Below are 51,427 nucleotides of genomic sequence, written 5' to 3'. Positions count from 1 at the left end.
CGAAACGTATTCACCGCGGCAATGCACATAGAGTGCTCCCTGCCAGTAGACAGCTTAGCGCCACTGGGCCTCCTTGACGTACGGCAGAGAACCCATTGCCACGTCAGCAGACACCCCGCCGCTTCGCCTTCCCGGACGAACACCCTCGCCCGCCACCGCCCGGTCCTCGACGAGAACACCTGCCACGTCCACCGGCACGGCGGCCACTCCATTGATCCCATGATCCCAGCAGCAGCAGGTGGTTGCTGCTGTCCTGGAAGCCACCAGTCCCATGGGTCGACGGGAGCCACCAGCACCTCGTAGTGCCACGACGCGGCGAGGTCGAACACGAGGAACGCGCGGCGGCGAGTCCACGGCGCGCAGCCGGCGGCGGCGGCAAGCGGAGGCAGCCGAACCCACCGCCGCGTCGTGGGGTTGCACGCGTAGAGCTCGTGTAAGGAACATGGCCCCATTTAGACTGTTGTTTGTGATTTTGGTGATTGAGTGACAACATAATCAATGAGATTAACAAGTTTGTGAGATCACACTTGTAGGAGTTTTTAGGTCCCATGGATGTGAGTCAACATGTCTAATTCATCGTCATGATACAATGTCTAATCTATCGTCGAGACGCTAAGTCCAATCCACCATCAAGATGACAAGTCCAATCCGCCGTAGAGATGTCAAAGCATAGTAGATCCAATTGATCGCTGCGATGCATTGGACGAGTTTGGCAGAAAACATGAGCACAGGTTTAACCGATGCCTAAGCATCGGTGCATCCGATGGTTGTCGGAAGATCCGACGCCCTGGCATCCGTGTAAGTCTGAGCACCTCTGGAGATCAAGTGAAGAAAGAGTGAAGCACCGGTTGAACCGACGAGGCCAAGTTAAGCATCAGTGCATTCAACGTGCTATGTTCTAGAGACGATGTCAAGCATGCAGCAGCCAAGCCTTCAGCACCAGAAGATCCGACGGCTACCGGAGTAATGCGTCGGTGCAATGACGCCAGCAAGGTGTAATGGCTATATGAAGGACAAGTGTCACCGGAAGTTCCGACGCCCTAGCATCGGTTCATCCGATGGTCCCTGAAGTTGCTGCAGCGTGTCAGAGAGGCCAACGGTTACTTCAGAGTGCAGAGTGACCGGAAGAACCGATGGTCTATGCACCGGAAGTTCCGATGCCTACGCAGAAAACTGGCCAACGGCCAGTAACGGCTCTCTTGACATGGTGGCATATATATATATATATATATATATATATATATATATATATATGTGTGTGTGTTCCCGCGACCATTTGAAGCTTGCTGGAGTCTCAAGACATCACACACATGTCACAGGACAGTCCAAATAATACCGATCAAGTGCACTAATTAACCAATTAACTTAATGCTCCGAAACTGCACTTCACCAGTATACCCAGACTGCCTGCTATAACCAGGATCGATTACACGGAAACTCTCGCCAAAAGACGAGCACAGGTGATTACAAGCAACAAAAGTTTTCAAACTTAACTTACAACCAGAGTTAAAAAAAAAGTCTTCAAATTAATTTACAATAAAGTTTTACAAGCCAAGGTTTCATTTCGAATACAGAGTGCAAACGCAGCAGAAAATACAAACAGTTTGAAACAAGCTTCAAAATACCGTACGGTAGATAACGTCGATGACAAAAGAAAAGCTTCACATCTTGCCCACTGATGTGAGGCTTCCCTGCCAGCACTTCACGGAGAAGGCGGAACCCACTCGACCGTCCATCCTGGAGGAAGAGGCTGACCACTCCAGGACACACCGATTTCCTCGAAGTCTTCCGGAATATAGCCTGCTCAGAAGGGTTACAACCAAACCCTGAGTACTCTAATACTCAGCAAGGCTTACCCGTCTATGGGTATACTTAGCCCATTATCTAGACATGCACAACTCTTTGGCTCTGGAGTTATTTTGCTGAAAAGCTACTAATACTGGATCCTTACTTTCAATATTTTAGCTCCAATTGTGTTGATAGCTAGAAACTAGGTTTGCCTAATTCTCTAGAGCACACATGGTTAATCATGTTATCTTTTCAAGAACATCAACATAGATCCATCTTTTCTCTTTCTGTCCTTTCAATTTCTTACTACGATGCGACGCATTGACCAAGGCTCTCATATCCGCGAGTCATGTCATATCCGCGAGTCACGGCGAATCGATCCGATTTAACCTTACAAGGTGGACCTAACTCACACGACACGTGAAAACCCCGTCGGGCCACACACGTCAACTGTTCCCATAATTACCCCGAAATCTGAATCAAGCCCGCAAACACCCGGATGATGAGCCCCGCACGTGCGAACACCCGGTGAACCCGTGGGCCACTTCACCATCCGTCAACCCTACCCAGCACCGCAGGTCGAGACTCAGATTCCGACGCAATTAAGGTGATTAGCTTACCGGTTTCGACTACCTCCTACTCCCGGCATGCGGTTAGTACTGTTCAATCATCAGTCAAAGGGCCAACAACGGAACGATCCTCAATCGACACAGGCGGAGACTCAACTTTCTTTTAATCCATAAACATGTCCAACTTTCCCTCCGCTCGGTCTCCATTTCCATTCTCATAGCATTATTTCTCAAAACACTGCCTGAAGTAACAAACCTATATCTCGCGGGTGACAGGAGATCACCCGTCTTCTACCGCGTTTACTTAAGCATAGCGGTGCTAGCGATAACTGCACTAGTAAGACATTGGGTATTCAAGATTATGCATCTATGGTTTCAATCAATTCCTTGAACATAAATGCACAATACTTTAAATATAACATAGAGTAATTAAAATAAGGGATATGCTCCGGGGCTTGCCTTGCAAGTCAGAGGGGTTAGTGACTTCTTCGGGAGCGTGCTCGACTGCGTTCTCCTGCTGCTCTCCTGCTTGCGGCTCCTGGACCGGCTCAGCAACCAGCTCGTAAACCGCTTCGTTCGTGACGTCTACACGTATGAAAAGATGCCATGCAGGAGTTACAACGGTGCAAGGCACTCAGGAGGCAATGTAATGCGAGTAAAAGAAGATATGACTGGCAATCATTTAACGAACAACCATGAAAAACTAGCGATAAAGGAAACGACTTGGTGCTGCTTGGCAGGTTTAATTTCCGACTGAGCTTAGCCTGAAGTGTTTCCTTTTAACAACACTCCTAAACTTGCATTAAGAAAGCTAGGTGCACCACAAACAAAAAGAAGCAATAAGGCATTGCTTAGCCACGGTGAAAATAAAGAAAAACTAAAGCTAGGAACTAGCTAAACACTAAAACTTAACAAACCGCAACGATCTAGTAGCACAACTTTTCTATCATGAAAAACTATTGATAAGGAGTGCATAAATAAATTACCAACATTTATTGATATACAAAAGTATTTACTTTAACTCTAGAAATGGAAATCAACAACAATAGATCCACAAACATACACATAGGCCATGCACCTGGAAATTTTTTAGTGGGCTACACACGCAAAGTGTAGGCTACCATAAAATTTTCAGGATTTTTAGACAAACAGAGTAACCGGTACAAAATAATCTAGCTTAAACACAAACCCTAAATTTAGTAGGGGCAAAAGTGACATTTCACCTGCATGACTATTTTTCTTCTGAAGATCTCGATTTTATAAACCTAACAAAATTTAGTTTGCATTTTTAGGATTTTCCTTGATTTTATACAAAATTTCAATGATTTCAGCTGAAACATAACAAAAAGAATAAAAGAAAAACTATCCTTAACCCCCCTCTCTCTGACCCGTGGGCCCCACTTGGCGGTGGCACAGAGAGAAAAGAGAGGGGGGCTCCCCTGCTCTGCCTGCCTCGGCCGCGCGCCGGCGGCGCGCCTGCGCGAGCGCAGCGGCCCTGGGCCGGCCGGCCGGCGAGGCAAGCAGGGCAGGGCGCCGGCCCGAGCGGTGGCGGCGGTGGCTTGCGAGTGGCGCCGCACAGGATGGGGCAGGGCGCACGCGGGGCGGCACCCAATGGCATGGCGGCGGCCATGGCGAAGCAGGGGCGCGCGGCGTTCTCGCCGGCGCGGGACACGGTGGCGGCGCAGCGGGTTGGGTCGACGACCAGGGCCCCCAGGTGGCTCCGGGGCGCGCGGTAACGGCCCGTGGCCCCGCACAGGGGCGGCCCGCGGCGTGCGCCCGCGGTGGCGGCATGGCCACCACGGCGGCGCGGCTGTGCCCCGGCGAGGGCGGTGCCGGAAGGGAGGTGAAAAAGGAACGGGGAGGAAGAGGAGGTCGCGGCCGAGCTCACCACGGCTTGAATCGGGCGGAGGTGGACCGGAGGATGGAGATCGACGGAGGGGCGGAGCTCTGGCGCGGCGGGGCAATGGCGGCCGGTGACGCAGGCGCTCTGGAGGTCGATTCGGCCCGGGGTTGGCTCGAACGAGCTCGGGAACGGGTGGAAGAGGCAAAGGGCGAAGCCAGGGAAGCTCTGGCGCGAAGGATCGAGGCGGGGTGGCGAGGATGGCCGACGGCGACGCCGGCGATGGCCTGAGCTCGAGCTCGGCTCGGCGTGAACGCGAGGAAAGAGGGGAAATGGTTCGGATAGGGACGGCACTGGGAGTGGATAAGACGCCTCACGGGGAACGAGGTTCGCCGCGACGGCCGACGCGTGGCGTCGCCGGCGCGTCGCCGATCGCGGCATGGCCGCGCACAGTGGTGAAACAGGGAAGCACAGGGACCAATTTGAGGGATTTTTAGCCAACTTTGACCGTCCCAAGCTCCAAATTTTACATTGGAACATGAAATTTGGCCAAAATAGAAGTTGTAGAGGACGATAAGATCTACAACTTTGTTTTTGGGCACAAGTTGATTTGAAGATCGGATTAGAGACAAAAACACGATCGAACCCGGCTAAAACGATGTTTACCGTGTGAACTTGATTAACGCTAATGACAAGATTAAACTCCTAATTAGCAAATCTAAGCTCATGATTAGCGCTCAGTAACACTGGGGTGTTACAACACACATCCAAGAATACCTCCAAGCCATCCAAGAGGATAGAGTTCAAATCTTTAGTCCTTAGCACAAACTTTGTGAGTGTTAGTGCAAGGTTAGCTCTTGAGTGAGTGATCAAGCAAGGTTTAGATCCTTGTGCTATGGTTCTAGAGTGAACCATCCATGTATCTTGGTGCGCCGGCCATCCTTGGAGCCTTGGTGGCTCGCCGGCAAGTCAACGACCCTCCGGCTTGGTGTGGAGCGGCGTCGACGTCATTGTGCGGGGGACGGAGACCCCTCCTTCGTGGGCAATCTCCCTTAGTGAAGATCGGGATCAAGGTGACCGTGATTGTGTTCACGGAAGAGACTTGATTGTCGGGAAGCGATACTCTTCGTGAGTGCTTCAACAACGTGGACGTAGGGGCGCCTTTGTGGCAAACCGAACCACGGGATATATCCTCGTGTCGAGAGTTCGCTTCCTCTCATCCTTCTTTTTTAGCTTCCGCATTTCTTATTGCAACTTGTGTGCCTTTACTTTCTTAGTATAGTATCTTGCGGGGATTGGCTATAGGTTGCAAAACTCTTTTGGGATGAGGGTTTCACACTAAGGTGAACCGTAGTTGCATATCTAGATAGCTTGTTTTAGTTTAAGTTTTGTGCAAACTAGTTGGAGCCAAATGTTAAGATTTTAAGAGTGCCTAATTCACCCCTCCCCTCTTAGCCTAGAGCACCCGATCGCTTTCAGCTCGGCGTGCAGACAGTTGTCCTGGAGGAGGACGAGGCCGTTGTAGTGGTCGGCGACGTTGTAGCAGCAGCCGCCGAAGCGGCGGCGATGCGGCGGCTCGGCGTCGACGAAGCTGAACGCGCCGTCGATCCGGGGCCTGGCGCCGCCGCCGGGCGGGCGAAGAAGTGCGACGGCGCGTTTTCGACGTAGTTGGCGAAAAAGCCGCACACCGAGTGCGGGAGGAGGTGCGGCGAGGCGGCGCCACGCCTGGCAGACGCACCGTGACGCCGCGAGGCTGCGCGCCGGGAGGCGGCCGAGGACGGCCGCGAGCACGTCGCCGGGCAGACCCGCCGCCGCCGCGGTCTCCATGGAGATCCGGCGCAAGCGCAAGTGCAGCTCGATGGTTTTTTTTATCAATGGTTCACAAATCCGAGCCGGCCGGAATTAAAGCCGATCGAGGTCGATTCTTGCTTGGTTTTCAGAGTTCTTTTCTTTTTTCAGTCAGGTTTCTGTCCGACAAGGATTCGTTGTTCGCTGCCATGTCAGGAAACACAGAAAAAGAGATAAACACAGTCCTCCCCTGTCTCCCACGTCTGCCATATCAGAGGAATCATGCCAAAGAAGAAACTGGGCAATCACGCAGAGCACTTGACATAAAAATTGCACCATTTTTCTTTTCAGAAACAGTGGCAATATGCACTTATTTAGTATTATCTCCTTGAAAAACGTTAGACAATTTTGTACATATATGGATTTGAGAAACAGTATATATGTTGCATCTTACCTGCTTGTTTCTTTCTAAAAACATGGACGCTTAACATTTCAATCCAACACCGGGCTAAGATGGAGTGGACAAAAATAGTTAAGATGCATGGCCAATCATGCTGAAAAGTAACTTAGCAAGAACATCAGAATGTCAATTTGTCATCTTAATTACCACATACTTCTGAGCAAAATAGTCCGAAATCAGTTGGACGTCGATTATTAGCATTGGGAAAGAGCAGAGCATCTCCAAGAGTTCTTAAAAAATACTTTCCAAATCTTGTTGTTTGCCAACTCCCAAAATAGATATGGGGAGGCAAAAAAAAATCCATCTCGAATAATTTTCTATTTTTACTCCTAATAAAAAAAGATAAGTTTGTGGCTCCATAAGGAAAATTCCGCGAGAAACGTCATTGGGGAGGGCGATCGGGAGCCGCGAGGAGTGCGTATTTTTACGCATAAGAGAGCCCAATTTACCAATTGTTAGGAGATGAGGAACTAGAATGGGAAACTATCGGAGAGTGTTTTTTTATCTTTTTCTAAAAAAAATAAGGATGAAGAAGAGAAATAGAAAACTCTTGGAGATGCTCAATTGAGGAAAACAGCTAGCTAGTGGCGTTAGACAAGACCTTCCTTTGAGACGTCATGTATTGTTCCACATTATTGTTATGGTTTATCTTTTGTACTTACGTGCAGTTGGAGCCTTGTGCTTGTGTGAGCACCTGCTGCTTTTGTTATGTCAGATCATTTAAACATTCATACAATTTCCTATAGGTTGCAAACCATTTGCCAAAACGCCCGCGAGTATGTAATTAACTTGGGATGCCCATATTCTTTTTGTTGATCAAATACCAGAATTAAGGTAGTTCTGTGGCGGTTAAGGGACTTTACGGACTGTGTCGATCTGTGATGAGTTAGGAGAAACGTCGTGCATGTTAATACATAGATTTGAAATTGTCCCAGAAAAAACACTTTGCGATGGTTTTTCAATGAACTTTGATGCAGTGATTGTGTATAATTTTTGCCCCTATGTATTCTTTTGTGGAATGAAATACAAACCTTCACTGACTGTGTCGATCTGACTGGGTAAACTAAAATGATCCGTCCAGCCAATCAAACTTGATTAGTGCAATTGGATGTTTTACACACCTATATATAGATGCCACAAAATTTTATTACAACTGTTGCAATCGAGATATTGTTGAATTTTTTTGTGTATTTTTGTCTCCCATATTGATGGCTGGAAATCAAGAGGACCTTCTCCCCGGCCACATCCACCAACGCATGTCGCCTTACTTATGAGTGCCAATGGAAAATTCAACTGAAGAAATGGCTGCCAATTATTTTTCTTGACCTCCTTGCACTACAAGAAAACTAATCATTCGTCCATGAGCGTCAGTACCGGTCACATTTAGGACCGGTACTAAATGGTCTCGAGAGTGCGTTTAGTACCGGTTCTAAATTTTAACACCCCTGATGTCATTTAGTACCGGACCATAACACCACCTGGTACTAAAAGTCATCTTTAGTACCGGTTGGTGTTTTGGCCCGGTACTAAAATGGCACAGCCATTTAGTACCGGTCAATGACACCGAGTGGTACTAAAGGGTAACATTTAGTACCGGTTGGCTTCTTGGCCCAGTACTAAATAGGCCTCCATGGCTTATTTGAAAGGAAAGCATCTCGCACGCAGTCCGATGTGATGCATAGGTGGTATGGCAAAGGAAGTTACATGTGAGGCCTGAGGTCATGAGTCAAATCCTCACAACTGCATTTATTTTTTATTCTTTGGGTGGTGGATTTAGTACCGGTTACTGCGACCGGTACTAAAGTATCCTGCATTTAGTACCGGCCAGCTGGTACCGGTTGCTTCAACCGGTACAAATAAAGCCTAGTGATCAGTACAAATAGCCAATTTTCTGGCTGTGTTGGTCTTCAAAAGATCAAACTGGCTAGATTCATTGTACAAAACGAGCATGATCTGATTATAACCCTTGGACATGCATAGTCCTTATTACAATTTACAAATAATGGCCATACATCAAATGCTACATGATGGTGAAGTTGCCGGCCAGGCCTTAACGTATCTGTTGGTCAAGCCCCCTCCCGTCAAAATAAAAAAATATATAATTTCTAAAGAGCACACCTATCCGTGCAGGCAGGTGGACGGATTGATAATTAAGAATTAGTTAAAGAGACTAAGCGAGACCATGATACATGTCTCAATAAATTAATCCTTCAAGTCTCTCCACTACTCCATGCTAAGTGATTTTGCAGGTAAATACGAATAAAAACTGTATCTACACATGGATTATAAAACCATGCGGTAGCTATCACACCCGGTTTAAGAAAGAAACCGAATACAAATTTATTTATTAGCTTAAGATTAAGACATTCGGTCATGTAATCAAGTCATTAATACTCTCTCTCGTTATGGCATTGCGATGGTATACATTTATTTAAGTCTATGTATGTGTGTAAACTCGATCCTGAAGCACATATGAGATGCATTCGGTTTCTTTCTTAAACCGGGTGTGACAGTAGCGAGAAAAAACCTTGAATGAATAAGCGATAAAAGTTGAGCAGCTATGAAACAACTATTAGAAACAATTAATGAGAAGGAAAACCGACCGATCCTCGAAGTTACTCTAGAATTATTAGGTACTACGGACCATGTGAAAGGAATCGGGTGCTCTAGCCTAAGAGAGGGAGGGGGTGAATTAGGTACTAATAAAAAATTAGACCTATGGCTCCAACTAGTTTGCACAAAACTTAAACTAAAACATGCTATCTAGATGTGCAACTAGGTTGTTCTAGTGTGAAACCCCTATCCCAAAAGAGTTTAGCAACCTATAGCCTTTCCTATCAAGAACTATTCTATGAAAGTAAAGGCACACAAATTGCTAGTATATAATGCGGAAGCTTAAAGAGCGGGAAAGGAGATAGCAAACTCTTGACGCGGGTGTTTATCCCGTGGTTCGGTTAGCCACAAAGGCACACCTACATCCACGTTGTTGTAGCACTCACTAAGAGTATTGCTACTCGGTCATCAAGTCTCTTCCGTGAACACAATCACGGTCACCTTGGCCCCGGGTTCCACTAAGGAGCTTCTCCACAAAGGATGGGGGTCTCCACGTCCCCCGCACAAAGATGTCGTCGCCGCTCCACACTAAGTCGGAGGGTCGATGACGTTGCCGGCGAGCTTCACGCTCCAAGGTGCTGGCGCACCAAGCTCTTGTTTTGGTTCGCTAATGAACCACAGCACAAAGGCTTGAAGCCTTGCAATCTCACTCACTAAGAGCTAATCCTTTACACAACACTCTCAAAGTGTGCTAAGGGCTAAGGATATGATCTTGATGCTTTTGTATGGCTTGGAGATGTTCTTGGGTGTGTGTGGGATGTCCAGCAACTCCAGCAAACTTCAAATGGCCGGGGTGAGGCGTATATATAGGCCACCAAGTCTTGTAGCCGTTGCTCCAACGGTAAGCAGAAAATCTGTGTATCACCGGAAGAACCGATGCCTCTGGCTGAGGTAGCGTCGGTTCTTCCGGTCACTCATAAGACACGAAATAGCCGTTGAGCTTCTGACTGCTGACAGTGACCACTGGTTGAACCGATGGTATGCACCGATGCTTCATCGGTTCAACCGGTGCTGAAGGATCTTCTCCTGACAGCTGACGTCATTGCACCGATGGTATACTCCGATGCACCGTCGGTTGAACTGGTGCTGAAGAAACTTTTCCTGGGCACTTGACATCGTCTCTGGTACACAGTACGTCCAATGCACCGATGTCCTTTCTTGGACCATCGGTTCAACCGGTGCCTATAGGCTGACTTGGCTTTGATTTCCTCCTGCACCAAACATCATGGCGTCGGTTCTTCCGACTACCATCGGATGCACCCCCGTAGGGGCAGCCCTTCGGGCCTTGCTATGCATATCTTCTCTTTCTCTTTGTCATCACTTGAATCTAAAAGCCTGAGAATGGTCATCTTAACAATCATGTTAGTCCAAGTGTTGTGTTGTTATTCGATCACCAAAATCACTCGAAATGGCATAAATGGTGCCATGTTCGTTACACCATGGATGAAGCTTAAATTGAGCACCACTTATATGAACCTTTCCGTCCCCACACAAACCAACGTATGTTACATATATATGTTGCAGCTTTGATGATGCATACATGTAGACACAGAAGTTGAATAATAAACTAGACAGGGCAAAGTTGTTTTCATGACCTGGATTAATGCTTGGTTTAGTTTTTCATGGTCAAGGTAGCTATACATAGTGAAAATGATGTTTATGAGCCACTTATGAAAGAAACAGAAACTAACTAATTATGCCTATGCTTTGGAAGAGAGTCGCAACAGAAAAGGGCAAGTTGCATTGACGACATGTCAGCTAGCTGGCTGGCCCTGGATAGCCAGAGAAAAAAAAATCTGATGCACCGGCCGGCAAAAGTTGCGTAGTTTATTTGCCTTGTAACTTAGTATAAAGTAGTAATCCTAGCCTGCTGCAGCTAGCTTTTCCGAAACATAAATAAAGAAAAAAAAAGGTCGCATGGCAACTGCCAACTATATAAATAGAACCTGAACCACACGAAGTACTTCATAGTACACCACAAGCCACAGAGAGCACATTATTAGTCAGCCAATAGCTAGCTAGCATCGATCACTAATAAGTCATCAAATGGAGATCCCTGTGATCGATCTCAAGGGTCTCGCCGGCGACGAGTCCTCTAGGTCACGGACCATGGCGCAGATCCACGAGGCCTGCAAGGATTGGGGCTTCTTCTGGGTATAACAATTATTAATAAGCAAGAGCAAAAATCCTCCCACTGCATTTACAAACTTAACGAGCTTAATTAATTATCTAGAGATTAGGCAAAGAATTATCCATCCCTGATGATGCGATCTATCCGAACTAATGATATGTATGCAGTTGGAGAACCACGGCGTGGACGCAGCCGTCATGGAGGACGTGAAGCGCTTCGTGCTCGGCCACTACGAGGAGCACCTCGAGGCCAAGTTCCACGCCTCCCACCTCGCCGGGAACCTGGACGCCGCGCAGGTCGACTGGGAGGCCGCCTACAGCATCCACCACCGCCCCGAGACCAACATCGCCGACTTCACGGAGATCTCGCCGGCGACTCGGTACGCCGCCGTCGTTTATATTACTCGATCGTCACGTCAATGGCCATGCACACACTGCTACCTAGCTCGCCGTCGATCAGCAGCTGATGACACGTCTGACGCCGCCCCTCTGATGCGCGCAGCGAGCTGCTGGACGCGTACATCGCCCAGACGGTGGCGCTGGCGGAGCTGCTCGCCGAGTGCATGAGCCTCAACCTGGGCCTCGCCGCCGGCCACATCCGGGCCGCGCTGGCGCCGCCCGCCGTGGGGACCAAGTTCGCCATGTACCCGGCGTGCCCGCGCCCGGAGCTGGTGTGGGGCCTCCGCGCGCACACCGACGCCGGCGGCATCGTCATCATGCTGCAGCTCAGAAACACGGATACGGCAGGGAAGGTGAGTATCCCGTGTCGGATACGTATGCGATACGGCCGGGATACGGTCGGGATATGTATCCATAGCGTGTCTGCGTATCTCTTCTTATTTGGGCTGGAAACTCACGAACGGAAACGTTTCGGCCCAGTCGACTCGATACGGCCCAGCCCAACTGGCTGACTCCCCCACGCGGCGTCCAGATCCGCCGCCCGACGGCGACCAGCCTCCGCCCTCGCTGGTGACGAGGAGCCCCGCGACGGCAACGAAGAGCTGCACCCGGCCTCTAGCAACGAGCCCCCCGACGGCGACGAAGAGCTGCGCCTGGAGATGGGGAGGACAAGCCACGGCCGCCGGAGATGGGGAGGATGAGCTGCGGTTGCCGAGATTTGCCGCCGGGGAAGGGGGAGCGAGAGAGAGGCATGGGCCAGCGCCGCCAGAGCGCGCCGCTGGACGGGCAGTCGCGGCCTCCGGCCGGGCCGCCACGGCCGCCAGAGATGGGGAGGACGTGCCGCAGCCGCCGGAGATGGGGAGGATGAGCTGCGGCCGCCGGGATCTGCCGCGAGAGAGAGGCACGGGAATAGGAACTGGAAGGTCGTGGAAGCCTGGAAGGAGACGAACGGTGGAAAGGATAATGTTTGGTTCTTTTTCGTTTTGCCCCTCTCATTTTTTAATAATTATAGAATATATTAATATATGAATTTGTGATGCATTTTAGTCCCTAAAACTTCTATTTTCTCATATTATAGTCCCTGCAACTTCTATTTCCTCACATTCTTGTGACCGCCGAGCTTCCATTCTTTCATCCTTGTGTCTCCTCCCCTTTTTTTCTCTTTCCCACGGAGCGGCTGCCCGAGCGGAGCTGGCCAGAGGAGGTAGCGTCGGTGCCGGCGCGGGCCCTCTCACCGGCGCGCGCGTCCACCGGAGTGTGGGCGCGTCACCGTTGAGGGGCTCCTCGTCGGTGCTTTACCGCGCGTGGGCGAAACCCGCGGCGGTGCTCTTCCGTGCGAGCTCACGGCTCGGCCGGGGTCGTCTGCGGCGGCGGACTAGAGCTCCAAGGCTTGCCGCGGAGGCCGAATCAGAGAAAGCAAGGTAGGCTCCTACCCATCCGCCGTTTCTCTTCACTGTTCTAGGGTTAGGGTTTAGCTTTTCTGATCCGAGATCGGTATTTCTTTGATTGTTTTGATTCGAAGATGAATCCTTCTTTCTCATACTCGATCTACACACTAGATCGGCTCTGGAACCATTGTTAGATCAAATGGAACTTCTAGTAGTAGATCGATCGGGTTAACTCACTTTCTGTTAGGGAAAACTATTGCTCGTAGCCCGTACAACCTCCATGGCGCAGTCGTGTACGGAGAGGCATTGCAGTGGCGATGCCATGGTCATTGGGACGTAGAGGTTGACGAGGTGGCGCCGGAGTTGGAGAAGAGGTCGTGGACGGCGACGTCGCGGGCACCGGCGTCGTGGTGCAGTGGCGATGCTTGGTGGAGCTTACCGTCGCTCATAGCCCCTTCTCTGATCGGTCTAGGGTTTTGGACGGTAGGAATAGTGGCTGCGGTGAACTTCATGTCTCGAGCCAATGATCCCACCTCTCTCTTTTATACGGCACTGCGCGACGGGGCCCACCAGCCGTGTTGGGCTGGGCGTCCCCGATCAGGACGTGAGTCAAGGGGTCCGAGAGGGCCGTTGGGCCAGACTCGAATGAGATCAACCTAACACATACATCAAAGGAACCAAAAAGCAAAAAAAAAATGAAGAACCATCAAAGGTTCAGAAGTGGCTAAACTCCCATTAGGCAGGGTGTGTCTACAAATGATTCGTATGGTCCCCGATTATAACAGCCCGGATCTAACACACCTAGATCCTGAACCTTTCCGGTGTCCAAATGACAGGCCACCCCTGAATTGCCCATGCCCAAGAAGACTACTTCCTTGTACGGATGAAATCCAAGGAAGGTAACACGCTGGTACCTAGCATGATAATAATGATAATCGTTCTCATCATCTGCAGGGTCGATGATGCCATCGTCATCCGATGCTTCTCCATCTTCAGTCTCACTCTCACCATGGCAAGCACCACCAGTACTGATCGTATGAGCAATCGTCCAGGGAGGACCATCGTATCTCATCTGCCAATAGTCTGGGTTAACCACATTGCAGCGATGCTTCAGTACCCACTCCGTCTTCTTGTTACCATCTGATGATTCGTCGAGGATCCAAACATGAAGCCGGACCATGTCGGCGTCAAGAGCTCCAAAGCATACCCCGTTTCCTGATCTCCCTATAAATGACTTTGCACCTTGCTGACACTGCCAAGTCTATCGGGGACTTGATCAATTGGTACTTATTAGCAGACAAGGACAGCCTGCACGAACCAAGGAGAAAGTTGACACTTCAATTATCAATGCAACTGATACAAGGAAATCAACGTTCCTTCGTTTGAAATTATAGGCCGTCGTTTTGACATTTCTAAGTGTATAATTTTTACTATGTACCTAGATATAGTGTATATCAGGTGCATATAAATAAAAAACTATGTATCTAGAAATAATAATAATAATCTATAATTTATAACGGATGATCGATGGCAAAAAAAAGAAAAAGGTAAGATCACCTCTGATGTTTACCTAGAGACGTATTCACCGCGGCAATTCATGTAAAGTGCTCCTTGCCAATAGGCGGCGCTGGAGCGCCACCGGGCATCGTATTCATTCCAGGAATGCAGCAGCAAGTCGGCGACTGTCCCTGCCGCCTCGCCTTCCCCGATGAACACCTTCTCCTCCCACCGCATGGTCGTCGAAGAGAACACGTGCCACGTCCACGTCGCCGGCGGCTATTCCATCGTCCGCCATGCGCCGTCGTCGTCGCCGTCCTTCTTCTTCTTCTTCACCGGCTGCTGCTTCTCCATCAGCTTGCGTGGGCAGTGCGGCGAGGTGCGCCAGCAGCACCTCCCAGTGCGGCGACACGGCGGGGTCGAACGCGACGAACGCGCGGGGCTTCCAGTGCTCGAAGTTGGAGCGCGGCAGGCGCGCCCACCGCCGCGTCGCGGGGTTGCACAGGTACAGCGCCTTCTCGCCGCCGATGCGGTGGTCGCCGCTGTGGAGGACGAGGCCGTTGCAGTGGTCGAGGACGTTGTACTCGTACGGCTTCTCGCGCGCGATGAAGCTGAACGCGCCGTCGATGGCGGTCTGGGCGGCGCCGCCGTCCGCCGGCGGCTTCGGGCGGGCGAAGAAGTGCGGCCTGAAGTGGTCGATGTAGTTGACGAAGAGGCCGGCCACCGAGTGCGGGAGCAGCAGCCGGCGCTCGCCGACGAGGTCGCGCCATGCCCTGCAGACGAGCTGCGACGCCGCGAGGCTGCGCACCGGGAGCCGGCCCAGGATGTCCTCGAGCACGTCGTCAGGTAGAGCCGCCGCCGCCGCCACCACCGTGTCCGTCGCCATGGACGACGACGCAGGCTGCGGCGGGCCGGGGGATCAGCGCGACGCGACGCGGCTTGGGTAATCGTATATATAGGAGTATTGTAGTTTGCCGTGTGGAGAGCAATCCGGATTCTACAGAACTTCCTTTAGCTTGCCGGCCGTGTGGAGATCAAACACAGTTCACAAAGTTACCAAATTTGTGTTAAGAATATGTATATCACGGCATCGGAAACTACAAAAAATCTGTTGATCCATGATAATTAAATTTCGTCACAGATCACTAAAAAACCGTCATAAAACAGTATCTATGACGATCTCAAATTGTGTCATGTATTGAGCATCACAGATCACACCTCGTGACGTTCCTTAAAATTTTGTCATGGATTGTTTGATCCATGACGTTTTGAAACCGTCGTAGAATGTTCCCGGGCGCCCAAAGCCCAACCCAAGCCTGTTTTTTATGACGAAAATAAACGTCACGAACAGTATAATTTTCGTCACAGATTGAATTGTCATGTCACATGTTGATGACATGGAGGATGACGTGGCTGTTGACTTGGCGATGGCGTGGATAGCAATGATGACATGTAAATTGACGTGGTCAATAACATGGCTGCTGACATAGCAGGTGACATGACGAATGACATCAGCAGCACAGCCCATGAGTGGATGGGCCCAATTCAGAGTGGGCCACCAATTGGGCCTGATTTTCAACCCTTTTATTAGAATAGTCATTATAGCCCAGAATGCATACCAAAATTGTCGGACCATTTACCACAGCATCAAATGAAATACAATATCTCGTATTTACATTGAGAAGCACCTCAAAATTTACATGCAAGTTACATTCATCTTGCATCAAAAGCAACACTAGAAACAAAAATAGCAAAAATTTCAGCATTTGCCTTCAAATTTCCAATCTCTTCTCACTGTTTGTTCCTTGTTCCATTTCATCCTAACATGAAAAGAGCATATTGCCAAATATTAATCAAAGGACAATATTTGTGATGAAAACTACTGAAACAAAGTAGCCGATTCCGGTAGTGTGGCAGGAGAGCTGATTGTTATATTAAAAAGAGGAAAAGCCCGGACAGGGGGAAAAAAGGTTTTATACCCTGCATGCCACTGTGAATGCACACCACAATGCAAAAAAGGTAGATCTTGAACAAAAATGTTCCAAGACAATGGCAACTCAGTATTAAAAACAGGAGTATAGGGTTCCATCCAACAGGCTTAATCAAATTGAAGGATCAGAGGACAAGCAAGCTAATTGATCAAACCAAGAGTCAAACAAAAATGTTCCAGTAGCAGTGTAGCACGCCGCACATATATGCTAGCTAATAATCATCAATCAAGCAGGGCGTATACACAAATGCTTCACGTTCACCACGATTGTAGGTGCCTCCCATGTGTATGGATCCTAAATATTGAACCTTAGCTGTTCAAACTACAAGCCATGGCTGCGTACCCTCCGTGACACAGGAAGATAACCTCCTTGTATGGATGAAATCCGAGGAAGGCGACACACCAACCGGAAGTCTTTTCATCATCTGAAGCGTCGGCGATGCAGTCGCCATCGTCGTCCGAGTTCCAGCTAGCATCTTGTTGCACGGACACCTCTTGGTGATCCAAGATCCAGAGGGCGCATTGTATTTCAGGTCAGCTCATGCAACCACCAAGAGTGTGTCTTGAGTTTACTATGATGCCTTGACACGCACCCTGTCTGATCATCACTGGATTCACTAAGGACCCAAACCCGAAGGCTGTCCATAGGATCAATATAGCTGCAAAGTACACCCCCCTTTCTCCGATCTCCCTAGAAAAGACCGTACACCGTTCTTGCACTCAGCGAGGTCTATCGGCGACTTGATCACTCTGTACTTACCATCCTCCAAGGAAAACCTATAAAACCACATACATCCATGGATCAAGAAGGTACCAAGAAAACTATATGATTTTTTTTTCACGACCGTGCCTGAGCACGTGAAAAAAAATAGTTTCAAGAAAATTTGCAACATGTATGTTTTTGTTGGAAGAGTGGATTCTCAGCAATTTAGGTTTGGCAATTTATAAAAAGTCCTTGAAACAAATTCACCACTGCAATGTATGTAGAGTGCTCTCTGCCAGTAGGCGGCGTAGCGCCATCGATCGGGCTCCAACTGGTAGCCCAACGAATTCAGCAACGACACCAGGTCCCCTACCGTCCCCGCCGCCTCGCCGTCCCGGACGAACACCTTCTCCTCCCACCTCCGGGTCGCCGATGAGAACTCCTGCCACGCCAACGCCGCCAGCGGCCACTGATCCATCAGCTGGCAGCAAGCATCGTCATTCTCATCCGGCTCGACGAGGGGCTCGGTCTCCAGCAGCACCTTGTAGTGCGCCGGCGACGCGGCAGTGTCGAAGCAAGGAATGCACGGCAAAGGCCACTAGTCGGGGGGCTCCCGTCAAGGGTTCAAACCCTGGGTACCGCACCTAATTAAGCTTTAGGGGTTTTCCTTAAAGTATTTCTATAAAAAAACGCACGGCGTCCCAACGAGAGGAGCCGGGGAACGGAGGCGCGTGTAACGAACATGGCACCATTGATGCCATTTCGAGTGATTTTAGTGATCAAATGACAACACAACACTTGGACTAATATGATTGTTAAGATAATCATTCTCAGGCTTTTAGGTTCAAGTGATGACAAAGAGAAAGAGAAGATAGGCGTAGCAAGGCCCGATGGACTGCCCCTACGGGGGTTCCGCTACCCGGTTAGCGGACGGGGGTCGAGGGGGAGCCGCCCCTCGCGGGTCTCAGGGCAGCGCCCTGAAAGCTCTTCGATTCAGGAGCACCGGAAGAACCGACGCCAGGGCATCGGAGCATCCGATGGTAGTCGGAAGAACCGACGCCTTGATACTTTGGTGCAGAAGGGAATCGAAGCCAAGTCAGCCTATAGGCACCGGTTGAACCGACGGTCTAAAATAGGGCATCGGTGCAATGGCCGTCCTTTGTACCAGAGACGATGTCAAGTGCCCAGAAGAAGTTTCTTCAGCACCGGTTCAACCGACGGTGCATCGGTGCATACCACCGGTGTAATGACGTCAGCGTCCAGGAGAAGATTCCTTCAGCACCGGTTGAACCGGTGAGGCATCGGTGCAAAGCATCGGTTCAACCGGTGGTCTCTGCGTCAGCCATCAGGAGTCCAACGGCTACTTCGTGTTATGAGTGACCGGATGAACCGACGCTACCCTGCCAAGAGGCATCGGTTCTTCCGGTGGTACGCAGATTTTCAGCTAACCGTTGGAGCAACGGCTACAAGACTTGGTGGCCTATATATACGCCTCACCCCGGCCATTTGAAGATTGCTGGAGTTGCTGGACATCCCACACACACCCAAGAACATCTCCAAGCCATACAAAAGCATCAAGATCATATCCTTAGCCCTTAGCACACTTTGAGAGTGTTGTGTAAAGGATTAGCTCTTAGTGAGTGAGTTTGCAAGGCTTAGAGCCTTTGTGCTGTGGTTCATTAGTGAACCAAAACAAGAGCTTGGTGCGCCGGCACCTTGGAGCGTGGAGCTCGCCGGCAACGTCATCGACCCTCCGACTTGGTGTGGAGCGGCGACGACACCTTTGTGCGGGGGACGTGGAGACCCCCATCCTTTGTGGAGAAGCTCCTTAGTGGAACCCGGGGTCAAGGTGACCGTGATTGTGTTCACGGAAGAGACTTGGTGGCCGAGTAGCAATACTCTTAGTGAGTGCTACAACAACGTGGATGTAGGTGTGCCTTTGTGGCTAACCGAACCACGGGATAAACACCCGAACATGGCATCTAGAACAATGCGGGTGTTTATCAAACTCTTGACGCGGGTGTTTATCCCCCTCGACCCCCGTCCGCTAACCGGGTAGCGGAACCCCCGTAGGGGCAGTCCATCGGGCCTTGCTACGCCTATCTTCTCTTTCTCTTTGTCATCACTTGAACCTAAAAGCCTGAGAATGATTATCTTAACAATCATATTAGTCCAAGTGTTGTGTTGTCATTTGATCACCAAAATCACTCGAAATGGCATCAATGGTGCCATGTTCGTTACAATCTCCCCCTTTTTGGTGATTGATGACAACACAATCAAAACAAGCATAATTTGCATAAAATTGACAAATTTAACAACTTGATACCAATTGAAATTAATTGAAAACCGCTTACGCTTGCTTGGATGTTTACCACCATCCAATGACGACTTGGCCTCCCCCTAAAACCATGATTCCCCCTTTGAACCTCCCCTTATGTTGATACTTCTCCATCATGACTTGATTCACTTAGGTATTTCTCCCCCTTTGGGATATACTTCTTTTTCTTGAGAAAAATACCTTGCTTTGATCCACATTTCTCCCCCTTTGGAATCAAATCACCTAAAAGGTCTTGTTCCTAAAAACAAGGTCTTGCAAAACAATATAGCTCAAGAGAAGATTAGTAGCCTAGGGAGTTAGTTTATGATTCATGATCCAATTGTATGATATCAATGAAGATACCAATTGAAAACTATACTATGGTGGATCACAAAATCACGAAACTTAGCATGACATGAGCTAAGCTTTCCATAAGTATGTGCACAAAATGATAATGTGAAAATCAAGTGCACAACTAGAAGTAATAATTAGAAAGCTTAGATCATATCATGCACGGAGGTAGCTCTAAAGTAAATAGGATATGACAAAGATACCAATTTAATTAGTTTAGAATCTTACATACCTCCGGGGGTAACTTTGTTTACCTTGTATGTACCAATTGAAAGTGATTTGCACAAGATACCACTTGTAAGTTTTTTTGAAGAAAAGCACTTGGTACACCAAGGTTGAGCAAATGTATGAGCACATAGCCTATGAACTTAGATATGATCATTTAAGTTCAATAGAGCATGGCTCAATATGCATGAAAGCACAATTTATTTAACCACTCTTAGAGAGTTATTTGTTCACATTGATCGTGAGAAACATTCTCTTAGAGTGTTAACTCCATGTGAGACTACAAAAGATAAACTTGAAAACATGTTAGTCTCAAAATCACAAGCCATAGGATGAACTCCCCCTAAATGTGTGCAATTAGTGTTTGAATCACCAAGCAAATGTATGCACATTAATTTTGACACAATTAGGAAGTTTACCCTAGAGCTTGTGTTCATGGTACACATATGAAATACATACCTCATGAAGTCCATGTACCATGAAGGGTAACCTTGTGTAGCTTTCTACACACTTATCAAACCATGTAGGTTGCTCATGGGTTAGAGTCATGACACAAGCAACCCACCATATATAACACTAGGTGATGCAATGCAAACAACCTAGCAAGAGCAATGGAGCTACATGATGCTTGAATTGAAACTTTTAGCTACCATTACCTTATGGGGGACTTGGGCAATCAAATGTCCAAGTTGTGAGCTTAGCTTCTTTGGTTTGAACCTTCACTTCAACTTGTGAGCTAAGCCTCCAAATCCCCCGAAGCTATTCCATGGGCTTCAAATCTCCTTTGGAACCCACACCATTTGAGGCCCCTTCATATTGATGATGACATCCTTGGGCACCCAAATGGGGCGGTTCCAACTCCTTTCTTGCTTCCCAACCTTGTGGGCAACCACCTTGCCATTTGTTTTCTTCTTGATCACATAGGAGGTGCTATTGCTTTTGTTCCTTCGGTTGGGCTTGGTGTAGATGAGAGAACTCTTGATTGTTAGCTTCTTCTTGTTCTTCTCATCCGAAAGCTTCTTTCTTGGTTGAGGACACTTGTTGGACTTGTGGCCTTCTTTGTGGCACTTAGAGCAAGTCACGGTGGACCCCTTCTCAAGCTTCTTCACCATTTTCTCACGGTTATCTTGAGAAGGTTGGACATTGCTCTTCATGCTTTTGCCCTTCAATCTATACAAGTCCTTCATGAGCCTTTCCACTTCTTGCTTGAGCTCATCATTCTCCTTGGCAATGAGATCATCACATGATTCTACAACAACATTCTCATTGCATTTCTCATTGCAAGGGTTAGAGCAAGAATTATCAATTAAATCAATGCAAGAAGTTGAAGCATCTACCCTAGAGATAGGAATTGCACAAGGGATAGTTTGCTTCATTTCCAAAGAGTCATTAGTATCATTAATGCTCTCAAATTTTAGTTTGAGCTCTTCATGCTCCTTGCTAAGCAAATTGAATTTGCACCTCAAATTTTCAAAGTTTGTAGCAAGAGAAGCATTTAGATCTTTGAGAGCACTAAGGTTTTTAATTTCTTTTGATTGTTTCTTAATGACTTTTTGATGCTCATGAACAAGGTCAAGAAGTTCATCAATTGAAGGAGAATCGGAGTCATCATCACTTACATCGCTATCCATACCTTTGGCCATAAGGCAAGTGTTTGATGATGATCCGAAGTTGGTGCGGGTGGTGAATCTCTTGCTTGATTCATCGCTTGAGCTAGCACTTGATTCTTCACCACCACTAACCCATTCACCAAATATGGCAAATGATTCATGCTTGAGCTTCTTCTCCTTCATTTGCTTGTTCTTCTTGAACTTCTTCTCAACCTTCATTAGTTGATGGTGATGCCCATCTTTGAGGAAGACCATATACCCCATTGAGTTGATTTTCTTTAAGCACTTGTTCATCTTCTTTACATGCTTGTAGAGGTTGGGGTGCATTGGCTCTTGATTATCACTTGAGGAGCTTCTTGCTTCCTCTTCTTCCTCATCACTTGAGCTACCTTTGATGGCCATCTTCTTCAACTTTTGGACTTGCTTGCATGCAAGTGCACTTTGTGTTGGTGAAGAAGGTGGCGCTCTTGGCTTGATATCATGGCGTAGCTCATGGGCGATCACCTTGTTTAGGACTTTGTTTGGTGTCATTGTGATGAGATCTTTCTCATAAAGAATTGTTGTCACCAAATCATAGTCCGGTCTTCTAAGTGAGTGAAGGATCTTGCGAATGAGTTCCAAATCTTCAATTTCTTCACATCTAAAAAATTAATCTCATTCACAAGAATATTCAAACCGTGAGTACATAGGGATATTATATTTTCATTTGCAACATCTTTTGTGCCTTCATGGTTCTCATTAATAGTTTTCCATAAAACATTAGCATTTTCACAAGCGAACACACGGTTGAACACATTTTCACCAAGAGAGTTTAAAATAGCACACTTGGCTATAGCATCATATTGCCTCTCTTGTTGATTAGTGCTTTTGGTTCCTTCACTAGTAACTCTCCAAACATTTAGGCCCTTTGCTTGGAGGTGTGATTGCATTAGAATCTTCCATCGTTGGAAGCCCGTGCCATCGAAACGTGGAGGAGGTCCTAGAGAATCCATCCCTTCCCTTAAAAGAGCTAACTCACTAGGCGGTGAAGCCTACCGATCTAATGAGCCGGTAAACACAAATTTGCCAATAGAATTGGCTTTGTTTGTGAGACAAGTGAGTCCCGGCTCTGATACCAATTGTAAGTGATCGGGTGCTCTAGCCTAAGAGGGGGAGGGGGTGAATTAGGCACTAATAAAAACTTAGAGCGCGCCCGCCGCCGCGTCGTGATGTTGCACACGTACATCACCTCCACATCGCTGGCCCAGTAGAGGACGAGGCCGTTGCAGTGATCCATGACCTCGTACCAGCTCCGCGCGATGAAATCGAACTCGTCGTCGATGCGGGGGCCGCCGCCCGCCGGCGCCAGCCGGGCGAAGAAGTGCAGCCTCTCGTTGTCCTGGTAGTTGATGAAGAGGTCGCGCAGCGAGCGCGGGAGGAGGCGCCGCAGCTGGAGCAGGAGCCGCTGCTCATCGACAAGGTCACGCCAGGCCTTGCAGACGCGCCGCGACGCGGCGAGCCCGCGCGCCGGGAGATGGACGAGAACATCGGCAAGCAGGTCGTAGGGTAGAGCCATCGCCGCCTCGGCCTCCATTGTTATGATTGCGTAGGTGGCAGAGTGCAGAGGTTGACGATCAATTCCCTTACAAATAACCATCCTTATTTTTTTTGGAAAAATATAAAAAATCACTCTCCAATAGTTCCCCATCCTCCATCTTCTAACAATTGACAAATTGATCTCCATTGTGCATAAAAATATGCACCGCTTGTCCCCTCCTGATCGCCCCTCAGTTTTTTTTTTCCTCTCGCGCTTCTTTCCCGCTCCGATTTCCTAGCAGCCATGGTGGTGGCTATCAAGGAGGGTGGCGATGAGGGAGGTGGCGTGCAGGGCGATCAGGGAGGGACTGCGGACAGCTGAAGGGCAGAGCGCTGCTGGCGGCGACGGGTAGAAGGAAGCACGTGAGATAAGCCGCGGGATCACAATGGTTCTTGCGAAATTATTTTTGTGGGGCCAACTTTCTATTTTTTGGAGTAAATATGGGAAACTATTGGAGATTGAGTCTTTTTTTTTTGTCTTTCTATATTTATTTGGAGAGTTGGCAAATAATAAGTTTTGGGAAATACAAATTTTGAGAAGAAAATATTAGGAACGGTTGGAAAGATTATTCGTATTGGAGTACCAAAACTGATCCGTACGCCTTCTTCGGATCGGACGGAGTAGCAATCACGGGCACGGCAAAGCAAAGTAGGATGGATGTTCGGCCCGAATTCTCCTGCTTCTTCTTTCCCCCTTTCTCTCGCGCACAGAGCAGACGCATCCACCGATTCCAATTGGGGTTGCTCCTGGAGCGGCGATCTCGCTGTGGCGACGATATCGAGGGCCACAGCGACTCCTCCCTGCGGAAGTTTCCCAAGCGACCGTTTCTCCGACGACCCTGGCACAGTTGAGCCGCCCTCCGACTCCTCGGTTCCGCCGCCGCCTGCGCCTGCGCCTGCGCCTGCCCCTGCCCCTGCCACTGCTGCTCGGTAATAAGAAGAGCAAATTTGATGCCTTCTGTTAATTAATTTGCACCCCACTCTCAGTATCAAAGTCTATCGACAAATGTAATCTGTATGTCCAAGTAAATGGTGCAGTTTCTCTTAAAGGTAGTTCATTGGTACATAGACAGTGTTTGGTCCGTTCAATGGTAACCTGAATGCAAATGTTGATTAGGTTGCAGTTCATTTACTGATGGAATATGGATGATTACCCTCATTGGTTTGGTTGCAAATGCGGTAAAATTGTTGAATAGCATTCCTTTTTGCAAAAACAGATAATATGAGTCGATTGAATGACAAAAGATACATCCCAAAAAGGATCTGATTGCAGGGATACTTGATTACAGGCCACCACAAACAAACGCCTGTAACGGGACTCGTTACTGTCCATATTGGGATTACATTACATTTAACTGTCCTGGTGTTATATGCGACTGGCCTTTAACTTATTTGAATGTGGAGTTATATGCTTTTATTTTTTATACTATGCAGATGTATTGTTGCATGTTGATACTTGATTGTTATTGGTTTTGTTTACCCCACTTAATATATATCATTTTTGCTGAACATTTTGATTTGATACGATTCTATTTGTGTGCTGTTAAGTGCAGGCCTCCTAAGAGAAAGGGTCCGCACGATCTTCGAGCCAATCCAAAAGTTCAGCTTGCACAGGCCAAGAGGTTTGCAGAGGGTGTCTTGGACCACTACAACAAAAACAAGGTGCACTCTACAATTTATCAAGTCTCTAGTTAAGAACATATTATCTATATTGGATTGGTGATTTCCATTGTTATGACTTTTTAATTTCTTGTCTCCAGATTAAATTTGAGCTCTTGGATGCCAAGCCTGTCGTCGGTATACCCGAGCCACGCTGTTGTTACACACACATTAACTTCACCGCCTGGTCCAGCAAGGAGGATTCACAGGAACAACTTTTCTTTGCTGAGATTTACTATTGTAGCAAAAGGCGGTCTCCAAGTGGCTTCATTGTCACATGCTGTGAGCCACTGGGCACTGATTTTAAAGGTGAGTAGTTCTCTTTCTTATTAGTTGAAGATCAGCAGTTTCTCTGTAAAAGAATGTACTGGTAGAGAAGTACTATATATTAAATATGATCTTGAACATTGAAACGACTCGGGTTTTCGAACGAAGAACCCGAATCCCTGTATCGTTGTGATAGTCCTTGGATCAGTAGCTATCACATACAGAACTCATTTCAGGCAGTAAATCAGTTCATACTCACTTAAAACAGGTTCAAACATAGATTTAATTATTATAATATCCAGAGGATTTGCAGTACAAAACTTTTATTACAAGCCCATTGGGCTAAACTGGAACAAACAGAAAACGGTAGCGGTAGCTGGTCTTCAGGCCATCCTTCAACTCGAACTTCATCTCCACAGGCAGCACTTGAGCGTAGCATGGGCTTCTAAGCTTCAATCGTACCATCCGTTGTTGTTGGCGTCGAACTCCTGATCGGACCCTGCATCTTGCCAAACTATCCCCAAGGACGGGATTGGTTCACGTCACCATCCGTATGCAAGTTTTAAGTGGATGCAAAGGTATAAAAAGTAGCCAAAGGATAGGCTAGGGTTTCCTATGCAAGCATATACATATATATCCATAATCATGTCTCTCACCCATCTCAGGTCGGTGCAGGAAACTCCCCCTCCCTGCACCTCATCTGACTCCACAGGGGGAAGTGGACTAGAGGGAGGTAGAATACTGGGGTTCACTACTCTATGAAAGTGCGGCCGGATCAAGAGTTGTACATGACCGAGTACGCGGCTATATGTATAGTTTTCACCCTGCAGTGGCTGTACACCTGTACCCACTCGGGCTGCAAGCCGGGGATCAACCGACTGAGACACAACCCACAACCATGACTCCCTAACCATGACAGTACCATCCTGCATTCCCGGGGTGGGATACATTCGCCACAACAAATGTTCCGGGGCTGTGGATGTCTAGCTTGGCCATGGCTTCGAGAATCTCGGAGACTGGGGTCGGAGAACCTGACTGGGCCCACGCACCCCGAATTGGGCGTGCGCGGTCTACCCTCTCCTGGAGACTAGGGTCGGAACACCCGACCGGGCCCGACGCACCCCCGAATTCCCATGGGCGTGCTCGGCCTACCCTCTCGTTAAACATAGCCACAGTCTGGTACCGCACAGCTAGAAATGGCTGGAACCCCTGCCCATACGGGGGTAAGTGGTGTGCACGTTTGACATAGTTCCGTCGCCAGGGGCACTATCTCAAACTATATTGCCGGGGCAAGCATCTCGCGCAGTCCTCCGCAAAGGTCCGCCAAAGGCACCCATAACAGGTATCGCCTCTCCTTGGGCAACCACACAGGTACACCCCTCCTCATCCCGCACCCGCCACAGGTGCTCCTTAGGATGTGCCCACCACACATCCCCGGCCAGTCGCTTGCCCCCGCTAAAAGCCCTATCTCTGGCTCCTCACAAAGTGGATCTCATGCATGCCAAGACTATCATAACATGGAATCCCATACTCAATCACTCTCATAGTAGCCAAAGCATCCAAGAATCAATCAAGGTATAGGGATGCAAGGAATATGGTATAAGTAGGCCATGCAAGCTTATCTCACACACACAAGTAAAGCAATAGCAATTCTAGCAAGCAATGCCTAATAGGAATTCAAGTCGTAGATGGGCGTGAACCTGGCAGCTCTTCGTAGTCTTCCGAGGTCCTCGGGGTCTTCTCGTAGTCCGGGACGTCCTCCTGGGTCTTCTGGGCGTCCGGGCGTCGATCTTCTTCCAACAGCAGGACCTATTCGTAATTACGAATTACTATAGGGGCCAAAGTGCAAGAATGCACAAAAACTACTCAAATAAGATCCAACTCATAACAAAACCTACTCTAACGTGTAGATTATGATTTTAGAAGAATTATGAAACTGGTTTCATAATTTTCGGAGCTCCGGTTGATTTATTATCAATTTTTTATGCTTAAAACAATTTCTAGAATTAAATAAAGGTTTTCGGAAAAAGAAAAACACACAGGCTGACACGTGGCAGCACCGGGGAGTGCCACGTGTCCTGCAGACGTCAGCACGGGGTCCGCCAAATGCTGATGTCATCATGGCCTTTGATGACGTCAGCGTTGACTCGGTCAACATTGACCAAGTCAACGGTCAACTGGGTCCACGTCCAGGTGGGCCCACATGTCAGCGGCACCAAGTCACTGACCAGTGGGTCCCGCGTGTTAGGTCTGGATAAAAGAAAAAGAAAAAGGGCAAGGGGTGTAAACGGGTTCAAAGAGATTGGGCCGGCTAGGTGGCCCATCAGGTTTGGCTTGGTGGCTCAGGAGAACGGCCGGCTCGGGACTCGACTTGGCGGGCTGGCTCGGGCTGTGGCTCGGAAGGGCGGCTCGCGGACTGGGCCGACGGGGCACGGGCGGCCCATCACCTCTTCTCCTCCTCTTCTTTTCTTCGCTGGCAGTTTTATGGGCCGACGGGGCACAGGCGGCCCATTTCTCCTCCCCTCTCTTCTTCTTTTCACTGGCGAGCCGGGCCCGCATGGCAACGCGTCCTTCTCCTCTTCTTGCTTCTCTCGCCTCCTCCGACGGGCTTGGCAGGGGCGCGCGGTCAAGGACGGGGACTGTGCGGTGGCGAGGTGAAGGCGAGGCGCGGCCATGGCGGAGCTAGGGTCGCGGCGCCGGCCACGATGGCGCGTGCGCGGGGTAGCGTCTAAGAACGGGAACGACGGCGAGCCCGGGCAGGTCAAGGCGGCGGCCGACAGAGGCATGGTGCAGGGCCTAGCTTGGTTCTGGTGCTTGCGGCACCGGGGCTTGGGTCCGTGTGGCGGAAAGGTGGCGGGACAACGGCGTTACTAGCGGCGGTGGCTCGATCTCCAGGCTGCGGCGGCGGTAGTACAAGCTCCCTTCTCCATCGGTTCAGTCAGGGTGAGTCCGTGGCGAGGTCGTGCGGCCACGGCGGGATCAAGGGCGACGGCGCTGCAAAGTAGGACCAAGGCAGAACAGAGCAGAGCAAGGCCGCGAGGCGCGGCGGCGGGTCCAACGACAAAGCCAAGGGTGTCGCGGGGCGAGGCCGAAGCTTGGTGCCGAGGCGAGGCGAAGGACTGGCCTCGGTGTAAGGATCACCGGGGTGTCCGACCCTAGAGGGGGAGGGGGTGAATAGGGTCGCTAATCGCTTTCTATCCTAGGGCTCAATCTATTTGCATGAGATAAACCTAACACGTCCTACACATGTTAGTTATGATTAAGGTTTATCTATACTACTCTCTACTTACCCCTAAAAGACTTGCAACCTATAGCCAATCCTAATCAAACTAACTAGGAAAGTAAAGGCACGCAAGATAGAGTAAATACGTAAACGTAATACGGTAAGTAAAGAAGTAAGGGAGAGAATATGCAAACTCCCGTGAAGACACCAAGACACACGATTTAACGTGGTTCGGTTAGGACACCAAGTCCCTCCCTACGTCCACGGCCACTTGTCCAACAAGAACAAGTGTTATGCCGAGTCTCTTCGCTCGATCACCGTCTTGCGTTCGCCACCAAGGCTCCCGGCAAGCAAACGCTAAGTGACCCCAAGTCACCAAGACAAGGCCACCGCCACCGTCTCTCTCGAAGCGTCACCAACGGCACCGTCTTCACTATTGGAGCTTCTCACCAAGAGGGGTCTCCTTCCCCTCACAAAGTGTCGTTGCCTCTCCACACCAAGTCGGAGGGTCACACGACGAGTACACAAGATGCTTGCCGCAGGAAGACTTTCACTCAAGCTAGTTCTCTCAAGAACTAAGCCTAATCAAGCACTAAGTACTTTCACAAGTGTGCTTAAGCCTATATGATGTACAATGAAGCTCTATGGTGGTTGGAGGTGTTCTTCAAGTGTAGTATGCTTCAGCAACTCCAGCAACCATAAATGACCCGGCCTTGGGGGTATATATAGCCACACATCCAAAACTAGCCGTTGGGAAAAAGGCTGACGAATCCCTTAACGCCGGTTGATCCGACGCTCAGTTTTTGTCATCACCGGTTTAACCGGTGAGTGTATTTTCCTAGCAACTAGTCGTTACTGCTCCAACGGCTACTTGATCAATTGCACCGATACTCTTGAAATCATCGTCGGTTTAACCAGTGAGTGCAAGCTCAAAACCCCCCCGAAAAATAGTCTCTGGACAACTGCACCAACGCTCACTTTGCCTTGATCGTCGGTTTAACCGGTGCCTATAAAACTCATGCTGTTTCTTCGGCCTCCAAGTCCATTACACCGGTGAGTGTAAAACACCCAACGCCGGTTAATCCGGTGCCAAACCCTAGCTCGCAGCTTCTGTGTTCATTGCACCGATGAGTGCAATTTGCTCATCATCGGTTTAACCGGTGATAGCAAATTGTCTGCGTCTTGATCTTTTCGACTTGGATTTCTTCAGGGTCTCTTCAAATCTTGTCCCTTGGACCGAAGCGGAACCATCGTAGGGGCGGCCCTTCGGGCCTAGCTACGCCTATCTTCTCTTTGTCATCACTTGAACCTAAAAGCCTGAGAATGGACATCTTGACAATCATATTAGTCCAAGTGTTGTGTTGTCTATATCAATCACCAAAACATTATATTGAAATATGGCATGAGAGGCCATTTTCGCTACACTCGGGCCTGTGCGCGCGAGAATGATGTGGGGTGCACCCAAAGTGAAGTCCATGGCGGTCCGTGCGCTCGCGGCGTGGTCGGGGTGTGTGTGCCCCTAGGGCGTTCGACGGAAAGCCCGTACGGGGTGGTCACGTCGCGAACGCGACATCGCGACCGTGGACGTGTCTACCTGGGTCAAAGCAAGGCGGAGGTTGGCGTGCGCGCGTGGGCTCTCGGCTCTGGCCGAGACCGCGGCACAACGGCAGAGCAACGCACGCACATGGATACTTCGAAAGCCAAGGCCACGGCGGCGGGCTAGAGGTACAACGGTGGTGGAGCTCGCCATGGCGTGCCAAAGCAATGCCCCAGGCTTGCTCGGGATTGGGCCGCGCGCGCATGCGCGGGCACCTGGTTCCCAGGGCTGCGACATGGCCCTGCCGAGCGAGCTTGGCACGGCGGCGCGGGGGTAACACGACAGCGGTCTGCGGGTAGACGGCGGCGCAGGCGATGGGCTCCTGCAACAAACAAGGAACAGGGCCTACGACTCATCTACGGGAGGCTCATCGGCGGTACAAGGCTCACGCCGGGCAGCACGAGGGTGGTGAGGATAGGCGGCGACACCTACCGAAGGGCTCGAGGGCGACAGACTTGAAGCGGTGTCAAGGTGCGGCCGTGGCGAGTCGAAGCCGTGCAGGCAGAGCGGCAGCGACGTTGGAGTCGAACAGGGCGCTGGCTTGACGGCGGCGTCGCAGGTCCTTCCCTCCGGGTGCGGTGGCGGCGTCTTGCTCCGGCGGTGACGCTCCTCCTCGCGGCGGCGAGCCCCTCTTGGCGCCCCTCCTCTCCTTCTTCTCCTTCCCTCTCTCCTCTGTTCTTGGCTCCTCTCCCCTTTCTTGCTGTGCCGACGGCGGAAAGGAAAAGCACCCGAGGGCTCTAGGGTTCGTGGGAGGCCGATTGGGGTTTTACAGGCGGGCGCTTGGGCTTGGCTTGGTCCTCACGGCGGCATGGACGCCGAGGATCGCCCCGCGGGTGGCGGTTCGCGGAAAGGGCTACGTGGCGCGCATCAAGGGCATCTCCGATCTGGGCTCGGGGTCGCGGCCGACAGGGAGGGCAGGCGCGGGCGTCAGCGCGGGCAGGTGAGGCCGGCGTGGAACGCGGGTGGTTAGCCTCCACTGTCGCGACGTGGAAAAAGGCGAGGTCGAGCGGCAGGCGGCGGCGTCCGCACGGAGGAGAAGGACAGGGGAGCGTCCGCGTGGGGCCGACAAGCGGGGCCAGGGCGTCGGCGTCAGAAGGTAAGGGGTGAGGTGGCCGGTGCTGGACTATGCGCGGAGCTGGGCCGTGGCAAAGCAGGCCGGTGGGGCGGAGCGGGCTGCTCGGCGCATCCGCGCGCGTGGGCGCGTGCGTGCGCGGGGGTCTGGGCCGCAGATTGGCCGGCGGGTTCGCGGTTTGGGCCGAAGCTAGAAGGCAGGCCGGGGTGTGGTGTAACGGGCCAGGCAAGGTTAGCAGGCCGGGTGATCGGGCTGCGCTGGTTGGCGGGTCGGTCTGCGATGGTGCTATCGGGCCGACGCGTGGTGCTTGGCTGGGGCGCTCGGTTTGTGCTGGTGCGGGTTAACAGGTTGGGCAGGAAGTTAGCAGGCTGGGTTAAGGAAGTTAGATGGGCTTGTTAGGATTAGATAGCTGGGCTGGTTAGCTAGGTGTTAGCTGGGTTAGAGGCTTTATGCCTGTTAGCATTTGAGTTCAAATTAATTGGCTCAAATTAATTTGAACTCCACTCAATTCAATCAGACAAGCTCAAAATAATTTCGATAAAATCCAACAAACAATTTTAAACAAGGTAGATTTGAGAAGAGCCAAATAACTCCAATTATTTCACACTAGCGATATAGTCCTTATCTTAATTTGGTTTTAAATTCTAGGAATTTGAGATAGAAGAGAAGACATTCTTAAATTATTCTAGCTATTAACACATTCACACAAAAAGTTTTTGAAAACTCACATTTTTAGAGTATATAACATTCCGTAATTTTTACAGGATGTTACAAACATGATCTTTGATTGAGTATGTTGTTTTGCCAAATTGGAAATCACATCTGACTAGTATTACGAGGCCTTCGTATCTTTCTTGTGGGTGGGGGCTGATAGTGATATAGAAGCCATTCAGACCTGCAGTTGCATGTGTTCTATTTAGGAATGTGTTTGTTAGTACCAAACTTGTTCCTCATGCTTTCTTATCTTGTTTGAAGAATGTAATAAGCTGCAGGTCCATCAATGGCTTGATCATTCATGAACAAATTAGCTTTCTCATTAGGCTGTGTTGGCTCCTCAAACCAAACACACCTTAATCTTTACCTGTGTCGCTTGTTTTGTCTTTTTTTTTTCTTCAATTATAGCTCATATACATTTTACTCCAGCGTGCCCTTGCTTAACACGTGTACATGTTGACAGTTAAATCTATTGTCGATATGTTAACTTAATAAAGGTGCTCTGCGCACATTATTGATTTTTTTCGGTAGTTCTGTTTATCCCATTTGAAGTAATTTTCCATGTTTTTGTGGTGCTATCTATCATGTGTAGCTTTGTACAGCTTGCATGCTGTGGGAAGTTATGATAAAAGTTCCACAACATACCAAATAAAACTCCACATAATTTGAATGTCGGTTGGATGCCAAACTCAAACTACTCTGCCTCTATTTCTCTAAGTAAACTAATGTATCATGGTATCCGCAAGTCTTTTTTTTTCTGAAGCTGCTGTTATTTGTTTGCTGCAGTGGGACAGAAGTTTTGCAAGCCTCATGGTACCTCAGCGGTGAGGAAGAATGCTGATTTTGCGCACTGCTTTGCCTGCACCGAGAGGATGCTGCATCCGAGAGGCGAAAACTACATCGCGGGGCACTGCAACATCCCTCGTGTTTATGACTATGTGCGCTAGTAGTTTGTACATACCTTTTTTGGGGGGATAGATAGATCTAGTGGAAGGAACAGCATTAGGAACTCTGTACTTGTGCTATTGCTGCTTGTGACAATGTGTTACTCATTTTGCTAAACCAGTAATGTAATGGAAGCAAATATTCGAGTCATTTGGTGAAGGGCATAGCTGAAGACAGACTTCCCTGCGGCTGCTTGTACAGTTATATTGATCAGAGTTCTTTTGTCAACATGAAGTAGTGTCGGTCGTCGGGATGCTATACCGTGTGCCGCTCTGCTGCCATAAAAGGAGTAGAAAGAACTAAACACTTCTCTATACCTTTCCTGGCAGCGAAGCAGAGGGAGCCGAGCCCTCGCCCAGCAAGCCAGCAATGGCACAACCTGAGTGTGCTCCGTTCTACACTTCTGCTTTCTCTCAGTTCATTTTGTTGTACAGGACCAACAACATTATTTTACATCTAGCCCATGTACTCGAGAAAACATACAATTTACTGGTAGGTTCTCATGGGAAAAAAAGGGAAATATCAATGTTAAGAAAGAAAACGTACACAACGACGCAGTAGTAGTCACTAATGAGTGGCATTGACGAGCGATCAAGGAGATACATGTCAACATTTGAGTAAACCAAATCACCTTTAAAATCGACAATAGTACATCCTGTACAGTATGCATCTGTTACAGTACAAATCAACAATGCTAGGCAGCAAACTGCAGTTTGAATCTGTGGTCCATTGTACACGAGATAGTTTGAGAAGTGATACAGTGTAATCCTGATTGTATGAGGTAAATCACCCCGTAAAAACTATCCGAAAGAAAGGGTAAAAAAAAAAGACAGGCCATTAGCTCTCAAATAAACACAAGGCTACATATACAGAGCTGTGGCAGTGGAAGTACCATGGAGTGAACACATACAGATGAGGGCAAGGGCAGAGTACAAGGGAGGGGCAGTTGAACAGAATCTGTTAAACAATGACAATTGTAGTGAACCTTTGGCTGTGTTCATTTGTATCTTGCTACTCCAAGGCTTCTTGTCGGTATACAGTTAAGCTGTCCAGACGCATATTCACAGGTACTGCTTCAGAAGAGCTCTTCGGAATTGAATTTGTTCCATGCCTCCTGTTAAACAAAAAGGTAGTCAAAGATTAAGTTAAATGTCACGAGGTCAAACACACTGACAACAGAAATACCCTTAAGAGAATCAAACACGATGTAAGAATGGATATCCAGAACTTGGCTGTAAATGCAATATCTATAATGTAATCACATTACAAAAGCTAAATGCCACTTCACTCCTTCAGAGCTCTTCGGTTTGTTTACAATGGAAGACAAACATGTAGTTTGGGAAAACTTATGTCAGCATATGTGTTGTTTAATAAATTATTAGGAAGCAACAGTGATAATTTTCCTATATGGCTGTATAGCTGAACCTAACTTAGGTTTCATATGACATTAGAGGAGTTGATACACACCTTAAGGATATCAAAGACTTTCTCGGCAATATATTTCTGCTGAAGAGTTGCACCCTTCTGTTGCACCTTATCAGGATGAATACACAATGTCGCCTTCCTGTACTGCTTTTTAACAGCAGCACCAGTAATCAAATCGGTCAAGGATACAGCTTGCCACCCACATTCTGGCCAAAGTATCTGTTCAGAAAAAAAAAGTATCTATTAGTAAATGAAATATTTTTATGTAACTTACAGTCATCCAACTACTTTGTAAGAAATATTGAACCAAATGACCTGAGCTTATGAGGCATTCATTATTTCCTTTTTAGCAATAATTGCCAAGTTAATGCTATTGTGAAGTTAATGTTAGATTTACTGGACTTGAATCCACTGAGAAATTATATCCACATCAGAACCTACTGATAAATGAAATAAACACCAATAGAGAGAGTTTAGAAAATCCACCAGTATTACTATTATCTGTGGACCATCAAGGATTTTCTTAATAGAGAAAGCTTACTTTTTATTGGTAGGTAAACTTTGCTTTCATTACTGTTCCAAGGCGGTTAGCATTTGAAAGGTGAATATGTTCTTCAGTACAAACACAGAATATTATATTATAGTTCAAAGGAACATAGAAATATTAACTGTTCTGATGTTCTCAAGCTATTGGCAGCATTAACCAAAACTAAAAGCCAAGCAAGCAAATCTCTGCAGGGGAACGTGTTGGTGTTGAATCAACATGTAATGAATGATATTTGTAGCACAAAATGAAATATTTAAATAATCAAAAAGAATCTTAGCACCAAAACACATACAACTGAGTAAAAACACATGCAGTATAACTTCACACTTCACAGTGGTAAAACTGCAAAAGTACCGCCAACTCACATATTGTAAAGTTGATAACAAAGCGCGCAAGTTGCCCTCTTTTCCAGCAGACCACCTCTTAATTTCAAAGTCAAGTGTGTCTCCGATTCTCTGGAATTCAGAAAGTACAAAGAAAACAAATGGAGTATCAGCAACCAAAGAAGGCGTAGTTAAAGGGGGCCAGATGCACTGTGAACATGTGAACTAAGAAACGCCACCAGGATTATGAAGTGAAATAAATTGACAAAAGCGGCACAATGAAGACTGCTGAGTGTTGACACCAACTAATACACAGAATCAAGTGCTACATATATTGGCAACATAGCACTTACATCTCTCTCTGCCTGCTCCCTCTGAACCTGCATATCTCGTTCATTCTTCTCAGCCAGAGCTTTTGCCTGGAGATTATAGTATTGAGAAAACGATAAATAGTAAGAGAGGATGAAAACTGCATTTACTTATAACAAGAAAAAGGTAGGCTTATACAGCACGGAAGAAGACGACCACATTATTGGAACAAATAATCATTGATAGCAAGAAATAAAGACTATTCTTTTCTTTCTAATTTGAAATCTAAAGAACATTACCGCTCGTTCACGGGTCCTCTGGTGACGTTCTAGCCTAGCACGCCTTCTTTCTTCACTCTCCCCCTCAACTTCTTGAAATACATCAGATGATGCAGGGGCTGACAAGAAGAAATATGATATATAGAATCACACAGACAGAAAATTTAGGAACATGATACGACAGAAAATTTATAGAACTAATAATTTTGGAAGACTAGTACCTCCAAATAAGTCAGACAAATCATCCCCAAAAAGTGAGGCTGATGACGCTTTTCTCGCAGATGCCGAGGTTGATGCTGCCCTCTGTGATCCATTAGCATTTCCCCTACCTTGAGCTCCAGAACCAAACATAGAATCCTACAACATCAAATATTAGCAACAGGTAACAGAATAACTGCTCTGCAAACAGTTTTTTACATGTCAATATTTTGATAGATGTACTTACCACTGTTGGGGCTGGAGCCCTCTGCTTCGGTGCACTACTGGCACGAGCACCCGCGCCAAAGAATGATTCAAGATTATCTGGTGTGCTCTGTTTTTCTCTTGCAGCAGCAGCAGCAGCAGCAGCTGCTGCTGCTGCTGCTGCCTGCCTTTCTCGAGCCTCAGCAGCAACTCTTTCCACTGCAGCTCTTTCAGCTCTCTTCCTTGCTTCTTGCTGAGCTCTCTCAGCAGCAGCTCTTTCTGCTGCAGCCCTCTCCCTAGCAGCAACCCGTTCCCTCTCCTTAGCTTCAGCGGCGGCCCTCTCCTTCGCCTCAGCAGCAGCCCTCTCCTTTGCTTCAGCAGCAGCCCTCTCCTTGGCTTCAGCAGCAACCCTAGCTGCTCTTTCTTTGGCCTCGGCCGCAGCTCTCTCACGGGCTTCCTGTTGAGCCCTTTGCACAGCAGCACGCTGTGCACGCTGGAGGGCCTCTCTTTCAGCTTTTGCACGAGCTTCAGCGGCTGCTCTGTCCCGTGCCTCTTTTGTAGCCCTCTCCACTGCTTGTCTTTCTCTCTCTCTTTCTCTTTGTTGTTCCATCTGTCTCTCCTTTTCAAGTCTTCTCCGCTCTCTCTCCATTTCCTCCCTCAGTCTCATTTCCCTTTCTTGTTCCAACCTTTCTTGCCTATCTTTCTCTTCACGATCAGATGAACTTATTTCAAAATCCTCATCAAAAACATTTTTATCATAAGCAGGCATTTGAGGTTTGCCCATGGCAAAACCTTCCAGGTCATCTGCTGAAGAAACCTCTGGTTGCTTTGGCAAATCACTGTAATGGTTGTGATTTTGGCTCGATCGATGAACATGCCCATTCTCCTTTCCATTTGCATTCACTCCCATTGGTTTTTGCTTAAGAAGAGGTGGTGATCGGGAAGGTGGCGGAGCAGTAGTTGGTTGTGTGAAAAGGGGAATCTCAGAAACTGTAAGCCATATATCATCTTCAGATTCAGTAGATCTTGGTGACTGATCCTCCATATCGTTACCATGAATATCAGAATACCTTGCAGACTGTGACTTAGGCATGAAGTTACTAAGGTCATCAATAGAAGATTGACGTGCTGGATTTCTATCCATTGAATGACTGGAATCTCGGTCTATGCTTGGTGGGTTCCTGTCCTTGGCATGACCATTGATTTCAGAGGTAAACAAAGGATCTGATTTTGGGGCCTGGTCAAAAGCAATTGGTTCCTCAAATAAACTATCAGCAGCAGCCTTGCCTTCAGAGTTTGCAGGCTTATCCAGATCTTCCAAGGGATCTGCAGATCTTCCTGGGGATGTATATGCAGAACTTGAAGCAGAAGCTGTGTCTAGAACAACAAACGGGTCATCTACCATGCTAGTTGTCGATTTAGATGTTGGAACTGGTGGTTTCATTTTGTTATCATCATTAGCATTCCTGGAAAGTACAGTGAGTATGAGAAATTGTCGGGAGTAAAACACATTGGTTTAGAAGAATTTGGAAAGTTATTGCAGCTAACTTTAAGAGGAAAGATGTCACTGATTTCACAATCTATTCATTCAATTATACTGCAATAGATGTGCATACACACAAGAGAGTTCAAGGGCCAAAAATGTGAGATGCCACAGGGATTGTGGAATTATACTACCTGAATGATATGTAACAAATGAAAGAGAACATTTTCTATTGAACAAGTCTGTAAACCTGTTTTACCATTCAAGTATTTCAATGGTTACTTAGTAAGGAATCCTCCTCAAGTTCTCTGATCAATGAAGAAGTTTCATGTGGCGTCAGCAGAAGTTGAGCATATCAGTATTAAATGTAAAGCTACCTAGACAGTATGGTATGGCACATTAGAAAAGCTTCAACAATGGATTGCAGACACATGGCAACTGGGGCAAAAATGTAATGGGAACATAATTAAGATGGATTATACTTTACAACATCAGCACAGGGTATGTAAAGATGGAATACATCTAAAGCTGCTCAATTTAAGCACCTACTTAGCACGAGCTTCTCGCGCTGTAAATGGTTGTTCGAGGCATTATTGGATCTAGCATTCTACCTTGCACATTTCACTTCAATCAATCCGACTTCACATTGCCCGAGAGCTCCGACCTAACTGAGCTATCACCCATGCCAAACGCAGATCCACATGACGAAAGGTTCGATTTTGCTCACCTGCTCCTCGGCGGGTTGCTCCCCGCGAACCCCGGGATCAGATCATCGAACCCGGCGCCCCCGGTTGCCTCCTCCTCCACAGGCGCCGGCTTCCTCCCGAACCCCCCGAGCAGGTCGTCCGCCTCGTCGTCAACCGCCGCCGGTCTCCTCTTCTCCTCGGCCCGCGGCGCGCTTCCGAATCCCCCGAGGAGGTCGTCGTCGTCGTCGTACGCGGGCGGCGGCGCGGAGCGGGTGCCGGCCGCGAACACGTCGTCGTACGCCGGGGCCGCCGCCCCGAACACGCCGTCGTCGTACCGCGCGGAGGAGTTGGAGGGCCGCAGCCCTGGGACCGCGTCGAAGATGTCGTCGTCGAAGACCGGGGCCGAGGAAGGCGCCGGCTTGGCCCTCGCCGCGCTGCTGCTGCTGCTGGTGGTGGGGCCGTTGAACGAGTCGAAGAGCGAGTCGAAGGAGGATGCGGAGGCGGGGGCAGGGGCAGGGGCGGGGGCGCCGAAGAGGTCGTCGTAGGACGGGGCCGCGGAGGATGCAGGGGCGGATCTGCCGGGGTTGGACCACGCGGCGGCACCGGCGGCGGATCCGGCGGCGGGGCGCGAGGCGCCGCCGGCCATGGGCGCCCCCTTGCCCGGCGGCCGCACGCCGAAGTCGCGGGCCAGGAGGCCCTCGATGCCGTCCATGGGCTCTGGAGCGGCGGCCTCGCCGGTGGCCTCGCCGGCGAGGAAGGGGAACGCGGGGGAGACGGGAAGGCCGACGCGGTGGGAGATCGGGAGAGAGAAAGCACCAACGCGGTGGAAAGAAGGAAGGGGTGGTGCTGTGGTGATGTGTCTTTCTCCCTTGTGCGCTGGCTGCCTCGTTGGGTGTATGGAGGTGGGACCCACCGAAGGTTAGCATGGAGATTTTTAAAAAAGAACCTTTTTTCCTTTTGGGGCTTCAAGATTGAATTTGTAGTTTTTAAACTTATGAGGTCGGTGAATTAATTTCAAATTTGTGAGCGGCCGGCAAATCGATTGGGAGCGGTTCAGGTTAAAGTGGGGGGGTTATTATGAGCATATAAAAAAGCCGAGCTCACATGCTCGCTTCATTTTTGTATTGGCAATTGCGCATAATCTTGGCGTGGGGAGACTTCGTGGCATTTATGGGAATTCGGGTTGATTCTAGGCAAGAAAAACATATGCCACGTAGAATAACCTAGTTAGATCACGTAGAAATGAAAAGAAAAAAAAACCTAAATTACTTTAAACTATAGCCAAAGTTTGGACAACCCTCTAAACTATGGTTTGATTCATTTTGCACCCAAAACTATGCCTTTTTTATTCAAATTACCCTCTAATATTATTTTTTTCATTTCTCCATGCATAGGTGGAGTTTTAAGTTGAAATTTTACAAGATAATAGTACACATTGTAACACATCTTACAAAATACATCATAATTTTTATTATTATTTTAATAGGTTAGGATATTTAATAATAAATTAATCATTGGAGTACAAAATTATATGAAAAATAATGATGAAAAAATTATAACAAAGTCTTTTAATATGCATTGTGATGTCCACTACTATCCTGAAAATTTTGAAATTAAAATTGAACTTGTGTATGGAGAAACAAAAAATACAAATTGTATATAGGGGTAAAATGAACTAAATTGCATAGTTTAGGGGGTAAATTGAACGAAATTATAGTTTAGAGGGTTATTCAGACTTTGGTTATACTTGAAGGTAGTAAATTGGACTTTTTTCAAAAGAAATCTATTTTGCTATTATCATTTTATAAAAGAATTTTACTATTATCATAATCACTTAATTTTTCTCGAACATGGCAGCAATTATATTAAAGTAATCGTGATGATTATGCCTGTCATTTTCCTTGCACAAAATTAAGAATTATGGAGATTAACTAGCTTACACAAACTCGGACGCCAATTCTCATGACCATTTGCCCAATGCGTTCCTTTGGATTGGACTAGGGGAAACATGGCAAAATTTAGAGAGAGATAAAAGAACTCAAGAAAAAAAAGGCGATGTCAGTTGTACACGTCTGCAAGAATTGGGGGGCTTACATATTGGTGCCAAGTGGAAACCATACCAGTGCGGAGAAGAGAGAACGCACAAACCTTTTTCTCTTTTTGTGACCGACACTCTCTAGTTGTGTGTGCAAAGTACTGCATGTACCATATGCAGAGCTAGGCCAAGTGCTAGACTGCTAGTTGGAGTGTCGTCCAAGAGATTGGGCCCTTTTCCATCCCAAAGTGATATCATTCAATAGCATGTGAGCAGGACAGATTGGGAAAGCAACAATTTGGCACAACACGGAAAAGATTGAAAAATAACCTGTTTGCGGGCCAGGGAAAAATAGAAAGAAACAAGATGCCGATCGTTTTGGATCATGAGAACTGTACGTGCAGCAGATTATTTCTGTTGGAGTTTGAATAGTAAATACACACAGAGAGCAATCTTTGCTAGTGTGCTGAAAGATTGAATTGAACAATAGCAGCAGCTTCACCAAATTTTCGATCTTTGCTAGTGCCTTTGTTGATCTGTTACTCCAAAGCAACAATGGTACCATGGAAATTTTGAATCTTTTGGTTTTTGTTTGTAACCAAGCATCAGAAGGGGGGGGGGGGGGGGTAACCATGTACTATACAACTATGCATTTTGCGATGATGTTCAATATCTCTAAAGAAGGGATAGGAGTTTGGACTTGCATGCCTCCCGACCGTCGCGTCGCTCCCAACGCGAGCGGCGCGGGCGCTCCCAAACCCTAGCCGCTGCCCCTTCGATCTCCATCCTCTCCGCCGCGCCGCCGCCCGAACGGGCTGTCTGGAAGCTCGGGCGGTCCGTGGTGAAGGCGGCGGCGTGGCTCCTTCACCCTCTCCTCCGGTGGTTCGGCGCGGGCGCGGCCGCTTCGTCCTTCGGTGGGAGCTGAGCTCGCCAGCGCGGCGCTTCGCAGCGGCGGCGATGGGAGGCCACGGATCCGGCGTCGCCCCGGCCGGATCCGGTGGCCGTGCGGCGGGGGGGGAGTGTAGCAGCACCGTCCAAATTAAACCGGCTTAAATGCACTAACCATCATCTTAATACTTAATCAAGTTACTGTGCACTTAAAACGGTATAACCTGACAGGCTGTCGGGTAAAATCCCGATTAAACTACTGTACTCCAGGATCACAATTGCACTTAGACCCGTACGAAGACGAGCACAGGTGATACCAGCACACAGAAGTCTTCAAAATAATTTACAACCCCGGTTTTACATAACAGGTTTAAATACAAACAACAGAGTTCAAACGCACAGCGGAAGTTTAAAACTGAGTTCGAAATACAATACGATAGCCACCACGACGATAAAAGGTGATCTCCACATCCTGCCCACCGATGTGATGCCAACCTGCCCAATCTTCACGGGGAAGACGGGGCCCACTCGACGGTCCAACCCGGAGGAAGCGGCTGTCCAATCCAGGACGCACAGATCTCCTCGAAGTCAGCGGGGACACAACCTGCTTAAAAGGTTTCAACAACAACCCTGAGTATACTAATACTCAGCAAGGCTTACCCGACTCTGGGTATACTTAGCCCATTATCTAGACATGCAAAGCTTTTTGGCTCTGGAGTTTGTTTTGCTGAAAGGCTACTACTAATGAATCCTTACTTTCAATATTTTAGCTCAATTTAAGTTTATCAAGTGCCAACTAGATTTGCCTGACATCTAGAGCAAGCATGGTTGATCATATCAATCTTTACAGAGTGCCATTATATTATCATCATTCCAAATCTTTACTACGATGTGACAAAGAGATCAAGGCTCTCATAACCGCGAGTCACGGCGAATCGATCCGATTTAACCTTGCAAGGTGGACCTAACTCACACGACACATGTAAGCCCCGTCGGGCCACGCGCGTCAACTGTTTCCACATTACCACGGCATCTGAACTACGCCTGCTAAAACCCAGGTGATGGGCCCCTCGCAGTGAACTCCCGGAGAACCCGGAGGCGGCATCCTATCCAACACCCGCCAACTCCCACGCCCAGCGTAGCATGACGGAATTCAAATCACCGCTGTAAAGTGGTACACAGCTCACCGGTTTCGACTACCTCCTACTTCCGGTATGTGGTTAGTACTGTTCAATCCTCGATCAACACTGCCAACAACGGAACGGTCCTCAATCGACACAGGCGGAGATTTCTTTTCATCCATTCTATACCATTAATCCAACTCATCTCCGCCCGGTCTCCATTTCTCTTTACTCAAATATTCATTCACAGCCAAAGCTAAGGAATCAAGATCCTAAAACTCGTGAGTGACAGCAATCACTCGACTTCTACCGAAATCCTACTTAGCAGAGCATTGCTAACGATACCTGCACACTAGTAAGGACTCATGGGTACCTAGGGAGAACATGCATACTAGGGTTTCATACAACTCCTAAAACTTAAATGCACAAATACTTAAATAAACATTAAATAATTTAAATTATGGTTATGCTCCGGGGCTTGCCTTGCAGGTCAGCGGGGTTAACGAAATCTTCTGGAGCGTGCTCAACGGCGACCTGCTGCTGCTCCTCTGCTCGTGGTTCCTGGACCGGCTCAGCAACTAGCGCGTAGGCAGCTTCGCTCGTGGAGTCTACACGAATAAAAATATGCCATGCAACAATTAGAACACAGAGCAATGCATGAGTGTTGCCGATGCGATTCCAAAAGTTAAAACATTTTAGCCTGAAGTGTTTCCTTCAAAACAACCACTACTAAAACGGCTTAGGGTAGCGTGGATTGAACAGGAGTTTGCTTTGCATGCAAGAAACAAACAACTAACAACATTGCATAAAGAAAAGAGCAAAGCTAGGGCAAATTATAAGTAAAAACCTAACTTTCAGACATGATCCAGCAACACCAGGTACCAGCTCAACGTGAAAGCAAATACGGCATGACACCCAAACCTTCCCAAAATTTAAAGCTGCTAACAAAACATTGAATTAACCCTAGCAAGTAAACGAAGTATAAATAGATCTACCCAAAAGTGCATAGCAACAGGTCATGAAACTTTTACAGTGGACTACACATGAAATGAGTAAGCCACTGCGAATTTTCCATAATTTTTAGAGCCCTAGAACAACCGGTAATAAATAAACTAGGTTTAACGCAAACCAAATTTTCAGCAGAGCAAAAGTGACAAAAGACCTGCACAGCTATTTTTCCTCTGAAGATCATGATTTTAGAAACCTAACAAAATTAGGTTTGCAATTTTTGGATTTTTCTACAAATTTCTACACTTTTTGGAAGGTTTCAGCCATTTAAATGAAAGGAAAACACAAAAGGGGGGGCTGACAGCCGGGCCCCACTGGACAGTGGGCGCCGGCCCAGCTGCTCCCGCTCCCCTGCTTCGGTCGCAGGGCGGCGCGCGCTGGCTGGGCAGCCCGCGGCGCCGCTCCCCGCCGGCGGGGCTGACCGACGGCGCTGCGGCGGCCGAGCAGAGGCCCCAGGCGGCCGGGAGGCAGGGCGGCCGGCGGTGCATGGGGAGGCGCAGGGGGGCTTGCACGGCGGCTCACGGCGGCGCATGGCCACGGGCGGCGGCGGCAGCTGCGTTCCGGCGGCGGCAAGGCGGGGCGGGGCGAGCACCAGGGAGGTCAAGCGGTGGCGGGGCGCGCAGTGTTGGCCCGCGGGCGGGCACAGGGAGGCCCGGCGGCGCACGCGGGCGGCGCTCAGTGCGTCCGCGGCGGCGCGGCGGCAAAACGGCGGCGGCGGCCACGGATTCGGGTGGGGAGAGGGTCGGAGAGCGAGAGGAGGTAGTAGGGGATCTCACCAGGGGCTCGTTTTGGGCGGGGAAGGACCGGAGATGGGTCGTCGACGAGAGGGCGAACTCCGGCGGTCGGACGGTGATGGCGAGCGGCGGTCTGAGCTTGATTTCGGCCGGATTTGTTCACGGCCGCGCTCGCGGATGGTCGGGGTGGGTGGACGGCGAGTCTGCGCGGCTCCGGGCGCGACGAATCGAGGTGGGGTGATGAGCTTTGGCCGGTGCGACGAACGACGACGGCTCGAACTCGCCTCTGCTCGCTCGAGCTCGACCTAGCTCCGAGGAAGGAGAAGGGCTGGAAGGGAGGAGAAGGTTCCCGTGCTCGCGAGAGGATAAGGGCGGTGCCCAGACGCCGAGGAGGAGCTCGCCGGCGTCGACGGTCGCCGGTGTCGGTATGGGCAAAACAGTGAAAACGCTGGAGCTCTCACTGTTGACCCGTTTGAATGATTTTGACTCCAGTTTGACCCGCTAAAACTCCAAATTTCATATAACAACTTGAAATTTGGCCAAAATAAAAGTTGTAGAGAATTAAAAGATCTACAACTTTCGTTTTGGGCGGAAGTTGATTTGAGGCTCGGATCAAGGACAAAAACGAGATCGAACACGGCTAATTAGATGTTTACTGCGCGAATGCGATTAGCGTTAACGACGAATTTGAGTCCACGATTAGCGAATTAACTCATGATTAGCGAGTCGATTAACACAGGGGTGTTACAGGGAAGGGCCTGTGTGTGAGGGGCGGCGGCCGGCGCTAGGTGTTGGCGGCGGCGGCGGCTGGCATGGGCTGGGGCGTGTGGTGCTGCTGGCAGCGGGCGGCTCTACGGGCGCTCGCCACGACTGCGGGCGTAGGCGCGTGGCACAGGGCCGTGCTGGCATCCTGTGCGTTCGCACTGCACCTACAGGTCTCCGCGCTGAGCTACGAGGTGGCCGTGGCCGGCTCGCGTGTCGCGGTGGGGGCGCTGTTGCTGCCGGCGGTGCATGCGCCTCTTCCTGCTTCGCGTCAGTGCCGGCCGCGGCTGGCAGGTGGCCGGCCGGGGCTGTTGGTGGCGGGCGGTTGTAGCTGGTTGCAGCCTGCTACGGCCGGCTGTGGGCGGGACCGTGGCGGGTCGTGCCTAGACGTGGCCGCAGCGGGCCGTGGCTGGTGGCCGCGTCCGAGTGCCGCCGTTCTATCGGATCTGGGTCATGGCGCCCCGATGTTGGTGGAGTCGGGGGCGTGCTGCGCGCAGGCGACCGGTGCTGAGGTGAGGAGGTGGTGCTCCTCCTCTCCCCTTTGATGGCGATATTGGTCCGGCGTCGCCTTGGTGGTGGGGCTGGGGGCCGGCTGGTGGCGCCGTGGTGGTGCTTCAGGCTGTATCGGGCCTCTTCCGGTTGAGGTGTTGCGGAGGAGAGGAGGGGCGACCTACGGCCTAGTCCAAGTGTGTGCGACAGGTGTTATATTGTGATCCAAATTCTGGTGGGAGATTGTTGGAATTTGGGCTTGGCCCATTAAGTATTTTAGTTATTCCAAATAAATCTCAAAGGCCCATGTGGTGCAAATTTTTAATCCCACATTGCTAGTGGAAGTTGAGGAGATCATGTGACTCTCCTATATATCTAACACATAGGCTTCACCGGAGAATATCAATCATATTATTCCTTTTGTAAGCCGCCGCTAGGCGTTGTACACAAACACCCGATATAGTGAAGTTCTTGCTGGCTGGCGCCCGTGGTTTTTACCCTTCGCATTGGAGTGATTTTCCATGTTAAATCCTCGTGTCTTTCTGCGGTTTGATCTTTCTATTCTTCGTCGTTTGTTTCGCCATCGCTTCTAACAACAGGCACGGTGCTGAGTCAGGCGAAAGCCTTCACTGACGGTCTCGTCGGTGGCGATGGTGGTGACGCTCTTGTGGCGCCGTTCTTCCTGCTGGGGGCACTATTGTGATGCACCGTGTCCTACTACACAGGCTCCTCTAGGGTGAAAACTCTGTCCATTTATGGACGTGCGACGGCGACGCCATTGGCGTCGTGCCCTCCTTGGAGGCGCCGCATCTAGAGACCCACTTTGGCTACACAGTGGTGGTGACTGGTTGGTGGTGTTGCCTGTGCGCAACGGCAGAGGAGGCGCGCGTGGTCCGTGCTGGCAAGGAGGTGCAGAGGGCCCATGGGTGCTGGAGGCCTTGAGTTGGTGAGCATGGTGCTGTGGTGACTCCGGCGATGGTTGGGCGGAGGTGTCGCTCTCATAGTGGTTTTCGGATATCTGAGTCCTTGGCAGAAGAGTGCGAGGCGGTGGGAGAAGCGAGACCCCCACGCAGAGTGGCCAGGATCAGTGGTTTTCATCGGTGCTGCGACGTGAGTGTTCTTCTGAAGCTCCACTGGAATAGGGGGATCGACGATCGTGTGTGTGCTGCTTGAGGGAGATAGTCCCATGGTGGAGGAGTTCGGGCTGCCGCTCAGGCCTGCAGCGGGTCACGACATTTGGCGTGGCACAGCGTTGGTAACGACGGCGCAGTTCGCGGGTGGCTTTTTTTGGCTCATCTCTCAGGTTGTGGCGGTGTAGTGTTTTGTTGTGTGCGTTGTTTGCGTGTGTTGTTTGTGTGATGGTGGTGTTCGCTTTGGCGCGTTATGTACGAATACTTCTTTTTCTTATATGATGTGGCAGTGCTCCTGCCTTTTATTTCAAAAAAATATATCTCTAAGAAATATTTTTTGAAACAAATATACCTAAGATAGAGCTTGGCAAGTGGCACCAGATATGTTGTTATTCCTACAGTGATTGCACAGTATGTTAAGGTTCAAACAAGGACAGTGAAATGAGACCCCTTGTTATTAATTACAAAAAGGACATGATCAAGTAGGTGAATGTGCAAGCTAATTGAATATTGTGATGATGTTTAACTCAGCTTGTTAGTATTCCTCTGACCAGATGAAGATTTGGGATTGTGACAAATGTGTTTTTCTACAGTCATGCTAGAGTATGCTGGTGTTCAAACAGCTACACCGAAATCAGTCATTTTAAAGTGCTAAAATGCAATGGCACAAGTACAGACTACATAGTTCCACATTTGATCAAGCACTCGGTTTGAACGCAGCTGAGAAAAGCTAGCTGTTCGTGCGAATCCCTCCTTGTTGGACCTTGCGGTGAAGTTGATGTGTGTGCACGTAACAACATCGTGGCTCGGGTATGCTGATCACAGGCTTGGCGTCCAAGAGCTCAAATTTGATCAGTGCCGGCACAAGAAGAGAAAAGACATGACAGTTCAGATCGCCAATCCAATACAGATGACATGATGTTCTCTTGTAGAACAAGTAGATTGTACAGCACACCTTGTTGTTTTTGTTGTAGTGCTCCAAGACACCCGTTGCAAACCTCTTGGCCCGCACAAGCTGAACTTTTGGATTGGCCTGAAGATGGTGCGGATCTTTTGTCTGAATAGTATCAAATGGAATTTTTAGAACTGCAGTCTTATACTCATTCCATTTGCATTTAGGCTACGAGCGTGATAATCAAGCACTGTTTAGGTATCTCAATGCACCGCCTTCAAGAGAAACTGGGCAGCATACACCAGTTGAAGTTTGTCAACAGACTAGACGTTACTGAAAAAGTAGTATGCACATTTGACCTAGTCGGTGTCACCTATCCATGCCTAAATATAATACTGGAGAGGCCTTGTCAAAGGAGGAAAAAAATGGATCGAATGGGGTATTTTTCAAGGAAAGTTTGTGGATCTAAGTTGTGAAAAAGAAATGTAGCTGCAGAATTTCAAGAGGAAGAAGGAACTAAAAACAGCCTAGTAGCGTACTCTTGTACTTTTCAAGGGTAATGGTGCGATAACCAATGCACACAATCCAATAATCCAAAAAAAAATTGTAGCAGAGTTTGGACACCTGCATCATCAGTGTTCCGTGGACCCAATAAGCGTTTCTTCGGAAGCTAACACTATAGAAATTGAACTCGAGCTAGGGACATAATTATGACAATAGATACTTGCATGAAGGTTCAGCAAGACAAAAAAATCTGCTAGGAACAGAACAACATATTTTGTTGTTTAGGAGAACAGTACAGATGAAGGCGATTACATATAGGCACACAACCATATGTACACATACTCACACATATCGACGCATGCAGCAAATTGAAAGAGGTTATCACAAGCACCTCACCAACGGAACTACTCCAGCTCTAAACTCTAACTGCCTCACTGATTCCAGCTTCAATTGCATCGTCCTGCCTAGTATTAACAGGGTACAATCTCTGAATCCCCCAAGAAACCTCCTAGCTCCATATTGTTCTCAGTAGAGTGCATAGTATTCCAATAAAAAATCCAATTTTACTAGCCAGGGCGGCAGCGGACTGCAGTTTCTTCATTAGTGAGATGATCTAAAGGTGAGTGATCAGTTTTAAAAAAATCAGGTTAGTTAGAGCACAGCACAACATAACGCGGGATAAACAAAACAGGACAAACACTATACCTTAAAGTAGAACATGAGCACTGCAACATTTGGGTTGATTTCCTCCGACATCCCAAACGAACGGTGAGGAGTCCCAATAAAAAAGTCACGTCTCTCTTTCTTGTGGATTGATCTAGTCATTGTTTGCGTTAATAGGTGCGCCTGTGCTATTTGAGTTTACGTGCGGTTATATATATATATATATATATATATATATATATATATATATATATATATATATATATATATATATATATATATATATATATATATATCAGCCCGTAGAACCAATATTTAACCTTTGTTTGTCTGGCACTCCTGCGCTATTTGCATGCTAGACACCACTTCAGCAGTCACCACATATCCATGCATGAAGCAGGAGAGCAACCCTTGATGCATGATTACGATGTGTCATTTGTGTGAGCTTCAGGAAGTTTGCCATGCCTAACAGCATATCATCCACGAATTGCGATGCAGATGCCCTGCAAATCTGGAAGCGAAAACCACAAGTTAGTACAATGAAAAATATCTGACCAGCAAACTAAATAGTACCGCTTCTAGGTAAAGAGCAAGCTCAATGGATGACATTTGATTTACTGTGCAGTTTCGTGTACAATCACGGATATTGTAGTTGTAGCTAAAGAAGAATATAGAGGGCTCTGCCGTCTACCTAAAAGGAACCGGGTACTCAGTGACCTAACAGGGGGAGCGGGTGAATTAGGCCACTTAAATCATTAATCTATGGCTTCAACTAATTTGCACAAAACCTTAAATTAAAACATACTACCTAGATATGCAACTACGATTCATTTAGTGTGAAACTCTTATAAAGAGTTATGCAACTTATAGCCAATCATAGCTTGATCTACACTAAGAAAGTAAAGGCACGCAAGTTGCAAGTATGAAATGCGGAGTCGTAAAGAGGAGATGAGAAGAAGCAAACTCTCGACATGAAGATTTATCCCGTGCTATCGGTAAGTACTAAGCCATCCCTAGTCCACGTTGTTGAAGCACTCTATCGAAAGTATTGCTTCTCAGCCATCAAATCTCTTTCGGGACTCTTCTTGACTCGCCACTAAGGCTCACTAAGTCACCACGATCACCTTGGCCCCGCTTTCCACTAAGGAGTTTCTCCATAAAGGATGGGGGTCACCACGTCCCCCGCACAAAGTCATCCACACCGCTCCACATCAAACTGGAGGGTCGTAGACTTGCCGGCGAGCCATCAAAGCTTCAAGGGGCTGGCGCATCAAGATACAAGCTTGAGCAGCTCTCAAACACAGCACACAAGGCACACAACTTTGCTCTCACACTCAAACTTGAGTTAGTTTAGCACTCTCACTCACAAAGCTTGTGCCAAACCTAAAGATTTGATCAACTTGCTCTTTGGATGGCTTGGTGGTGTTCTTCAATGTGTATGGGATCTCCCTGAACTCCAGCAAGTTTCAAATGGCCGGGGTGAGGCATATATATAGCCCTCTAACTCAAGCTAGCCGTTTGTAGCCGTTGTCCACTTTTCTGCATAGGCATTGGTTAAACCGATGCTTAGGGTATCGGTTTAACCAGTCAATCCAAGCTCAGAAGTAGCTATTGAGTCTTCTAACACGAGCTTCTGCTGATGTGGCTGCCATCGGTTAAACCGATGCATGGGCGTCGGTTTAACCGATGCTACTGGATCTCCTTCTCAGCTTCTCCAGCACTGATGTCATTACACCGGCGCATTGTATCGATGCACCACCAATTCAATTGGTGCTGAAGACTTGGCTCTTTGCTTTGCGACATGCTCTTTGGATAATGGTATGGTGAATGCACCGATGCCGTCATTTTGTACCATCGGTTTAACTGGTGGTTAAGGATTTCTTCTCTTGGCTCAACAACACACAGTATATTACACTGATGCCCAGTTTCTGGATATTTTGGTGACCCCTCGTCGGTTTAACTGGTGCTGTGTCGGTTTAATCTGTGCCTTGTTTTTTTCTCGCACTTGTCCAACTCGTCGCAGCTATCATTTGGAGATCTCAAATATATTCTATCTCTACTTTTTCATTATAATTTGAGCATCTCGACAGCGAATGGGACACTTTGGGTTTCATCCATGGGACCTAGAATTCCTACAAATATGATCTTACAAACTTGTTAGTCCTATTGATTATGTTGTCTTTCAATCACCAGAAATGGCCTAATGGGACTATGTTCGTTACAATTTCCCCTTTTTGATGATTGATGACAACACAATAAAAACAACCATAAAATTTATAAGAATTGATAAATTGAACCATTTACATTTATTTGGATGCTTACCACCATCCAACGTCGGCTTGCTCCCCTCAACCCCCCCCCCCCCCCCCCAATCCATGATTCTTCTTTTGCTTCTCCTCATATTTGTTGTGGTTTAGATAGATTCAGGCCACCCTAAGACGTAACACTCTACGTTTTATGTGTGTTCGTAAGTTATCCTTGATCAATTTCGTTCCCAGAGTTTTTTGGGTCTCAATTAGGAATGGTTCGACTCGGCCCCTTTACAAGTTGGGGTTTTTACCACCCACCATGTGAATGCGGCGGGCGCCGGCCAGCCGGTGGGTCCCGCACCTGGGCGGAACGCAGTCTCGTGGGCCAGGCCTATTCCTCCCCGGGAGGGATCCCGGGGGCCTTCTGTAGCCGTCTCGAGGTCTCGGGGTGTCCTCCTCCGTGCTCCGGTGCCATCCCGGGACTGCCCTTGGAGGACGAGTAGTAAAAACGGTGGGCCACTACTCCACCGCCCTGGTCAGTTGAAGTGACGTGCTCCGGGCCTGCTGGGCTTGTCTCGTCCGTGACTGGGGACACCCCGTTCCCGACTTCCCGTGGCACTGACACGCTATTTACGCAAATGGAGCTTATGTCCTGGAATTGGGAATGCGCTGAGCCCTGTTATGGATCTAATAATGGATTTTAGTTAGGGTATTTAGGTTTTCAAATTTCACCGCTTCAGCTCTTTTCAAGTGTCTCGTTGTTTTAATTTGTTCGTCCC

At 48.5% G+C, this 51,427-nt stretch overlaps 3 protein-coding genes and 1 long non-coding RNA gene across 5 annotated transcripts; 2 read left to right on the top strand and 2 right to left on the bottom strand.

Moving 5' to 3' along the window:
* The first annotated feature begins 11,098 nt into the window (after window positions 1–11,098).
* On the top strand, window positions 11,099–12,863 carry LOC120685179 (1-aminocyclopropane-1-carboxylate oxidase 1-like). Its single transcript, XM_039967002.1, has 4 exons — window positions 11,099–11,212; window positions 11,357–11,568; window positions 11,691–11,940; window positions 12,666–12,863. Exons 1-4 carry the CDS (start codon window positions 11,105–11,107, stop codon window positions 12,861–12,863), a joined length of 768 nt encoding a protein of 255 aa, XP_039822936.1. The 5' UTR covers window positions 11,099–11,104.
* Window positions 12,864–23,901: 11,038 nt separating this feature from the next.
* On the top strand, window positions 23,902–32,948 carry LOC120685178 (formin-like protein 11). The gene is made up of 4 exons (XM_039967001.1): window positions 23,902–24,173; window positions 24,797–24,905; window positions 25,004–25,211; window positions 32,562–32,948. Exons 1-4 carry the CDS (start codon window positions 23,902–23,904, stop codon window positions 32,720–32,722), a joined length of 750 nt encoding a protein of 249 aa, XP_039822935.1. The 3' UTR covers window positions 32,723–32,948.
* On the bottom strand, window positions 25,437–26,980 carry LOC120686865. Its single transcript, XR_005680420.1, has 2 exons — window positions 26,870–26,980; window positions 25,437–25,683 (listed from the first exon to the last, which is right to left on the bottom strand). It is a non-coding gene; the product is annotated as an uncharacterized LOC120686865 (long non-coding RNA).
* A 384-nt stretch (window positions 32,949–33,332) lies between the features above and the next one.
* On the bottom strand, window positions 33,333–39,035 carry LOC120684652 (auxilin-related protein 2-like). 2 transcript variants are annotated; one of them, XR_005679398.1, is made up of 9 exons: window positions 38,215–39,016; window positions 36,048–37,470; window positions 35,824–35,959; window positions 35,624–35,721; window positions 35,369–35,434; window positions 35,058–35,147; window positions 34,188–34,364; window positions 33,613–33,834; window positions 33,333–33,520 (listed from the first exon to the last, which is right to left on the bottom strand). XR_005679398.1 is itself a non-coding variant. In XM_039966532.1 (8 exons), exons 1-8 carry the CDS (start codon window positions 38,883–38,885, stop codon window positions 33,796–33,798), a joined length of 2,700 nt encoding a protein of 899 aa, XP_039822466.1. In that variant the 5' UTR covers window positions 38,886–39,035; the 3' UTR covers window positions 33,333–33,795. The 2 variants fall into 2 exon arrangements, 1 of the variants encoding a protein (XP_039822466.1); XM_039966532.1 differs by having other exon boundaries at window positions 33,333–33,834; window positions 38,215–39,035.
* Window positions 39,036–51,427: the final 12,392 nt, after the last annotated feature.

The sequence above is a fragment of the Panicum virgatum genome, chromosome 8N (genome assembly GCF_016808335.1).
Source record: "Panicum virgatum strain AP13 chromosome 8N, P.virgatum_v5, whole genome shotgun sequence".
NCBI lineage: Eukaryota > Viridiplantae > Streptophyta > Magnoliopsida > Poales > Poaceae > Panicum > Panicum virgatum.
The sequence above is the reverse complement of the archived record's forward strand: the minus strand, read 5'-3'. Positions and strand labels throughout refer to the sequence as shown.

Excerpts from the sequence above, each read along its gene's own strand:
- LOC120685179 (XM_039967002.1), top strand. The coding sequence starts at position 11,105 with ATGGAGATCCCTGTGATCGATCTCAAGGGTCTCGCCGGCGACGAGTCC. Across the intron at positions 11,569-11,690 it reads GAGATCTCGCCGGCGACTCG|CGAGCTGCTGGACGCGTACA; the intron begins GTACGCCGCCGT and ends TGATGCGCGCAG. Across the intron at positions 11,941-12,665 it reads ACACGGATACGGCAGGGAAG|TCCCTGCAACTTCTATTTCC; the intron begins GTGAGTATCCCG and ends CTCATATTATAG.
- LOC120685178 (XM_039967001.1), top strand. The coding sequence starts at position 23,902 with ATGTTCGGCCCGAATTCTCCTGCTTCTTCTTTCCCCCTTTCTCTCGCG. Across the intron at positions 24,174-24,796 it reads GCCCCTGCCACTGCTGCTCG|GCCTCCTAAGAGAAAGGGTC; the intron begins GTAATAAGAAGA and ends TGTTAAGTGCAG. Across the intron at positions 25,212-32,561 it reads ACTGGGCACTGATTTTAAAG|TGGGACAGAAGTTTTGCAAG; the intron begins GTGAGTAGTTCT and ends TGTTTGCTGCAG.
- LOC120684652 (XM_039966532.1), bottom strand. The coding sequence starts at position 38,885 with ATGGACGGCATCGAGGGCCTCCTGGCCCGCGACTTCGGCGTGCGGCCG. Across the intron at positions 37,471-38,214 it reads AGCAACCCGCCGAGGAGCAG|GAATGCTAATGATGATAACA; the intron begins GTGAGCAAAATC and ends TGTACTTTCCAG. Across the intron at positions 33,835-34,187 it reads AAGTCTTTGATATCCTTAAG|GAGGCATGGAACAAATTCAA; the intron begins GTGTGTATCAAC and ends TTTGTTTAACAG.